This window comes from Ascaphus truei, chromosome 7 (genome assembly GCF_040206685.1).
Source record: "Ascaphus truei isolate aAscTru1 chromosome 7, aAscTru1.hap1, whole genome shotgun sequence".
Lineage (NCBI taxonomy): Eukaryota > Metazoa > Chordata > Amphibia > Anura > Ascaphidae > Ascaphus > Ascaphus truei.
In genome coordinates, this window is record NC_134489.1 from 106,258,988 (window position 1) to 106,330,502 (window position 71,515).

General features: G+C 47.7%; 5 protein-coding genes and 1 long non-coding RNA gene across 11 annotated transcripts in view; 4 read left to right on the plus strand and 2 right to left on the minus strand.

Annotated features, from left to right (window-relative positions):
* Positions 1-447, plus strand: part of MRAS (muscle RAS oncogene homolog) — a 21,865-nt gene extending 21,418 nt beyond the window's left edge. The window contains exon 5 of the mRNA XM_075609778.1: positions 1-447. This exon is cut by the window's left edge and continues 2,411 nt beyond it. The gene's annotated coding sequence lies outside the window, so the exon portion shown is untranslated.
* Positions 448-10,891: 10,444 nt separating this feature from the next.
* Positions 10,892-14,813, plus strand: TMEM177 (transmembrane protein 177). Of its 3 annotated transcripts, none has more exons than XM_075609773.1 (2): positions 10,892-10,990; positions 12,830-14,812. In XM_075609773.1, exon 2 carries the CDS (start codon positions 12,844-12,846, stop codon positions 13,777-13,779), a length of 936 nt encoding a protein of 311 aa, XP_075465888.1. In that variant the 5' UTR covers positions 10,892-10,990; positions 12,830-12,843; the 3' UTR covers positions 13,780-14,812. The 3 variants fall into 3 exon arrangements, with proteins under 3 accessions (XP_075465888.1, XP_075465887.1, XP_075465889.1); XM_075609772.1 differs by lacking the exon at positions 10,892-10,990 and adding an exon at positions 10,998-11,114 and having other exon boundaries at positions 12,830-14,813; XM_075609774.1 differs by lacking the exon at positions 10,892-10,990 and adding an exon at positions 11,133-11,278 and having other exon boundaries at positions 12,830-14,813.
* A 1,892-nt stretch (positions 14,814-16,705) lies between these two features.
* LOC142499839 (fibrinogen-like protein 1-like protein) lies at positions 16,706-21,388 on the minus strand. The gene is made up of 2 exons (XM_075609768.1): positions 21,073-21,388; positions 16,706-18,189 (listed from the first exon to the last, which is right to left on the minus strand). The coding sequence occupies exons 1-2, from the start codon at positions 21,248-21,250 to the stop codon at positions 17,540-17,542; spliced, it is 828 nt and encodes a 275-aa protein (XP_075465883.1). The 5' UTR covers positions 21,251-21,388; the 3' UTR covers positions 16,706-17,539.
* A 7,655-nt stretch (positions 21,389-29,043) lies between these two features.
* LOC142499843 (fibrinogen-like protein 1-like protein) lies at positions 29,044-46,809 on the minus strand. 2 transcript variants are annotated; one of them, XM_075609776.1, is made up of 3 exons: positions 46,607-46,809; positions 32,612-32,790; positions 29,044-31,234 (listed from the first exon to the last, which is right to left on the minus strand). In XM_075609776.1, the coding sequence occupies exons 2-3, from the start codon at positions 32,787-32,789 to the stop codon at positions 30,534-30,536; spliced, it is 879 nt and encodes a 292-aa protein (XP_075465891.1). In that variant the 5' UTR covers position 32,790; positions 46,607-46,809; the 3' UTR covers positions 29,044-30,533. The 2 variants fall into 2 exon arrangements, with proteins under 2 accessions (XP_075465891.1, XP_075465890.1); XM_075609775.1 differs by lacking the exon at positions 46,607-46,809 and adding an exon at positions 33,253-33,406.
* LOC142499845 (uncharacterized) lies at positions 45,847-53,502 on the plus strand. The gene is made up of 4 exons (XR_012802761.1): positions 45,847-45,936; positions 46,690-46,819; positions 50,833-50,960; positions 51,143-53,502. It is a non-coding gene; the product is annotated as an uncharacterized LOC142499845 (long non-coding RNA).
* Positions 53,503-62,999: 9,497 nt separating this feature from the next.
* The window catches only part of PTPN4 (protein tyrosine phosphatase non-receptor type 4), a 117,194-nt gene continuing 108,678 nt past the window's right edge, over positions 63,000-71,515 (plus strand). The window contains exon 1 of one of the 3 annotated variants that reach the window (XM_075609769.1): positions 63,000-63,149. In XM_075609769.1, coding sequence (XP_075465884.1) covers positions 63,137-63,149 — 13 coding nt within the window. In that variant the 5' untranslated portion in view covers positions 63,000-63,136. Of the gene's footprint in view, positions 63,150-66,841; positions 66,864-71,515 lie in introns of those variants that run through there. The other 2 variants (XM_075609770.1, XM_075609771.1) reach the window with 2 other exon arrangements.

The following is a 71,515-nucleotide window of genomic DNA, read 5'->3' on the forward strand; positions in this document are numbered from 1 at the left end:
TTTGCACCTCTTCATTTACTTGGCTGCCCGGGGATGTTATTTTGCTGTTCCCTGCCTTCATTGGGCGTTTAAGCCCTGGGAACCATTTGCGGTAAACCCTCTAGCACCGAACGGGTTAAACACCTCACCACCCCCCCCCAACCCCCGCTCCTCTCTATAAAATGAACAAGCGATTTGGATAGAAAATGAATTCCTAGCCGCCTTGGGACTCCAGACGTTGTGTCAAGCTCTGGCGACCCGCCAAACTTCGCTTGCCGCGGAGCAGCACCTCTTCCAACAGGACTGGTCTCCGAGTATAATTAGAGATCGAGCGAGTTCAACGGAGAAAAGATTGAATGTACAGGGGGTGGGGGCACCATCTAGAAATGTAATTTCACTGACTTTTGTGAATGTATTAACTTATTTCTAGGGGAATAAATTGTAGATCATTTTATTTCAAATGTAAAACGTTGTAGAAGTGTCTGTGGTTTGTGTTTTTTTTTGGAGGGGAGCAGAGGAGGGGGTCTCATGGTTTAGAGGAGGGGGTCTCATGGTTTAGCGCAGGAAGGCGCAGTCTGGGCGGCCCGAGATTCTCTGCGGGGTGGGGGGGAGGGCGTTTAGAGGCTCTGCGCTCTTCCCAAAGGCATTTAAATCAGAGGCTGGGGAAGCAGCGAAGGCTTCTCTGTAACTCTCTTACCTCGGCTCAGGCGGCTTTTGGTGTCGCGTTGTCATGGCGTCGTCACGGCAGAACTTGAGCAAAGGTAAGGTGGGGGGCCAGCCGGCAAGGGGGCGCAAGGGAAAAAGATTGTGCACCCCTGGTTTAGAAAGGCTGTTGCCCCCCCCCCCTATATTGTTGTTCTCGTGTGTTTAACCCCCTCTCTGCCAGAAGCGCCTGGAACACATTGCTACTGACTTTTGGATGTTCCCAGAGTAACAATACTCATTTCGGAGATTGTTGGGAATCTCAAAGCAGCAATCCCATTTTATTTATTTCCATTGGGAGTGGAGAGGTTCTCCAGAGTGGAACTGTGCTATTTATAGCCCCAGAGACCCCCTGCTATTTATAGCCCCAGAGACCCCCTGCTATTTATAGCCCCAGAGACCCCCTGCTATTTATAGCCCCAGAGACCCCCTGCTATTTATAGCCCCAGAGACCCCCTGCTATTTACAGCTCCAGGGACCATTGGAAAAGTTGCAGGTATTACTTCCTAGTTTGGTGCTGGGATTTTAATACGGCCGTCCAATGGAACAGGGGAAGGGGGTAGGGGCGTGCAACTTCAGCCCTCAAGAACCATAAACAGGGCAGGGGTTTCAGGCTACCCCTGCTTCAGCACAGGTGGCTCAGTCAAAGACTGCAATAGAACCTGCAAAATTAGAACTGACTGTCTTGCCACTGGAGGGGCAGTGGCAGCATCACCTGTATGAATCCGGGGGTCCCCAGAACTGAACAATGTGGACCAGCTACGACTGACCCCCAGGTCCTGTGCTGTAAAAAAAAGGGTGGGTGAGCAAACTGCAGCTCCTGTAATACTTCTAATAGCGGTAATTACGAGTATACTGCTTCGTATGTATGTCTCATTTGTATAGCGCCATTAATGTACATAGCGCGTCACAGCAGTAATACACGGGACAATCATATAAATAACACAAATAACACATAATGGGAATAAGCGCATCAGACATAGAAGTAACAAAGGAGTCCCTGCTCCGAAGAGCTTACAGTCTAATTGGTAGGTAGGAAGAACGTACAGAGGCAGTAGGACGGCCTTCTGGTAAGTGCGTCTGCAGGGGGCCAAGGGTAATGTATGAGGTGTAAAGTATCAGAGACGGGGGGAAGGAGGGGAGAGAGAGAGAGAGAGGATCCGGCTCTGATATCATCATTCCTCTAATTCATGCCTTACTGGCCCAGCCCCCCCTGTAATTACATTACGATGGTTCCGAGCGTGACGTTACCCTGCGCAGCTGTGTAATGAGTGTGCCCATCGTCTTATAATACAAAACTATTTAGGTCAACAGCGTCTGCAGCACAACGCGTCCTTTCTGCTGATGTGTTGAAATCCCCATAATTGCACCATACACCAGGGTTTATTACACTCCCGCTTTGCTTTCGTTTAAAGTGGCAGTGTCCCTCAGGAACATGTTACCCAGAGGTAATGAGATTAAAGTAGTAAACACCTTTCGTGCCTATTTTAATGGTGCCACTTTATACTGCAAGATATATGTTTAAGCGCTTTGCAAATGTTGGCGTTCTAAGCAAATTCTCAAAAGCACAATAAATTAAAATACCCAATCCATGCTGCTTTTGGCTGGGGGTGGTAAGAAGCTTGTACCCTGCTGAGGGCATGAAGCGGGCATCTCAGTGTCGCTGGGATCAGGGATGAGTTATAAAGCAGTTCCACAATGAATATGTATATCTTAACTTATACAGCGCCATCCAGGCACACAGCAGTTATACACGGCACATAGTAATATAGCACAGAGTGGGAATAAGCGCCTCAGACATAAAAGTACCATTAGGAAAATGAGTCCCTGTACCGAAGAGCTTACACTCTAAGTGGGGAGATCTTACAGAGACGGTAGGAGGGTGTTCTGGTCAGTGCGTCTGCAAGGGGCCAAGTTCAGTGCATATGAGATGTATATTATCAGCCTGCGGAGCTACCCAAATGCTTAATTAAGCAGGTGTGTTTTAAGGTGGGTCTTAAATGTGGATAGAGAGGGTGCTAGTGGGATATTGAGGGGAAGGGCATTCCAGAGGTGTGGGGCAGTCAGTGAGAAGGGTTTTAGGTGGGAGAGGGCTTTAGATACAAAAGGGGGTAGACAGAAGACATCCTTCAGCAGAATGCAAAAGTCGGGCAGGTGTATAGTGGAAATTATAGCTGAGATGTAAGGAGGGGCAGAGGAGGGTAAAGCCTTAAAATGAAGGAGGAGAATTTTGTAACTAATACAGGACTTATAAAACAAAGAACAAAATAGCCCAATGCCACTTCCAAAATGACAAAAATGCACAGTAAAATACTTATATATTCTCTTGAAAAATGGTCATTTAGTTTCATCCTTTGGCCAAAGCATCGTAAGCCTGTGAGCCGCATCAAGGTAGACCCAGTTCACAGGTCCTAACACTACCAGATACAATACTAATACACCTACAGTATACAAGGATTACAATTCTCATTTACCTCTATTAGGAGGGAGAAGGACCAACATTGGATCCAGTAAAATGAAAGAGACCTGCTCACTAGGGCAGTGGGGAGGGGCGAGCTTGATACCTGGGAGGGAGGGGCTCTAACCTCCAACAGCTGAGACCAGCTGACAACAAGTTAAACAACACACAGAACCCCAAGAAGCTCATTTTGGGAACCCCTGAGCCCCCACAAAAATATATATGTATATAAAATGAGCTTCTTGGGGTTCTGTGTGTTGTTTAATACAGGATTTAATAGGAAGCCAGGAGAGGGATTTCAGCAGGAGAGACGCTGAGGCAGACTTAGGAGAGAGTCAAGTGATTCTAGCAGCGGCGTTTAGGATAGAGTGTAGGGGAGACAGGTGAGAGGCAGGAGGGCAAGAATATTAGGTTATAATAGTTGAGACGGGAGAGGATGAGGGCCTGTGTTAGAGTCTTTGCAGTAGAGAGGCAGAGAAAAGGGCGAATCTTTGCAATGTTACAAAGGAAAAAGCTGCAGGTTTTAGTTACATTGTGAATGTCAAATATGACCCAGAGGCAGCATGCTTGTGATACTGGGTATATATAGTACTGCCATCAGTAATGTAGATGGGGCTGTAGGGTCAGACATGAGAGGAAGTATGAGGGTCTAGCTCCTTTTTATGACATGTTCATTTTGAGTTGGTGGCGGGTGATATTGCGGAGACACATTCAGAGATTATCGTCTGTACAGCAGGTGTAAGGTCCGGGGCTGAAAGGTAGATTTGTGTGTGATCGGTATAGAGGCGATATTTGAACCGAAGACGTGATAAGGTCACCTAGAGAGAGTTTGAAAAGAGAAGACTTCCTAGAACAGAGCCCTGGGGTACCCCCACAGAGAGATCGACAAAGGATGAGGAGGTGTTTGCAAACAAGACACTGAAAGTACGATAGGAGAGGTAAGAGGAAATCCAGGACTGTTACGGACACCAAGAGTATGGAGAATGTGAAGGAGAAGATGGTGGTCCACAGTATGAAAGGTCAAGTAATATAAGCAGGGTGTAATGACCTTTGTCTTTGGCAGCATGGAGGTCATTAGTTATTTTAGTGAAGGCTGTTTCAGTGGAGTGAGCAGTGTGGAAGCCAGATTGTAGAGGGTCTAGGAGACAATAAGGAGGTAAGAAAATATAACAAGTAAGAGAATACAAGGCATTCAATGAGATTAGAGGCAAAAGTCAGGAGGGAGACAGGGTGATAGTTAGAGAGACAGATAGGGTAAAGCTTCCTGTTTTTGAGTAATGGTGTAACTGTTGCATGCTTAAAGGAGGTGAGAAAGGTACCAGAGTAGATGGAGGAGTTGAAAATATGTGTGGGGATTAGAGCAGGGTCTAAGAGGGCAAGTGGTAGGTTGAGAAGGAGATCAACAGCAACATGGTCCTTTTCTGTGACAGTGTAAAAGGAGTCAAGTAAGGCAGGAAGAGAGCCAGGAAGATGTGTAGGATGGGAGGAGGACAGAGAGGGGATGTCTTGAATGGAATCCACCTTTTTCTTGAAATTGTCAGCAAAGTCCTCAGGTGGAATGGAAAAGACAAACAGGTAACAGATCTGAGTAGAGAGTCAGAGACAGAGAAGAGGCGGCGAGGGTTAGACTTGTGCATGTTGATTAGTGAAGAAAAGTAGATTTCTTTTGCCTGGGAGACAGCAGAGTTTAAACAGGACAGGACAAATTTGTAGTGAAGGAAGTCTGGGAGAGTGTGAGATTTCCTCCAGAGGCGTTCAGAGGAGCGAGTGCAGGAGCGGAGCATGCGCGTGGCAGATTAGCCAGGGTCTGGGGTTATAAGGGCGAGATGGTAGAGAGAAAGAGGGGCATGTAAATCAAGAGAGGAGGATAGGGCCAAGTTGTCAGTCTGTAGACAGGGTTGCCAGGTGTCCAGTATTGAACCCGACTGTCCTGTATTTGGACACTCTGACCAGTAAAAAATGAGAGGTAATACTTGACATGTATGTGTACCAGTATTACCTCTCTGGACATAGTGACCTAACCAGCTTTGGGGGGGACGGGATTTCCCCAAACAGGGAGAGGGCAGGACTATTGCTAGGGGACTGGGCAGCTTCCTCCATCCTGATTGGAGCATTACCCAGCATCAGCCAGTCAGGAGCCTGTCAGGAGCCTGGGGGTGGGGCCAAGGAGAAGAGGAAACAGCATGGAGCGGAGGTGTGTGTGTGTGCGCGTGCATCGCACCTTTCACCATTGTGTCCAGTACTTTTGGAGAAGTCGTCTGGCAATCCAGGGGAGCAGAGGGAGGAGCACAAACTGCAGTTAAAAGCCAGTAGATTAATAGAATGTCAGTCACAGCAGAAACGAGGGGGAGATGGAGATGGAGAAGGGGCGATGTGAGAGAGAGAAATGAGATGATGGTCAGAGAGAGGAAAGGGAGAAATCAGAGAGAATCACTTTTGTTGTTGTGAAAACCAGGTCCAGGTATATTTAGTTAATAGTCCAGTCTGCTCAGTAAGTGTTGAAATCCCAGTAGATTTTGGTAATGCCGCTTTTCCTTAATCTGCGATGATTGACAATAAGAAGCCATTGTAATATTTAGGTTTATAGGGTCAGGGATTCCCTATGTCAGTTGTGATGTCTCTGTCTGGCTCTCTTATCCCTGTATTGTATATTACATATTATTTATTGTAAAGCAGCGAGTGTTTGGTCTGTGCTATCAAAATACAAATGGGGTTTCAGGGAAAAGGCTAATTGTAGCAATCAGGAAAAGTCCTTTTAACGCACAAACATTAAATGTGGGGGCTGCACCTTTAATGGAGCATTGTTGAGAAACCAGAAGAGCAGAATTTTCTGGGGGTTCTTAAAATGGCCGCCACTATCACTCGCCAAACATATTATACACCCAGAAGTGACTGTGAGTTTTCAGACTCTTTATATTAAAGCTGGAACAAAAAAAATCATGAAATGATCATTACATATCGGTAGACACTGTGTTACATGTCTGAGTGCTTTCTAATGTCGCTGCATGGGCCAGCAGCTGTGAAGAATGTTTCTTTAACTTTAGTGGCAAGGGAGATCTGCAATGCCTGGCAAAGGGGTAAGTAACAGCACCTGCAAATACAGTGCAATGAGCACCCTCACGTGTTCGCTGAGAAGCACTGCACCTCATGCTGCAGGAGAAGGTGATTCACCGTCCCAATGTCATGTGCAGTCTGAGTTATTCACAGCAATGTGTCAGGGCAAATAGCACTGGTCTTATCATCAGTGAGGACAAATACAGGGAGTTAACCCCTCTGCTCTACAAAGTGCTCCTGGCTCCTCTCACAGGGAAGGGGTTACAGAGGCGCTAGTACAAAGATATATTTTACAATAGGAAACGTACATGAAATACACAAAACTTAAAAGTATAAACACCACAAAAATCTATATTCATTACAAGGCTAATCTTGTGAAAAATGAATGTGTTTTGCTTTTCCCCGGAAACACTGAAACCCAGCATGTCCGTTACTTATGTTTTACTAACGATGGCTTCCTAATTATTTTGAAAACAAAGAACATTTTAGTGGCGGCCTAGAGGGCTGACAAACAGTCTTATCCACAAAAGACATTAGTAGAAGATTGTAGATGTTGTTTTGTAACCTAATAAACGTGCCGCTGTCCTTGGATCCCTTCTGTTCTAGAAGGGCCCGCCCGTTTAACACCCAAGTCTCTTGCCAGACTATGCAATTGCAGGCTGTGTGCTAGTAATATGAAGTAACAGTACAGCAGCGGAAGAGATCTGTACAAATCAGAAATTGTACTCTGAATTGTACAGAGCTTTGTACACAATAATGCGAAATACCACATTTACAGGACGCCTTCAATAAAAAGAAATGAGAAATAGTTTATATAATTTGACGACGTGTTCTTTTTATGTGAAGCATAATAATATGTTAACATTAAAAAGCAATAACGCATGAACCCAGATATGAAAGCGTGAATCACCCTAATGTAATAGATCAGATAGCCCATGTAAGGACCGTGTTGCAGGCAGGAAGGGGTTAAGTATTCTAAATGACATCATTATATTGCTCTGGCCTTAATCCAGCTATTTCCTTCCCTAGAAACCACAGGGTAATTTACTGTAATGCATTCGCAATACACATTCCTGCAACTGCCTACTGTACATGCAATTTCCTTTTACAAGATGCAGCTAACAGCTCTCGTTACAGCGCATCATAAAAGGCACAGTGCTGGTATCAGGCTGGTAATAACAGGGGCACTGCAATACACTTCAATAATGTTAATGTTCATTAATGATCTTCCCACAGCTTGTAAGGAAGCCTCAATACACATGTATGCAGATGACACAATCCTGTATACACACAGCCATAGCCTCTCTGACCTTCAACACATACTTCAGTCTCACTTTTTGAGACTCGAAAACTGGATTTCCCAAAACAAACTGTTTTTAAACACTGACAAGACTGTAACAATGGTATTTGGGATCTAGACAAAATTTGTAAAGCTTCCAGTGACTGAGCTCCAGATTAGAACCAACGCTAACACCACCCTAACCCCTGTCACTAGTGTTAAATACCTGGGCTTATGGTTTGACTCCCACTTAACATTCAGGATGCACATTGATACTGCTGCGGCCAAGTTTATTCGAGCATTTGCCCGTTCTTGGCCGCAGCAGTAGCCTGGCGCGCGCCCGAGTATGACGGGCGCGCGCCGAAGCAGCGGAAGAGCGCCCTCCGATCGGGGCGCTCTCCCTACCGCTACCGGGTCCGACGGGTCCCCCGGAACCCCCTGCCGCCGTCCCGCAGATCGCGGGACACCAGGGCTCCCTCGGGGAGCCCTGGACGCGCGTGCAGGGGGCGCAGGCTCCCGAAGACGCGTGACCGCGCGTCATCGCCGAGGGGCAGCCACAAGCAAGCCGGGAAATATCCCGGCTTGCGGTACCGGCCACACTTTAATAAAGTGTGTCGGTAGTGTACCCTGACAACCAAGAACTATGCCAAACTAGGGGTACTTTACAGGAACAAATCCTCCCTAAGTCTCCTGGTCAGAAAGCGTATCGCACAGCAGATGCTAATGCCAATTATTGACTATGGAGACATAGTATATGGCACGGCACCTCAAATCCACCTTAGCAAACTTGACACCCTCTACAATTCAATTTGTCGTTTTGTTCTCCAATGCAACTACAACACACATCACTGCGAAATGCTCAAAGAACTAGATTGGTCATCACTCGAGTCTAGGCGCAAAGTTCACCTTTCCTGTCTTGCCTTTAAATTTTTTATGGGCAAGCTACCCAGCTATCTGAACAAGCCCCTCACCCCTACCACATGCAGCACCTATCACCTGAGATCAGACTCCAAAAGGCTGTTCATGGTCCCAAGATTCAGCAAAGTATCCGGACGTTCCTCCTCTTACCGTGCACCCCAAAACTGGAACAACCTACCGGAGACTCTCACATCCACCACCAGTTTAAGTTCTTTCAAATCTAAGGCTGTCTCACATTTTAATCTGGTCTGTAACTGTTTCATACGCCCATAATATATATTTTCTTTAACTGTGCATACAATGTTTGTATATAATGTATACCCTGTTCATTTATGTAACTGTATTTGTAACCATGTATTATTTGTCCTAACTCTGTGCCCAGGACATACTTGAAAACGAGAGGTAACTCTCAATGTATTATTTCCTGGTAAAATATTTTATGAATAAATAAATAATACACTGGCAACCAAGAGGTTACAATTACTCACACTGGACATATCTTCTGTAATCTGCTTTAAAATGTGTATATATTTATATCAATGGTACAAACAAACAATATATAGGCCCATATTCAGTAAACGGTGCTAAGTTTTAACTCCCATTCATTTGAATAGGAGTTAGGGCATGCGGAGACGTAGCACTCTAGTGAATAAGGGCCACAAAAATAATATGATCGTACGATGTATAATATTCCTGCAATTCATTAATATATTTCATTCAGATAATAGTGTAAGACAATGTTCAAAGAAACGTACTAAATACTTTTCTGTTCCTGAGAGAGAGAGAGAGAGAGAGAGAGAGAGAGAGAGAGAGAGAGAGAGAGAGAGAGAGAGAGAGAGAGAGAGAGAGAGAGAGAGAGAGAGAGAGAGAGAGAGAGAGAGAGAGAGAGTGTGTGTGTGTGTGTGTGTGTGTGTGTGTGTGTGTGTGTGTGTGTGTGTGTGTGTGTGTGTGTGTGTGTGTGTGTGTGTCTGGTTCCGAGCGGCTGTCATCTCCCCCTTTCCTCGTAATACAATTATCTGCCTTGGAAAGATCACTCTTCAAGTTACATTTTTTCACTTTCATGTCCTTTGAGAATTTAGGACATTTCTACTCCACAAATATATATAAACAAATCTGTATACTACAATATATATATATATATATATATATATATATATATATATATATATATATATATATATATATATAGTGCAGAATAAATGAGTTCTTCAGTATTAGGTGATACCTTTTTTATTGGACTAACAATTTATGTCATAGGACAAGCTTTCGAGAGTTCTCCTCTCTTCTCAGGTCAAGCAATACTGATTTACACAGGAATCAATGGCTAAAACAGTGTCCATTGCACTGGACTAACACGGCTATTTTCTGCTTATATATATATATAATCAAAAAATAAATAGATGATACCGTTCTGTGGCTAACGAAATGCTTTTATTTGTGCGAGCTTTCGAGATACACTGATCTCTTCTTCCGGCGATGTTACAATGAATGAAGCAAGGATAACTTGAAAACAGTGTCTCTTGGAATGTTATCTGTGCTTGTCCTTCCCCCGGTGTGGATATATATATATATATATATATATGTATATACACAAATGTGCATTCGGTGTGGTAAATATAATGAAGTTACTTACAGACAATGTGTGTTTTCTGACAGGTGCTAGCTCGCATAGTAACACAATGACATGGTATCTCACTTGTATTATTCTCATTATTGTAATATTGTAAGTTGTAAATGATGTAAAAACTTATTCGTGTAATTACAAGTAGGATACACAGACCTGGGCTCTGGAAAGGCACTAAACATTGAGCTGAGGATAATAAATATCTGAATTAATATTTTTGAGGATATATATTGTATTGAGATAATATAATTGTATTCCCCCACATACAGAATGCACGTGTGTGTGTGTGTGTGTGTGTGTGTGTGTGTGTGTGTGTATATATATATGCAGTGTTCGACAAACCTATACATTTGCTCGCCCCGGGCGAGTGGATTTAACATCGTGGCGAGCTCCTATTGGCCCAAGCAGCACACATGTGGTACTAGGTGGCGAGTAGATTTTTTTGTTCGGCGAGTAGATTTTTTGGTGATTTGTCGACCACTGTATATATGTATTGAGATAATAATATAATATATTATATATATATATTGTATTCAGATAATATAATATTATCCTCCCACATATCACAGAATACACATTTGTTTATATTTATATAATTATTATATATTGTACTGAGATCATATATATTATCCCCCCACATATCACAGAATACACATTTGTTTATATATAATTATAATATTATATATATATATTGTATTGAGATAATATATATTATCCCCCCACATATCACAGAATACACATTTGTTTATATATAATTATAATATTATATATATATATTGTATTGAGATAATATATAATATTCTCCCCCCCCACACACACACACACATACTATGCTCACATGTTCCTGCAGGATGACTCCTAGCCACGCCCTCGCTGACGTCACGATGCGTCCCCTGTCTCTGGAACGCACCGTCGCCTTTGCGTTCCCCGAGTGTGCTTTACGGCTCAGGGTGACCCACGCGTGCTGCATGTGCAGGTTGGTAGGAGAGCAACGGGATGGGGGCTAAGAACGAGACCCCCCCCCCTCTCGTAATGTCTGGGAATTGGGGGTTATTGCCATCAGGTGACGTCATCTGACTTCTCTGTGATGTCATCTGAAGGTAACAAATCCTGAGAGAAGCGGCGGTCATCCTCCACGGGCTGCGTCACTGCAACATGACGTCATCACTGTATCACTGCAACATGACCATCACTATATAACTGCAACATGACAGCATCACTGTATCACTGCAACATGATAGCATCACTGTATCACTGCAACATGGTAATAAACACTGCATCATAATGCTGTATCACAGAATCATTCTATCAGCAGCATAACACTTATTGTGTCAGTGTTATAATGCATCAGTATATCACTGTAACTTAACACTCACTGCAAAATGATAGCACTATCAACATATCACTCCAACATAACACTATTACTGTATCAGTATTACACAGCATCATCATAATACTGTATCCAAATACTGCATCATTATAACACTGTCATTATAATACTGCATCATTATAACACTGTGTCATTATAATACTGCATCATTATAACACTGTCATTATAACACAGTGAAGGGTTACATAGCATTACATCCCATTTGAATGCTGTGGGTATGGACAGGTTGGATGAGTGATGTATAACATTAATTTTTTCCTGTGGCAGCAGGGAAATCTATACTGTCATTGCTCCAAACCTGACACATGCAGCATGAAGCCCCAGAGACCGACACCTCCCATCCTATATATTCAGGGCTTGGAAGGGCTCTATCTTACAGCCCTGCAGTGTGAATGCAGGACACGGCAATGTGCTTTTTATCTCTGTCTTGTGTTCTCGCCTTGCTGATGGGTAAAGCTGGCGGCTATTATGCAGCTTTCAGTCACCGTGAGGGTTCGGAGCTTTTAAAAGATAAAGTGTATGAATACTGCGTTATGAAACCAGCGCCGGTGCATGTGCTGCGGAGCTGAAACTGACTCTGTTAATACAACAGGGAAAACAACACACAAACAATGTGTATATATCTGAAAAAGAAAGTTCGTTAAGATCTCGTAAATTAGCGTTTTCCTTGCAGCATATTTTTCTTGGAATACTTGACAAACCTTATGGTAATTCGCTAGAATAACATAAATAGTCTTCACTTTACCTTCATTTTTTTACATTTCATTAATTTTAACAAAATACAGCGCAAGTGTACTCAAACATCTCAAATACCATCCAAACTGAGGTTAAGCGAAACGCTAATATATATTTATTTATAATAGTCAAAAGCTTTTTAACAAGAGAAATGTAATACCAATATATATCTATTATTTAAAGAAAAATAGAGAGCAGTTGGCACACTGTAAACAGATAATCCACTGATGCTTGTCCCATATATGCACATACACAGATAGATTTTACCAGATGGGGATCCAGGAAAAACGAGACAGCACACAGTCAGGGAAATCCAAAGCTGTTGTATTCAAGACAAATACAGATGCAGTGCCTATGTATTTGTCTTGAATACAACAGCTTTGGATTTCCCTGACTGTGTGCTGTCTCGTTTTTCCTGGATCCCAATCTGGTAAAATCTGTCTGTGTATTATTTAAAGAAAATATGTTATTTTTGTTAATTTACCACTGAACCATTAAATAATCAAAAAATGGGTATTCATAATAAATATCAAATTTATGACAAAGCATAAAGGAAACGCGGTAGGAATTCGCTGTGGTAGGATGCGGGGATGTAACGTGGGACAACTAGATTTCCATGCACAGAAATAACGAGATGATTGGCAGCAGTGATGCCTTGACTGGGCTAATAATACTTTGTGTAATTTTCAGGCTCGGGGCAGAAGATGGCTAACACTTTCCTGTGGCGGCTCCGTGCAGTTACTCAGAGGCACAGAGGGAGGCTGCTCGCCGTGTCTTCTGCTGGTCTCTTCGCTGCCAATATCTCGTACCATGCGTTTCCGGAGCAGACGTTCAGAACACTGTATCAGAGCTGGACTCGGGGAGAACCCGCCGAGCTCACTAACAAACTGCAGAACCTTTTCCAGGAGGTCCTGGAAGAGAGCCGGGTGAGCTCGCCCTCCGGATACACGCCGTTCGCGGCCTACGGATTTCACCCGGTGAGCGCCGGCGTCCCTTGGCTACCCGGCGGCTGTTTGGTTGGCATCCCTGCCAATTACAATCAAACAAAGGAGGATGGCGTGGGAATTGTGGATCGGGTCATAATGATTAATGGCAAGGAAGTGGATTGGGGCAGTGAGGCTGGCGCCCGTTTGAAAGAGGCCTTAACTTTATCCGCTGAAGCGCAGAAGTTTTCACTGGCTCGCGATGCCTTGTACGCACAGAGCGGCAGCCCCGTTATACAGGCCTCTGTGGCTCCTGGTTGCCTGTCTGGACTCTGTATCTCGGGGGTGGCAATCAAGCAGGTTCTGGGCTTGTATTCGGGCCCGGTGATACTGAGGGGGCTGTACAATGTCGGCGTCGTTGCGGTGGGGCTCGCTGGCTACTTCCTGTGCTACGACGCGGTCACCCAGTGGCTGGATTACAGAGCTGACCGGAAAGTGGCGGCCATTTCTAAATGCTACGCCCAGGGCGGGCTGGAGTTTTATGAGAAAATACTGGCGCGCAACAGGGCCCTGCGTCATCTTCTGGGGAAGCAGGGCGAGGAAATGTACGCGCCAAGCGGCAACTTGTTCCCCAAATATTCCTTTCGGCTAAAACATTCCCCCTACACCTCCCGGCGAGACCGGATACAGCGTTTGTTTAAAGTGCAGTATGAATGAGGTGGAAGTGACCGTTGCTACGCACAGCAGCGGAAGTGACCGTTGCTACGCACAGCAGCGGAAGTGACCGTTGCTACGCACAGCAGCACTCTGTTCTACTGCTCAGCACCGTTAAAAGGAGTGGGGCTGTCCTTTTCATGCAGAACAGTATTTCTCCTTTAATGCAAGGGGACTCGACTTCAGTCCTCCCAACAGGCCAGGATTTCGGGATATCCCAGCTTCAGCACAGGTGGCTCAATCAGTGGCTCAGTCAGGGACTGATTGAGCCACCTGTGCTGAAGCAGGGATATCCTGAAAACCTAACCTGTTGGTGGCCCTTGAGGACTGGAGTTAAGGACCCTTGCCTTAAGTCCCATTCAGGTCGCACAAGCAAAGCAAAGGGTTGCAGACCTGTCCTTTTTTTCCGGTTTGTTTAAAAATGGGGAGTTTGACTTGTCAGAGGGGGTATCATAAAATGTCCTTTGTGTGCCTATCCAGTGTTTCCTCCACCCTCTGTCCGCCTCCTCCCTGTCGTACATCCGATCAGTGGAAGGGGAGGCCACTTTGTGTGTTGAAAGAGGCCTAATTTCCTCCTTCAGATGTGGTCAATTAAAAAGTAGTGGTACTGAGAAACACGGAGTGATGGATTCTGGTCCGGAGGGCTGAATTCTGGTGCGGAGACCTGGATTCTGGTCCGGAGACCTGGATCCTGTTTACGTACATTTCCTGGCTGCAGATTATCTACTGGTACAAGGGGCGGCCAAGTCCAGTCCTCCAAGGGCCACCAACAGGTCAGGTATTTAGAATATCCCTGCTTCAGCACAGGTGGCTCAATCTGTGGCTCAGTCAACACCTGAGCTGCATGTGCTGAAGCAGGGATATTTCTACCTGACCTGTTGGTGGCCCTTGAGGACTGGAGTTGGCCGCCCCTGTATGGTGGAATAATAAAATGAATTATTGAAACTTTTTTTCCCGTTATCTTTTTTTGATAAATGATATGCAGCGCATAGAGACACGTTTTAGATTTGGCAAATCTGCATCTGAAGTTTTGCACACATGGGAATGTGCTCTCAGAAGTTGGGTTACATTCTGGTAATAAAACCTATTCTCATGAGCGGAGCCTTTAAAATATACATTGTAAATCTAACACAGCTCCTGTAGCGAACAGCACTAAGCACTGTGTTTAGGAGGGCACCTTTAAATCTCTAAACTCTATCATTTTTAGGTTGGTTTTAGAGATGGATGGGGGGGCGTGCTGGTCCTTTCTTCCATATAGTAACACAGGAGGGACAGGGAGGAGCGGGTGTGATGCCTTTTATTGGACCAACAGGTAGTTGATACGTTACAAGCGTTCCTACCTCTCAGGGTCAGAGTTACCCGATTTAGGACCCTGAGAGGTTGGAAAGCTGGTAACATTTCCACTACGTGTTGGTCCAATAAAAGGTATCACACCCGCTCCTCCCTCTCCCTCCTGTGTTACTATATGGAAGAAAGGACCAGCACGCCCCCCCATCCATCTCTAAAACCAACCTAAAAATGATTGAGTTTAGAGATTTAAAGGTGCCCTCCTAAACACAATACTGTACTTAGTGCTGTTCGCTACAGGAGCTGTGTTAGATTTACAATGTATATTTTAAAGGCTCCGCTCATGAGAATAGGTGTTATTGCCAGAAGGTAACCCAACTTCTGAGAGCACATTCCCATGTTTGCAAAACTTCAATGGTAGATTTGCCCAATGTAAAATGTGTCTCTGTGCGCCCCTCTCCCTCCTTTATTACTAGGTTGGTTTTTCTAATACATGGAAAGCACAAATAAAACCGCTAAGATTTCCAAAACTCCGCAAACTAACATATGATATAGTTTGGGACGGCGGTTACTGGGAACATTCGGTGACTTTCAGTCCCTGTGGAAGTGACGTGGTTACATATCCTCTATTACACACCTTATTGGCCTGGGATTCCGCTGCTTTGCACATATACAGGACCAGTATAACATGCAAATAGCAGCAGGTAGAGGTTAAAATGTTACACCCCCTCCGATCCTGTATTTCCACCCAATTCTTCCACCTACCCATATACCGGATACCTTTCTTCCTCAGGTGTCTTTTAGACCGTTCATGGATACCAAATGTTTTATTAAATGGGGGGCTCACAATGAAATCTATGAGAAGCCATCACGTTTTTCTATTAAAAGGGTATCGTAACTTACATTGAACCCACATTTCACCAGGATCACCAGGATCACCGTGCACTAGAGCTGCAGCCTGGACAATGCCAGGCAAAGCGTCTATATATTACTGCTACTGATCTCGCTACGTCTCCAGTCCTCGCGGCATGTTGGTGTGTTCAGCGACTACAGCCGCGATCAGCGGTCTGTAGGGGAGCTCTTGACGAGCGGGGCGGGGCCTTGACGAGGTATATCTGCCCTGCCATTGGCTGCCCACCGCCACGGCACAGGAAGACAAAATTCTTGCCTTCCCTGGCAGCGTAGGTGTCACAGCGCTTTGTGCGCCCACACACCAGAGCACAGCCCTCTACGGGGAAGGCCCCAGTGGCCATGTGGGTGCACAAAGCGCTGGGACGCGTACGCTGGCAGGGAAGGCAAGAATTTTGTCTTCCAATGCCGCGGTCACGTGGCGGCGGGCAGCCAATGGCAGGGCAGATATTCCCCGTCATGGCCACGCCCCCGCCATGCCCCCGTAGCGCGCCACCGTGACCAACGGAGACTCAGCCTTATATAGAATGACATTCATGGGTTTCAATATTGGTGAGTCATCCCTCGCTCTCCAAAATTCCAGAACATTCTTTAGAAAGTGGACATCTGAATGTGTCTTTCCCATAAAAATGTTCAAACCCGAGAATTCTTCATTGGCAAAGAATCCAGTCTTTATTTATTCGCACGCATCCCCTCATTCTTTCCATTGCATATCATACAAACAACTGTCACGTTTGCTTAGTGAAAATTTTTATTGCTTTCATCACATGTATTCTGTGCATCTGTCATTTGGGTTGCAAACCGATGTAATCAATGAAAACAGCGGAAAAGATATCGGCGTCACTTGTTAATTTGGCTTAATGAGTTTCATTTCATAGCATTGGCAGGCAGAATAGAACGGTGTGCTAGCAAGAAAAGAAGGGTTAAATGTTTCTATAATATTGTTAATGGCGTGTGATTGTACGTTATTACCACCGTTTTATTACATTATATTTAGCACATATTTAAATGGTGGCTTTAAAATCATCGCCTATAAAGAAACACGTGTTCTTATAACCCATCCACTACTGGGGCTAACAATAGACCGTTCCTGAAAGCAGCAATACGGGTTAACTAATAAATACATTACTATTGTTAGTACACGTTTGAAGCAGGTGGTCTCCGGTTCTGAACGGGGTTAATTTCAGCTCCGGGGACCCCCAGCTTCCAGAGATGCCTACCTCCGTTTTGGTGCCGGTTTCTCTGCAGGCAGAGACACTACGTTCCTTAATCCAATGGCGGCATTTAAATGTCCCGTGTCACATGGGCCAATAGGAAGCCGTGACGTCATCCGATGCTGCTTTCTATTGGCCGGCGTGACCTGGACCTTTAAACTCTGCAGAGATACCAGCGCCCCCTGCAGAGGTAGCAGGGGTCCCCGGAGCTGAACTGAACACAGACCCCCTGCTTCAAACTGTAACTAAAAAAGAATGATATATTTTAAAGTGAACCCGTATTGTTGCTTTAAAATACACATTGAACCTGATGTCTTATTGGTGCCAGTTTTGGAGAAGATAAAATCGCAGGTCTAAACCCGATTGCAATACATGTGGACGGGTTTTATTAGGATGACGGAGCTTCTACAGTTATGATCGCATAAAGTGTTCCAGTGGAGGCCGTTTTTCCGATTGAGCTGAGCGTCGTAGCAGGAATCGTACCACCACCCGCCTCCAAAGTCGTCCGCGCACTTAGCGTTGTGGCTCCGGTCGTTGTCGTTATCGTGTGTGGAGAACCTCATATTGTCATGAATGTTTTTTAGGGTGCTGGAGGACAGGGAGTCCCCGGCGTTGCCTTGGTATGTCCCTAACCGGGCTCTGTACTTCTCATCCTCATCATTCAAGAGGAAGCTATCGTACTCCGCGTGCCTTGTCCTATTTTGCGCGTCCTCCAGGACGATTCTGACCTTGTTCCACTTCTGCGTGGTCAGCAGGTGGATGTATTTGTTTCCGAGCCAGTGGTCGGACTCCATGTTGCCAAAGCCGTATTTGTACGTTGTCCAAGACTCGCTCCATGTTATCTCTGTGTCAAAGCTGTTCCTCTGAATAACCGTCCATCCATTACAGTCGTACATGTAGCACTGCACCACCAGCAGGGGAGATCCTTCTGGCCGTATAACGTAGAGGCCATTCTTTCTGTGGCCCAATTGGAAGAGCTCATCACAGTCCCTGGTGTAAAAGACTGAAGGAACATGTGATGGGGGAAAGTTAACAGATCAACATGGTACATTGAATAGCTCAGACAATACTTAGAGTATACCAGACTATAACCCCATATTTACATTTAGGGTATGCACTGAGGTCACTACACTTCCATATATTCATTCTGTGTGTGTGTGTGTATATATATATATATATATACATATATTTATATAACAGAAGAGACCCTGATGAAGTTGGTGTGCTAGCCAACGAAACGCGTAGGGTGTGCGTCGTCACGTTGGAGTCAGTGGTACAGCTGTTGAGGATTTCCCTGAGGGAGTGTAGGGAAGTTGCCTGCTTGGAGTTTTGAATTCCCCGTCTCAGGGAGGTGTGTCTGCATCTGTTAAACACTGGAGTTTACTGCTACTTCAGCTGATCTAGGCTACGGAGCCTTAGGGGAGCCGCTTGTGCTGCCGGACGCAAAATACCAACTTTATTCGGCTGAAGGGGAGGTGTACCACTGCCAGCTATGATCGGAACAGTACTGCCCCAGCTGATTAGTCACGGAGCCTCACGGGACCCGCTTGCAATTCCGGGCGCTATTACCATCTCTGTTTTCAGCAGATCAGGTACTCTGTGTTTGTACAAACTGCTACAAACAGATCCTAGTGTTCCAACTAGATCGCTCGTGCCGAACACCCCCCCCTCACCTGCCGAACACCCCCCCACAACCTGCCGAACACCCCCCCCACCACCTGCCGAACACCCCCCCCACCACCTACCGAACACCCCCCCCACCACCTGCCGAACACCCCCACCACCTGCCCAACACCCCCCCCACCACCTGCCCAACACCCCCCCACCACCACCTGCCCAACATCCCGCCCACCACCTGCCCAACACCCCCCCACCACATGCCGAACACCCCCTCCCCCACCACCTGCCGAACACCCCCCCCCCACCACCTGCCGAACACCCCCCCCCCACCACCTGCCGAACACCACCCCACAACCTGCCGAACACCCCCCCCACCACCTGCCGAACACCCCCACCACCACCTGCCGAACACCCCCCCCACCACCTGCCGAACACCCGCACCACCACCTGCCGAACACCCCCCCCACCACCTGCCGAACACCCCCCCCCCACCTGCCGAACACCCCCCCCACCACCTGCCGAACTCCCCCCACCACCACCTGCCGAACACCCCCCACCACCACCTGCCGAACACCCCCCCCACCACCTGCCGAACACCCCCCCACCACCTGCCGAACACCCCCCCCACCACCTGCCGAACACCCCCCCACCACCTGCCGAACACCCCCCCCCCACCACCTGCCGAACACCCCCCCCCTCACCACCTGCCGAACACCCCCCCCCACCACCTGCCGAACACCCCCCCCACCACCTGCCGAACACCCCCCCACCACCTGCCGAACACCCCCCCCACCACCTGCCGAACACCCCCCCCACCACCTGCCGAACACCCCCCCCACCACCTGCCGAACACCCGCACCACCACCTGCCGAACACCCCCCCCACCACCTGCCGAACACCCCCCCCCCACCTGCCGAACACCCCCCCCACCACCTGCCGAACACCCCCCACCACCACCTGCCGAACACCCCCCACCACCACCTGCCGAACACCCCCCCCACCACCTGCCGAACACCCCCCCCACCACCTGCCGAACACCCCCCCACCACCTGCCGAACACCCCCCCCACCACCTGCCGAACACCCCCCCACCACCTGCCGAACACCCCCCCCCACCACCTGCCGAACACCCCCCCCCTCACCACCTGCCGAACACCCCCCCCCACCACCTGCCGAACACCCCCCCACCACCTGCCGAACACCCCCCCACCACCTGCCGAACACCCCCCCCACCACCTGCCGAACACCCCCCCCCACCACCTGCCGAACACCCCCCCACCACCTGCCGAACACCCCCCCACCACCTGCCAAACACCCCCCACCACCTGCCCAACACCCCCACCACCTGCCCAACACCCCCACCACCTGCCCAACACCCCCCCCACCACCTGCCCAACACCCCCCCCCACCACCTGCCCAACACCCCGCCCACCACCTGCCCAACATCCCCCCACCACATGCCGAACACCCCCCCCACCACCTGCCGAACACCCCCCCACCACCTGCCGAACACCCCACCCCACCACCTGCCGAACACCCCACCCCACCACCTGCCGAACACCCCCCCCCACCACCTGCCGAACACCACCCCCACCACCTGCCGAACACCACCCCCACCACCTGCCGAACACCCCCCCACCACCTGCCGAACACCCCCCCCACCACCTGCCGAACACCCCCCCACCACCTGCCAAACACCCCCCCCACCAGTTGCCGAACACCCCCCCCACCACCTGCCAAATCCCCCCCACCACCTGCCGAACACCCCCCCCACCACCTGCCGAATCCCCAACACCACCTGCCGAACACCCCCCCCCACCACCACCTCCCAACACCCCCTCTTCCCACCAACCCCCCCCACCCTCCTATATATAATTACTGCATCTCCCACTTTGCGACTCAATGGCAGCAAATTATAGTTAATGCTGATTAAATCCGATAGTACCGATACCCATCACCAGAGCCTCGTGAGTCCCCTCTTGAGCTGTATGCGATGTAGCATTTCCTGTCAGATATTGCCCTTTATCTGTGAGTGGGAAACGCTGAAACTGGGGTTCAAACTGGGATTCGCCCACAAAGTCCGTGACGTCACCACTCTGCCTCTCCTTCTCTGTTACATTCTGTGTGTCGGGTAATCTTCTGCAGCTGAGGTATGCTGCTTTACAGCTATGGCATAGCACCATTTAGCAAATCTGGGCCTTGATACATCTGTGACAGATTAATGAGCTTTTACACACAAAGTGGAATCATTGAAGAAGACATCTCACCTTTTCTCTGTTCTAGTTGTTTCAAGTTGATGATCTTATTCACATTTGGGACCATTTCAATGTTGATGATGTCAGAGAGTATGCTTTTAATAGCCTCCTTCGCCCCCTCGCCTGTTGCTGAGAAGGATATGCTCAGTAGTGTCACGAAGCAAAGGATCCACATCTTGGAGGAGAGCATCTTTCTGCCCTGAAATGAAAGGTCACAAACGTCTTATATTTCACTTTACAATCACTTGAAACACAGTGTGGCTTACACTTAAGGAAAGATCGACGTTCGTGTTGGGGTCACCGTGAGAAGCGAGACTTAACGGTATACCGTGATATGGCTTTTATACTGAGTTATTACGATAGGTGTCGGCTTTCAATGTCATTTATTAACTTTAAAGAGCGTGTTTGTCCAGGAAACTGCATCACAGCTGGCCAGCATAAACGGATTCTTTTTATCAGTTTATTAAAAGGTCTCAAGGGGACAAGGCAAATATTGCATTAAAATATGCATATTTATCACCACGTACACGTTTAATATAGAATATGTTCTTGTACAGCGCTGTTAGTTTTATGTAGCACTTTACAGACACAGTCCCTGCCCCGTGGAGCTTACAATCTATGTTTTTGGTGCCTGAGGCAAAGGGAGATAAAGTGACTTACCCAAGGTCACAAGGAGCTGACACCGGGAATTGAACCAGGTTCCCAAACTTTACTCACTGAGCCACTCCTTCTCCAAGGAGATATCTGGCATCAACTCTTTTTTGTAGAGACGGGTGAAAATGCCAAATCCGTTCCGCGGTGTAGAATCGGTCGACGGACTGCTCCAGTTTCAAACCGTGCGAATTAATCCTAAACCGCCACTGGATACAATGCGCTGGTGGATTTTAAGAATCCTCTTGCGGATTGCTGAATCCACGGAATTAATTATTACAATCCACCAGCGGATTACTGAATCCGGGGATTGGATTCGTGAAATCCACCAGCGTAATCTATCGGTGATTTTTTTTTAAAAAAACGGAAAAGACGAATCGTCCCTTTCGAGACCTGATTCGCGGAAATCCGTGGACCAAAGGAACCAGCCAATCCGTGGCAGATCCAAATCCGCAACAAAGAATGCCCATCTCTGCTCTTTAGGACAATTCATATGTAATACTCGCAGTGAGCTGTATATGGGGGTATACACTCATTCTACTCTCTTGTACCGGGATTGTACAAACATCCCTTGTTAGTTGGTATAAATCTGTATTGTAATTCCGCATAGCACGGCCTGTGCTTAATAAATCTGAAACAATACGTATGCTAATATGAGAGAGCAGACGCAATAGATTATTGGTAAGACGCAGCCAGACAAGCAGATGAAGTATATTTCCAAATACAGATCAATATCTCCAAAGCCAGGAAAATAAAACGTTTGAGGTGGTTTCTTAGTGTCGGGGTGCCCAATCTCCCCACTGCGCCCCCCTATCTGCTTCCCTCCCTGCTGGCGCTCCCCTCCCTTATATTGTCTCCGGCTCTCCAGCATCAAATGACGCCGCGGGGGTCACGTGATGACACCGCGTTGCAGTGGCAATGCGTCGCCTACGGTCAGGATAGCTGCAGAGGCCTCGCGCGATTCTCCGGCATTTAATTTAAATACCTTGGGGAAGAGCGCGGGGCTTCTGCAACCGCCGCACCCCACCTGAAAAATCTTGCGCCCCCCAGTTTGCGCACCCGTCTTAGTGCGCAGCCCAGAACATGAAAGCCTTTGTCAGTGTTCTGTGGGGATTTTGGAAGCTGAGGGGTTTACACTAAGAATAGATTATCCTTCCTAAACAAGAAGGCATTGTGCATTTTACAGCTTCTCAAACCTCAAAAATCAACAGGCGTCTCGGTGAGTCACGTCTGGGTGTGTGTTGCCAAGTTCCTGGATTGTGACATCCCCCTTTTTGGCGATGGAGCGTTTTATGAAATCAATAAAGGGTTTTTTTTTTGCGGTTTCTTTATGGCAGTCGATAACGTTATTGTTGTCACAAGAACCAGATGCCAAGGCAGGAACCGTCTTCCGTCCCGGACGTCACGCCATCTTTAGGATGGGCAGGGAGCCGCTGTGATACGCAGAAGATATAACTTTATAGCTGTCTGGCTCGTTACATTTGTACGAATTGACGTGGCGAGCATTTAATGTCATGTTTCTGAGGCGATTGTCTTTTAACCCTTTCAGCTGCTGGCGTGCCCTTGAAAACGTTTGCAGACCCCCAGATACTTCCTTTCCTGGGGAGGTTAATGGAACTTGACAAAGATGTCCCAATCGCACTTGTGTCACATGAATGTCTTCTTTTTATGTTTCTGGAAACTGAAAGGTGCAGGGATGGAAGGGAAGCATATTTCAGAGAGAGAGAAGAGCTAGAACAAGAGGTCATACTCTGACGTTGTATGGTGGGGGGCTCTGGGGGAAATGTGAGGAAGTGCTTCTTCCCCGGAAGGTGGTAGACATTACAGTTACGGAGTTCAAAAATACCCGGGATAACACAAACCTGTCTCCATGGGCCCATACCTTCTCCCCCGTCACTCCGGGCCCATACCTTCTCCCCCGTCACTCCGGGCCCATACCTTCTCCCCCGTCACTCCGGGCCCATACCTTCTCCCCCGTCACTCCGGGCCCATACCTTCTCCCCCGTCACTCCGGGCCCATACCTTCTCCCCCATCACTCCGGGCCTATTCCTTCTCCCCCGTCACTCCGGGCCCAAACCTTCTCCCCCGTTACTCCGGGCCCATACCTTCTCCCCCGTCACTCCGGGCCCATTCCTTCTCCCCCGTCACTCCGGGCCCATACCTTCTCCCCCGTCACTCCGGGCCCATACCTTCTCCCCCGTCACTCCGGGCCCATACCTTCTCCCCCGTCACTCCGGGCCCATACCTTCTCCCTCGTCACTCCGGGCCCATACCTTCTCCCCCGTCACTCCGGGCCCATACCTTCTCCCCCGTCACTCCGGGCCCATACCTTCTCCCCCGTCACTCCGGGCCCATACCTTCTCCCCCGTCACTCCGGGCCCATTCCTTCTCCCACGTCACTCCGGGCCCATACCTTCTCCCACGTCACTCCGGGCCCATACCTTCTCCCACGTCACTCCGGGCCCATACCTTCTCCCCCGTCACTCCGGGCCCATACCTTCTCCCCCGTCACTCCGGGCCCATACCTTCTCCCCCGTCACTCCGGGCCCATACCTTCTCCCCGTCACTCCGGGCCCATACCTTCTCCCCCGTCACTCCGGGCCCATTCCTTCTCCCCCGTCACTCCGGGCCCATACCTTCTCCCCCGTCACTCCGGGCCCATACCTTCTCCCCCGTCACTCCGGGCCCATACCTTCTCCCCCGTCACTCCGGGCCCATACCTTCTCCCCCGTCACTCCGGGCCCATTCCTTCTCCCACGTCACTCCGGGCCCATACCTTCTCCCCCGTCACTCCGGGCCCATACCTTCTCCCCCGTCACTCCGGGCCCATACCTTCTCCCCCGTCACTCCGGGCCCATACCTTCTCCCCCGTCACTCCGGGCCCATACCTTCTCCCCGTCACTCCGGGCCCATACCTTCTCCCCCGTCACTCCGGGCCCATACCTTCTCCCCGTCACTCCGGGCCCATACCTTCTCCCCCGTCACTCCAGGCCCATTCCTTCTCCCCCGTCACTCCGGGCCCATACCTTCTCCCTCGTCACTCCGGGCCCATACCTTCTCCCCCGTCACTCCGGGCCCATACCTTCTCCCCCGTCACTCCGGGCCCATACCTTCTCCCCCGTCACTACGGGCCCATACCTTCTCCCCCGTCACTCCGGGCCCATACCTTCTCCCCGTCACTCCGGGCCCATACCTTCTCCCCCGTCACTCCGGGCCCATACCTTCTCCCCCGTCACTCCGGGCCCATACCTTCTCCCCCGTCACTCCGGGCCCATACCTTCTCCCCGTCACTCCGGGCCCATACCTTCTCCCACGTCACTCCGGGCCCATACCTTCTCCCCCGTCACTCCGGGCCCATACCTTCTCCCCCGTCACTCCGGGCCCATACCTTCTCCCTCGTCACTCCGGGCCCATACCTTCTCCCCCGTCACTCCGGGCCCATACCTTCTCCCCCGTCACTCCGGGCCCATACCTTCTCCCCCGTCACTCCGGGCCCATACCTTCTCCCCCGTCACTCCGGGCCCATTCCTTCTCCCACGTCACTCCGGGCCCATACCTTCTCCCACGTCACTCCGGGCCCATACCTTCTCCCCCGTCACTCCGGGCCCATACCTTCTCCCCCGTCACTCCGGGCCCATACCTTCTCCCCCGTCACTCCGGGCCCATACCTTCTCCCCCGTCACTCCGGGCCCATACCTTCTCCCCGTCACTCCGGGCCCATACCTTCTCCCCCGTCACTCCGGGCCCATTCCTTCTCCCCCGTCACTCCGGGCCCATACCTTCTCCCCCGTCACTCCGGGCCCATACCTTCTCCCCCGTCACTCCGGGCCCATACCTTCTCCCCCGTCACTCCGGGCCCATTCCTTCTCCCACGTCACTCCGGGCCCATACCTTCTCCCCGTCACTCCGGGCCCATACCTTCTCCCCGTCACTCCGGGCCCATACCTTCTCCCCGTCACTCCGGGCCCATACCTTCTCCCCCGTCACTCCGGGCCCATACCTTCTCCCCCGTCACTCCGGGCCCATACCTTCTCCCCCGTCACTCCGGGCCCATACCTTCTCCCCCGTCACTCCGGGCCCATACCTTCTCCCCCGTCACTCCGGGCCCATACCTTCTCCCCCGTCACTCCGGGCCCATACCTTCTCCCCCGTCACTCCGGGCCCATACCTTCTCCCCCGTCACTCCGGGCCCATACCTTCTCCCCCGTCACTCCGGGCCCATACCTTCTCCCCCGTCACTCCGGGCCCATACCTTCTCCCCCGTCACTCCGGGCCCATACCTTCTCCCCCGTCACTCCGGGCCCATACCTTCTCCCCCGTCACTCCGGGCCCATACCTTCTCCCCCGTCACTCCGGGCCCATACCTTCTCCCCGTCACTCCGGGCCCATACCTTCTCCCCCGTCACTCCGGGCCCATTCCTTCTCCCCCGTCACTCCGGGCCCATACCTTCTCCCCGTCACTCCGGGCCCATACCTTCTCCCCCGTCACTCTGGGCCCATACCTTCTCCCCCGTCACTCCGGGCCCATACCTTCTCCCCCGTCACTCCGGGCCCATACCTTCTCCCCCGTCACTCCGGGCCCATTCCTTCTCCCCCGTCACTCCGGGCCCATACCTTCTCCCCCTTCACCCCAGGCCCATACCTTCTCCCCCGTCACTCCGGGCCCATACCTTCTCTCTCCCCCCCCCCCCCCTCTCTTCCCAGGCCCATATCTTCTCCCCCATCACCACTGGCCCATTCCTCTCCAAGGCCTATACCTTTCCCCCCACCCCCCTGTCTCCCCAGGCTCATACCTTCTCCCCCTTTTTCCCCAGGCCCATACCTTCTCTCCCCAGGCCTATACCTTCCCCCAGGCCCATAACGTCTCCCCTTTTTTCCCCAGGTCCATATCTTCTCCCCCTTTTTCCCCAGGCCCATACCTTCTCCCCCCTCCCCAGGCCCATACCTTCTCCCCTCCTCCCAAGGCCCATACGTTCTCCCCCTCCCCAGGCTCATACCTTCTCCCCTTTTTCCCCCAGGTCCATATCTTCTCCCCCTTTTTCCCCAAGCCCATACCTTCTCCCCCCTCCCCAGGCTCATACCTTCTCACCCTCATTTCTCCAGGCCCATACCTTTTCACCCTCCTCCCTAGGCCCCTTCTATCCCACCCCCTCCCCAGGCCCATACCTCCCCCAGGCCCTGCTCCATACATTCGTCCTGGGCCCAATGATTTCTGTTGGAGACCCTGCTTGTAGGTATTAGTGCGAGGAGGTAATAAGGCAGATTGGAGGGGGCGGTTAGGGGTATATTTGGTGACAAGGGCTGAGCTGTAAGGAGGGGCGTGTCATTGAGAGCTTTATAAGTTAGAGCTAGGATTTTATATGTAATTCTAGAAGATATGGGAGGCCAGGGTAGGGATTTGCATAGTGATGAACATAAAAACACTCACACGCACGTAATTAAAGTATAGACTCATCCCAAAGAGTGTGAGTGTTTACTTATTTTACAGTACTTGTTGTACGACGCAACATTAAAAGTTACATTGTATTTCAAACAACCATTTCGTTAACCATACTTCTTACCTGTAGGTGTGCGCCATATATAGGATCGCTGTCTATGTGCGGCACTACACGCAACATACATGTTTGCAAAAACATTTCCTGGGTTGCACCCACAATATATATCCATTTTGGGTTGAGCAAGGTAACGCCCACCACTTGCAGCATAGAGATGAGGTGCAGAGTGAGAAGAGCAGAGGGCCCAGGACAGGGCCTTGTGGGACCCCAACAGAAAGAGGGGGTGAAGAGGAGGAGACACCAGAGAAGGAAACCGTGGAGCAGTTAGATAGGAAGGATGTGAACCAGGATAAGGCTGCATCATGGAGGTCAACGGCGTGTAGAGTGTGCAGGATAAGAGGGCGCTCAACGGTGTCAAGGGCAGCAGAGAGGTTCATGGGAATTAGTAAGGAAAAGTGGCCTTTAAACTTAGCCGTGAGTAGGTCATTGGTCACTTTTGGTAGTGATGTCTCGGTGGAGTGTAGAGAATGGAAACCAGATTGCAAAGAGCCAGACAGGGAGTTAGAGGAGATAAAGGGAGTCAGGCGGTTGGATATAAGCCACTCAAGTAGCTTGGAGGCAATGGGGGGAAGAGCGATAGGGTGGTAGTTAGAGAAATCGACTGGGTCAAGAGAGGGCTTCTTTAGCATGGGCGTGATGAGTGCGTGTTTAAATGAAGATGGGAATGCGGCGGAGATTAGAGAGAGGTTAAAAAGGGACTTAGGGTGGGACAGTGGGCCAGAGAGGGTGCAGCGGAGATGTGAGGGAATTGGGTCAAGGGGGCAGGATGTAGGTTGAGAAGATGAGTGTGGAGACCTCAGGCACAGGGAAAATGGGGATGACTTAAACCTGGGACCCATTTCCCCCATGAAACACTGAGTTTACTAGGTACCAGTGCCTGCCCTCTCTTCCAGCCCAGGACTCTCCCGCTCGTGCCATCACCACGTTCTCCTATACTTGTAGGTGTAAGGTTCTGTGTTTGCTTCACCTTTTTATTTTAACCCATTGTTGCCTAACGTAGCCCCTTTTCTGTACGGCACCTTCCTATTAAACCTGTAGTTTAGTCGCTTGCCTGACTGATTGCAGTCCATGTGCTCTAATGGTTAGCTTAGAATATTTTATTTGTTATGAATAACCCTTTGTGTGCCAGTGGTACCTCTAGGAGCCCTGTGTCCTGAACCTTGGCAGAGGTCTCATTGACCCCTGAAATTACACACTGGTCTTTGAAGTTGGATTGACTCCCTGTGTGAGTCTGGGATTACCACGAAGGGTGGGAGGTTAGCCATGCAGAAGCCCTTGGGTGGCTTCCAACCTCATAGTCTGGTTGGTGGACATTCTACCTCTCTGTGATCTTATACTAGGATTGCTTATTTTGGGGAGCACGGTGCCTGGAGGTCATTAAAGGATACTGTTGTGGTTCATGGGACCAGGGCACTCACTATAACAGGCCGGGGTGTAGAGCTACGCCCCATTCTGTGACAGACCTTTTTCCTGGTTGACGAGCGAGTTTCCATGTGTGAATGGAGACCGGCAGCAGGCGTTTCCTTAACTTTGTATATTACCTTAATTAATTAAAATAATCCATTTAAAAGCAATTCCCAGGCAGACTGTAATAAAGCCCCAGATGTTGCCTGGTTTTATTTCTGTATGTGAAGTTATGGCTTAATCACATTGTGTTAAACACAGAAGCTGTGGCTCGAAGCATAGAAAGAGAAGAGGTATAATCAGTCCCACGATGTATGGGCTTATATTGTATTTGCAGAACCGACTCGCACAAATAAAGCGCCAGACACCACATTGTAATGTTGTATATTTATTCAACGGTTGTAGATCAGAAATAAAAGCTACAAATCAACCAGAGGGGATTTTTCTCAAGAGTTTTTTTGTTTTTCTTTAACAACTTTTTTTGATGATAATAGTTTTATTATGTTTCACATTTCCCGTTTTTCCATATATAATCTTCATGGAAGTTTCCGTGCAGACGGAAATACCTTTGCTGCCGGAGCTGACGCAGAATGCATTGCAAGGACCTCGAGAAGTGAAAGTATTCAGCAACATGGGGTGGGCAAGTCCAGTCCTCAAAGGCCACCAGCAGGTCAGGTATCAGGGATATCCCTGCTTCAGCATAAGTGGCTCAATCAGTGGCTCAGTCAAAGACTGAGCCACTGATTGAACCACCTGGGTTGAAGCTGAGTCAGTGATTGAGCCACCTGTGCTGAAGCAGGGATATCCTGTGTAGCTGAAGCGCAGGACAGGTTTTTCTTCTGGATATCCTAAAAACCTGACCTGTTGGTTGCCCTTGAGGAGTGGAGTTGGCCGCCCCTGACTTAGTGGATCATGTCCAGACGAAATCTTAATTTCTTCGATAAGTGCCATTTGTGACATGTTCACGTGAAAACGTTGCAATCTTTTACACATCCCACCCTGGCCTGACATCTTCTCACTGCTGCTAAATCTACGGTTCTACTTAATCCTGCTCCAGGCTCAGGAAACTGCAGAGAAAGAGTTTGTGTTCCTCCTCGCTGGTCTGAACATGAGCCTGGCCCTCTCTCCCTGGGACCTGCGCACCTTCACTCAGATTGCTGAGTACCACGGCTCAGCCAGAGAACGACTAATCAGAGTAACTTTCACCTTTAAGGTGACGAGGCCACAATGTTACCGGGGACTGCTGCAGCTGCTATACTGCTGTACATTCTGCCTCCCTGGATACTAATCTACAACTCCAATAGTTGGATATTTTACTCATGGGTGGGGGCTGGATCACTTGGGTTGGGGCTGGATATCTTGGGTGGGGGCTGGATCTCTTGGGTGGGGGCTGGATCACTTGGGTGGGGGCTGAATCTCTTGGGTGGAGGCTGAATCTCTTGGGTGGAGGCTGAATCTCTTGGGTGGGGGCTGAATCTCTTGGGAGGGGCTGAATCTCTTGGGTGGGACTGAATCTCTTGGGTGGGACTGAATCTCTTGGGTGGGGGCTGAATCTCTTGGGAGGGGCTGAATCTCTTGGGTGGGACTGAATCTCTTGGGTGGGGACTGAATCTCTTGGGTGGGACTGAATCTCTTGGGTGGGGACTGAATCTCTTGGGTGGGGACTGAATCTCTTGGGTGGTGGCTTAATCTCTTGGGTGGGGGTGGATCTCTTGGGTGGTGGCTGAATTTCTTGGGTGGGCACTGGATCTCTTGGGTGGGGACTGGATCTCTTGGGTGGGGACTGATTCTCTTGGGTGGGGCTGGATCTTCATTTGAAAGTGAATGAGCGCCACTCGCTGTGCAGGACACAGAGATCCTTACTAGCTGTCGGTGTGAATGGGATAACTGTCGCCAGGTGCAGGAAGCTTAGCAACGTAGCAATTCTTCCTGCTGGGCTGTATCATAATGCTGGCAGACCTGCAGGGCCTGGCCTCATCACACAAGCCTCTCCAGTATATGCCGTGGTCGCTGTTGAGGAGGGCAGAGCGGCAGCTGTCAAACCACCAGCCTCCTCCGTGCTCCTCCGCACAGTTCTTGCTCCACCTGTCGTTGTCCCTGTCTTTAGTGGAAAACTTCATGTTGTCATGTGTGCCTGTCTCATTCATGGTGGTGAGCGCATCCCCCGCGTCCCCAGAGTAGTCTCCCAACCTCAGAGCGTAGTCATTCTTCTCACTGTCCACCCCGAAGCTATAGTAATCGGCTTTTCGCTCTACCCCCTTAGCGTCAACTATATGGAACCGTACGGTGAAGGCGTTCTGCCTGGTTATGAGGTATATCAATTCGTTACCCAGCCAGTGATCCTGCATCAGATTACCAAAGCCGCTCTTATACAGGCTCCAGGTCGGGGAACCAAAGATCTGCCTTTCTCCATTGTTTCTCTGCAGGACAGTCCAGCCTCCACCTTCAGCATTGAGGTCGCAATATACCACCAGCGGAGGTGAGCCCTTGGGCTGGATCACGTAGAGACCGCTCTGGCTTCTCCCTCGGAGGAAGGCGGCCCTGCAGTCCTTTGCAAGCAGTTCTGGGAAATACATTTGGAAGCAGACAACATTGTTAGGAACAGCAGCTTCTGCAAAGTCAAATAAGCCATCCAAACATATCACGCAGGTTTCGGCGCGGAGAACAGATTCATGAAGGCAGCACAGCCAATAAACCTGAAGGAAAATCTGCCCCAAGGCTACGTGAAGGTGAAGGTGTGTCACAGGTACAACCGTGCACTTTCCAACACAAGGTTTTAGGTCTGATTGCTGCCTCAACTACCAATATTCTGTTTAAGCAAAATACTCAGACAAAAACACATCGTTACTAGCAATCTTCTGCCATAAGATTTAAAGTTACAGTAACGTGTCTCCCAGTCCCAGGTGTTATCTGAAGGCAAAGGACTGCTCGGTAAAGCCTGCCCTTTATCTCTCTGTGGCCCACACTCAGCGGGGTAGTGGAGGCAGTGAGTACATCTCAAGCAGCTGCAGTGAGGTAATACAGTAAATGTATCTGAGACTGCTTGGCACAAGGGAACTATTGGGGCAGGAAAAGACAATCACAAGGAGATTAGCTGTAGTTATTCTCTCTTAGATTGCCCACAACATAGACTATAGTAATACAGAATGAATGCGAGTATGTATGTTTACCTTTATTTATATAGAGCCCAGAATGTACTCAGTGTTTTACAAAAAAGACAGGACATTACAGGAAATTATAATACAAAGTGCAAACAAAATCAGACAATAGGAAAGGAAATGTTGGTAGGAGGGACTGTGGGGCAGTGGGCATTAGTCTGGGCTATTGAAATGCTTCATGTAAGAGGTGAGTTTTAAGGTTTGAGTTAAAGGTGGGGAGAGGTGCTTGGTGTATACTGAGGGTGAGGGAGTTCCACAGATAAGGTGCAGTGAGGGAAGGGAGTTTAAGGTGAGAGAGAACAGTAGAGGTGACAGGGGTGGAAAGGAGACAGTTCTGGGTAGAGCGCAGGAGATGAGCAGAGGCATAGTGAGAGATGAAAGCTGATATGCAGGGAGGAGCAGATGAGGGGAGAGCCATGATGGTAAAGAGGAGAACTTTGTGGGTGATCTGAAACTTGATGGGAAGCCAGGAGAGAGAATTAAGGAGGAGATGACTCTGGGTGCTGAGACTGTTTTGGGAGAAAGTGAAATGATTCTAGCAGCAGAATTTTGGATAGATTGCAGGGGAGAAAGTTATGAGGCAGGGAGGCCTGTTGGCAGGATTGAAGAACAAATGCACTAATTGGTCCTTAACCTGCCAGCATCGACATAACTACAGCAGGTTACACAGTAATAATACTGTTACTTACCAGGATGCACAGTAATAATACTGTTACTTACCAGGATGCACAGTAATAATACTGTTACTTACCAGGAGGCACAGTAATAATACTTTTACTTACCAGGATGCACATCGCCACGTGGAACATTCAGAAGCTCGGACAGCTGTCTTTCCTGTAGCATGTGTCTGTTCGCTATTTGACCAAACAACTCTTCACGGCTAATGGGTTTCAGTAGTTTAGAAGATACATGTGTTATGGTGACAAAAACGCACAAGCAAAGTGCCCAGCAAGGAATCATTCTAATAAAGGAAAGCAAGAGACATTTTGTATTAAAAAACAAAACTCACACAACAGACACATTTGTTCCAGTTCAGCGTTAAAGAGACAGAACGCTACTGTACTTAATCTAGTAGAATCTGAACAATGTTCTTATAACGATATATATAATGAGTCTTTTCTTCCCAACCCTTTAGTATTAGATCAAGTGATTATTGTTCAAACAATGCTTCTTCCTACATCGTTTCCCTGGACAAACTTGGACAATTAGATGCTCGTCTCAGTGTATCGTGAACCGTTAGATTTCTGTTGTTCCTTTCTGTGCAGCAAATGCATTAATAACATACACTAAGCGCTATGTACATTAATGGCGCTATATAAATAAAGACATACAATACAATACACTGTACACACAGAGAATGCCGCAGTATCCCCTTCAGGAAGCCCGTAGAGAATTGTGACAGGTAGCTAGTCCTACGACTTACGTCTCTCCTTATCCCGGGGGAGGGCAGGGCGGCTCTGTCCTTACACCTCACACAACAGCATTGACGTTTAATCCGGTGGGGCTGTAATATTTTATACGTGGATGGGATAGAGGAGGGGGCTGCCTGAGCTGTTTGCGCAGGGAGTTGCTGATGGGTTTTATGGCGGCTGGTACTGCTCCATGGAGATCCGGAATCCTGACTATCATCACATGCAAGACATGTCACCCCTCCACGTTCAGCAGATTGTACACGGCAAACGGAGATATTTGAATAGCAAGTTGATCACATAATAAAGATATCAGGAAACACATCATCCATTGTAAATACTGTCAAAGGGCAGAGACTCAAATCTTTGTGGCAAAAGTGGCCAACCTTTGCAATGTTTCCCGTCTGTGATTGGCGAGCAGCTACCTGAGGTTTCCTGAGACCTCACTTAATAACACCTGACATTTGATCCTTAAAGATAAGCTCATTTTATTTCACCATATTTTTAAACATAATCATTTTTAAAAGGTTATTAAATGTTATACCAATCATTACAAATTATATCAAATATAACACAGCTGTTAGTTTCTGTATATATATATATATTTATATATATATATATATATATATATATATATATATATATATACAGGCAGTCCTCGGTTATCCGACACAATGCGTTACTCAAAATGGCGTTGTAAAGCGAAACGTTGTAAAGCGAAACACGTTTTCCCATAGGAACACTGTTTAAATGAAAGGTTCCGTTCCTGAAGGCATTTTTAACACTAAAATACACCAAATATTTTATGCAGGCAATAAGATACAGTAGCGACATATCTTATTGCACTAAATACCGGCGGCATGCCGGGATCTGCCCCAGCTGCCGCCAGTAATGCACGCGCGCCGCCGCGTTCCCCCACTAACCCCCCCTCCTCCATCGCGCGCAATTTACACACCCTTCCGGACCCCTGTACCCCTTCTGCTCTGCCACTCTGCTTCCCCGAACCCCCGCTTACCTTAATTTCATCTCCAGGGGTGTCGGGGAAGCCTGGGGAAGCCGGGGAAGACGGGGAAGACGGGCACGCATGTGACTGTGACGTCACAGTGCGCCGCCACGCGCCGCGGCTACCCGCTTCCCAGCCACATACAGCCAGCGGCTTTTGCTCGAATAAGAGCTGCCGCTGCTGTATGCAGCACACACATAAATTATATAGTGTATATACTGTATTATATATATAATATAACATAATAAATAATATATTATATAGTATAATAGTATATAGTATAATATTATATATTATATATATACGCTCTTACGACGCTTTGCAATGTTGTTTATGTGAATGTGTATATATATACACACATACACAACGTTGCAAAGCGTCGTAAGAGCGTTGGATAAGCCATTTTGGCGTTGTAAAAATGAATATAGGTATGCATTGCATAGCGTTGGATAAGCCATTCGTTGTAAAGCGAAGTGTTGTAAAACGAGGACTGCCTGTATATATATATCCTAAGAGGATGAAAACCAGTTACCTAGAAGGGTTGAAGGTAACACAACTATTTTAAAAAGGCAATCCAAGCGGCACTTTAAAAAAAATATATATATATAAAATATATGCAGCATTTGATTACCTTTATTGAAACGAATTGCCTACCCTGCTGTTCTCCCGTGATCAATCTCCCTGCTTCCCAGGGTTCACTAAATGACTGCCTTTCAGCTTCAATCAATTCTTCAGTCAGTGTAACTTAGTAGCTACAATGTATTCTTACATTACATTCTTACATGACTGGTACAGTTTGCAACTCAAAATGCTGGGAATATTGGCAACAAATTATCACAAACAGGAAAGAGTTACAAAGATCTTGCACTGCTGGGGAGGTGGGATAAACCTGCTATAGAAATCAGAAGATGCTCAGTATATTAATACTGGCATTAAGGTTGAATAATAATTAAAATAAATGCAGTAAGTATTGTCAAATACTACAAAACTGATGTATTTTACGAAAATCACACACGTGGGATATTGCTTGAGAATCAGATTCACTAAACGGTGTTAAACTATAAGGCTCCTTACTTCCATCCAAATAAAAGTGCTTCAGCGTGACTTGTGCTGACGTCGCTTAGTGTCTGTGTATTCACCTGCAGATAAAAGCACACAGGGGCCCATCCACGTGATATGACATTGTGCTGTAAGTTTGACGTGGAACATTTTGCCACGTGTCCGTGTACACCCTCTGAAATGCCCATGTTCATTTGTATTGTGCAATAAAACGAGACTACAGATATAGGTCTTTCTTCTGCAATGTGCGACCGCGCCGATCCAGCTCTGTGGCGTGAAAAGCCGCATTGAGTTCTGTGCGACAGCGCAAGAACGGAGCTATCACACTTTATGGAATAATGGCCTATGGGTGCATGCATAATCTGGGGGATTGCACTAGTTCCTATGCAAACCAATAGGACATTGGTGGTTAACTCCAGTCCTCAAAAGCTGCCAACAGAGAAGGTTTTAAGGATATCCCTGCTTCAGCACAGGTGGCTCAATCAGTCCCTGCTTCAGCAAAGGTAGCTCAATCAGGCCCTGCTTCAGCACAGGTGGCTCAATCAGTCCCTGCTTCAGCACAGGTGGCGCAATCAGTGGCTCTTCGACTGAGCCACCTGTGCTGAAGCAGGGATACCCTTACAACCTGACCTGTTGGTGGCCCTTGAGGACTGGAGTTGGCCACCGCTGCACTAGGGGTTAAAGCTGCAGTTCAAGCTCCCGTTTTTTTCTTTACTTCAATAGTTTCATGTGGGCAATCTCTACTTACCTAAAGAACTGCATAGCTGCCGGTCAATTCGTTCTCCGTCTATTGATCGGCGAAGTTTGGCGACATCTTTAGATCTGGGGAATGTAAATGGTTGCTATAGGAACAAACATGCTTGTTAAAATAGAATACAAGAAAATTAGTATTTCAAAGTTGTTGTTTTATAAAACAGAAAATGCTAAAAGTGTTTTTTCTTACTACAGAAGTGATGTATTTAAAAAAAAAACCACAAATGCAGGATATTGCCTGAACTGCAGCTTTAAAATGGTAGAAAACCTGAATTGGAGAATTACATTTACCAATGTATAACTACATTCACCAACTGTAATTATAATAACTGTCATTTTTGGTGTAACATTATATTGTAATTAAATACTTATTTTCAGTTTCCACCCAGTTTTATTGGAAATGAAATAAATGTGACAATTGATAGGATTATGGGGTGCCCAGAAATTGGATCATCTTAGTAGAAGATCGCTGTAGAAAGCTTGGGAGACGCACAATGGTAACACAATGCCTGTAGTATTGAGAGATGTCAGTAGCCAAGGAGGGGATTTCCCTGCTCTGTAGGGTGACCGTGGGATGTGTGGTGACGCTAGCCTGGTAACCAGCTGGACAGCACCACTGCCACCTCACTGCCATGTCCTGACACCTGCTATCCCCACTTTATATTGCTGAGGAATCGTAGTGATAAAATCAGAATTAAAAGAGCTTGCGGAGCAAAAGATTATTAAAATAAAAAAACAATAAGAGGTTTTAACCCCTTCAGCATTGGGCGGTCACGCTTCCACCACTAACGGTGTTAAAATGCTGTTAGTGCCCCCCTGCAGGGCTGGTTAACTATTGTTCTTGCTATTTGTATGTAAAGCAATACAAATCAATTATTCTTTTCACAAAAAGGGGCAATCATGCAATATCCTAAATGTGTGTTATTAAAAAAAAAAAAAAAATCAGTTTTGTAGTATAACATAATACTTACAGTACTATATATATTTTTTAGTTCAACTCAATGGCATCTTTAATCCGTTTTAATATACTGAGCACCCTTTGATTTCTATAGCAGGTTTATCCCACCTCCCCAGCAGTGCAAGATCTTTGTAACACTTTCCTGTTTGTGATCATTTGTTGCCAATATTCCCAGCAATTTCAACTGCAAACTGTAAGAATAGATAATGTTACCTTAGTGATATAAGAATACATTGTAGCTGCTGAGTTACACTGACTGAAGGATTCATTGAAACGGGAAGGCAGCCATTTAGTGAACCCTGGGAAACAGGATCTTTGCTGATCAATCAGGAGAGAACGAACTGAGCGGCAGCTTAGGTAATTAGTTTTAAATAAAGATAATCAAAAGCTATATATATTAAAACAATAGTGACAAAAAATAGAAAAAACACTGCACACCAAATAGTGATAGTCAAATATAGAAACAATGAATAAATATACAATAAAGTGATTAAATGAATTATTAGTGAAAATAAAATATTGGAAGATACTTATATACAGTGACTGAGTATGAATAGTGATAAAAACGATGTAAATCACAAGTGTCTGGATAAAGATAACAGGAGTAAATTAAAAACAGGGCAAAATTTCATAGTGAAGTATGTAAAATATGTATTGGTATATTCATAATAATAATAATAATTGAATAATAATTTATATATTTTATTCATATTAATGATTAATAATTTATTGTGTGTAATTCATCCTTTTTTCAGTGGATTAACTCTTCCCTTCCCTTTCTAATTTTATCCTGTTTTTTTCCCTTCTTTTTTTCTATTGTATTTACGATATTATCCCATTCAGTCCTACTTTTTACCAATCCGTTCTATCTGATTTTCATGCATCCTCCAAGATTATTAAAGGCTGATATATCCAGTGATACTAATTATTTTTTGAAACCATGTATCTAGCTATGTTTTATTTCAGAGAAATATGCATTTTCATTAACTCATATCTATATTTTACATATAAGTTCATGTTATTTAGTTTTTTCCCTCGTTTTCCCTTTTTTAATTATCATTAAAATTGTCGGTAAAAGTTTAATATGAATTTTATTATTATTGTATAAATATATTACATGTTTATTGATGTTTGTTCTATTGAGATCATCTGCAGAATCACTGTTATGATTGGATAATATTCCTGCCTCTGCTGGCCCAATCACAAGACTCCGCGGTGAGAAAAGCGTAAATAAGAAACACAGTCTGAGGTTATTTTGAAACAGAATAACACGTGTATTTATTCAAGTCAAGTGCACAATGGAGACAGCTTCAAAACAAAAGCTCTCTAAATAATAACACGATATGCCATATATTTATACCCTAAAACCTAAAGCTCCACCCCTTTATGGGGGGGCTTGCACGTCACTAAACATTACCTCATTTTGTAATACATAACAATACTAAAGCTGATGTCATTTTGTAATACATAACAATATTGTATAACTGCCTGTCAGCTAAAAACCATTATGGGGTTAAATGTGATGTCAGTTCTGCCACTTGGCACACTGTGTGAGAAACAGTTTATCTTAGACTACTAACGAGGCTTTCTCATAACCTTTAGCCTGTTTACACTTTTAATTTGAAGCTGATTGGATGAGGAAGGGTCAATAAATTCAACAAAGAGCGAAAACATTCCATTCTCTGCTTCACACATTTGTTTATACAGAAATGAAACACAGAAATTAAGACTCACAGAGACAAGACAAGATGGCGGATTGAAATATTCACACAAAATGGCTTCATCCTAAATGCTGTTATGTTGTTATGCCAGACCCCCTAATGTCTCAACTTCGTCAGTGGCTTTATATATTGCCTTTGAACTTGAAATCACTACACCCTGAAGAAGTAGTTGCTTACTATGAAATGCGTAGGAATTGTGGCAATATTGTGCATGTTCTATGATTTTTGGACACACCAGGAATACACTGTTGTTGCACTCGGAGTGTGTAAGGCATTATAGGACGTTTTGTTCATCAAGCTGGTAGCAATATTAAGCGACGGAACCAGGCTGACGTCATTGTCAGCCGCCGAAACTCTGTCACGCGCGTCCAGCATTTTCCGACAATGTGTCGGGGCCACGCAGTGGCAAACACAACGCGGGAAGCCTAGTACACCAGGACCGAGGCTGCCAGCAGGAGTTTGTGTTTCCTGGACAGGAGATCCCGGATACTTCACCTGGCACAGCCGGCGGGATCGGAGGATCGATGTGGGAGATGCTGTTGTGGTAACATGTCCCTAACATGTCATGCTCTTTTATCTTTATCCTGACATACATGTAATACTCACCTGCTGATTGAATATATCAATACATTTTTTACATACTTCACTGAGATTTTGCGCTGTTTTTCTTTATATATTAAAACAAAACGAAAAAATATATATATTTTAACGTCTCTCTTTAAATGAATTGCAAATATTTTTGTCAGCAATATATTCCCTCGCTGTCAGTGGGGCAGCGAAACATGGCATATTCGGGTTCATGCACTAAAATAACATTGTCATTCGTTTTTTTCACAGGGCACCCTTATTAAAGTTAGGCTTGTATTATAGCAAGCGCGTGGGGGTGCGCGCATGATGTTGCGCGTGCATGTGGCACGCGCGTTGTGCATATAGGCCAAACAATGACGCGCGCGTCCAGGAGGTGTTGCCATGACGTCACATCGGTAGGCCTCACTGTGATTGGCTCACAATGTTACATGGCACTGCAGCCGCTGGAAAATACGCATTTCTTCGTACTTCCACCAAGCTGCCGCGCCAACGCTGTCTGCCGCACGCGTGCGTCGGTAGTGGATACACTGTCGTAGGAAGACAGGTATTTCTCATTGCCGTGCGCACGCACTTAGTATAATACAAGCCTTAGTCTGAAGCACCCTTGGGTGACATGGGACCCGGTTACCATGTTCCCCCTCTGTGTGATGTATTACCCTCGCTCACATTGTAAATCACGCATCTACAGTAGTACAGACTTTATTTCTTTTCTCTCACAGGGAAGTTTTAGGCCCAGTTGGGGGCTACAGTAGCATGTTATCAGAGATGTGTATGTTCAAGTATCTGATAAAGAAACACATCTTTGGTTTAAGGCTAAAACCTGCTTTACAAATATCTTGTTTACTACCCTTTTTGTTTCTTACAGTATTATTTATTTGTATAGCGTTATTTATTTATCCTTTCAGTTGCTTTTTACCTGTTCAGCTCACCTGAGTGATATGCGGGTTCTTTGCTGTTCAATGCTCAAAAGTGTAAGTGTCCCCTTTCATTAGAATAGATCTGTATAGAGAGGTATTGGTACCTCCTTATACCATCCCACGCAATACATATATGTAGGGCAGGGGTTGGGCCCCCAACAGGTCAGGTTTTCAGGATATCCCTGCTTCAGCACAGGGGGCTCAAACAGTGGCTGAGTCGAAGAACAAGGATAGCCTGAAACCCTGACCTGTTGGGGCCCCTTGTGGACTGGAGTTTCCCGCCCCTGGTGTAGGGATTTGACTCCCACGCAAGGTCGATCTAGTTCAAAGCTTTAACCATTTCCACTTACCCAGAAACGGTTTCTTAGGATGATGTTTAGATAGTAAAGGCGCTCTTAACCCCTTCACTGCCAGAGGGGCTCGTAAGCCCCGTGAAGGGGTTAACAGCAACAACTTTTTACCCTGGATTTCACAAGACAGGCAGAGAGCCCAAGGCGAGGGCTGTCTTACTGCAAGCGGGACCTGGCACAGTAAAACTCTGTAATGCAGTATTCACAGCTCAGCAATACATATTAACACAGCCCCAAGGCTCTAATTTGTGGAGGTCATTTGTGAATCCCGCCAGCTGGGATGAAGGGTCATTTTTATCACTATGCTGTTCTTTCTTTCAGAATGTGGCTTCATTGTATTCAGATTTGTTTTTAAACTGATTTCTTTTTTTTAAGCTGTTCCATCCTTCACTGACTCAAGTGTACACTTTGTAATAGAAACCCCGTCACTATATGGGAAAATTAGTATATAGGTGGGGAGGTCCCATTTATCACAAGACCCCTCGGTGAGATCGGTCCTGACGTATTTCATGTATATGTGGCCAAGATCTGCGCCGGATTTTCATCCATTTTGCAAACGTATTGCGCAAGGCCAGGATAAAGGCTTTAACCTCATCTCCCTCTTGTTGAGTGGTTGTGATGTGTTTCAAACATTGGACGAATCATAAGATGAAGTGTTAATTCACCGCGAGAAATTAATTCAATAGAAATTGCTGTGTTAGTCCAGCTGCGATAGTGCCGAGTGAATGAGCACCTCTCAATAATAATAATAATAGCATGTTCTTGTATAGCGCTGCTAGTTTTACGTAGCTCTTTACAGAGACAGTTTGCAGGCACAGGTCCCTGCCCCGTGGAGCTTACAATCTATGTTTTTGGTGCCTGAGGCACAGGGAGATAAAGTGACTTGCACAAAGTCACAAGGAGCCGACTCCGGGAATTGAACCAGGCTCTCCCCGCTTCACACTCAGTGCCTTTTTTATTTGGACAAACAATTGATATTTTTGGACAATCTTTCAAGAGTTCTCCTCTCTTCCCCAGGAAGTCGGTGGGCTGTGGGTGAGCCAGTATATTGTGGGGTAAATAGATGACGCTGCGCGCCACTCGGCGCCGCTACAGCGGCAGCTGAGAATGGCTGCAAACCGGAGCAAATAAAGAAAACAGAGATGTTGAAACCCAGGGCCTATAGGGGTTACATCAGGGCCAAAGGGCACGGCAACGTGCGGACGCAAGAATATTAACATGTTTTCCCCTCTCAGTGGACAGCTGCTCAAGGACCCTGGAAGTGTGGACCATGGGGTCATTCCTTCATTAATGGGGCGAACGAATGGGCGAAGGATCAGGAGGAGGTGAATTGGCGTTGGCCTGGGAGGAGAGGAAGGTGCTTGGTTGATCTGTAACCGGCTCTGGACAAGGCGCCAGCAGAATTTCAGGTGAAATTTCAGGCCAATTGCTGGCTGCTGGGCAAGGATCTCCCCCCCCCCCCCCCCCCAATTTAGCATGGAGCATGCTGGGCTGGCGGGCAGGCTAGTAGGATTTTAACAGCGGATGTTAAAATAAAGCTGTGACCTTTTCTTCCAACATTGTGTGGTCTCCATTATTTGGTTTAGCGTCACAAAGGTGGGGCGGCGCATAAAGCCTTTGTGTCGCGCTGCGTGATTACACTGACTCTGTGTCACTGTGTGTTATTACGCTGACTCTGTGTCACTGTGTGTTATTACACTGACTCTGTGTCACTGTGTGTTATTACACTGACTCTGTGTCACTGTGTGTTATTACGCTGACTCTGTGTCACTGTGTGTTATTACACTGACTCTGTGTCACTGTGCGTTATTACGCTGACTCTGTGTCACTGTGTGTTATTACGCTGACTCTGTGTCACTGTGTGTTATTACACTGACTCTGTGTCACTGTGTGTTATTACGCTGACTCTGTGTCGCGCTGTGTGATTACGCTGACTCTGTGTGTCACTGTGTGTTATTACGCTGACTCTGTGTCACTGTGTGTTATTACGCTGACTCTGTGTCGAGCTGTGTGATTACGCTGACTCTGTGTCATGCTGTGTGATTACGCTGACTCTGTGTCACTGTGTGATTACGCTGACTCTGTGTCGCGCTGTGTGATTACGCTGACTCTGTGTCGCGCTGTGTGATTACGCTGACTCTGTGTCGCGCTGTGTGATTACGCTGACTCTGTGTCACTGTGTGATTACGCTGACTCTGTGTCGCGCTGTGTGATTACGCTGACTCTGTGTCGCGCTGTGTGATTACGCTGACTCTGTGTCGCGCTGTGTGATTACGCTGACTCTGTGTCACTGTGTGATTACGCTGACTCTGTGTCGCGCTGTGTGATTACGCTGACTCTGTGTCGCGCTGTCTGATTATGCTGACTCTGTGTCGCGCTGTGTGATTACGCTGACTCTGTGTCACTCTGTGTGATTACGCTGACTCTGTGTCACTCTGTGTGATTACGCTGACTGTGTCGCGCTGTGTGATTACGCTGAGTCTGTGTCGGTCTGTGTGATTACGCTGACTCTGTGTTGCGCTGTGTGATTACGCTGACTCTGTGTCGCACTGTGTGATTACGCTGACTCTGTGTCGCGCTGTGTGATTACGCTGACTCTGTGTCACTCTGTGTGATTACGCTGACTCTGTGTCACTCTGTGTGATTGCGCTGACTCTGTCGCTCTGTGTGATTACGCTGACTCTGTCATTCTGTGTGATTACGCTGACTCTGTGTCGCTCTGTTATTACGCTGACTCTGTGTCGCTCTGTGTGATTACGCTGACTCTGTGTCACTCTGTGTGATTACGCTGACTCTGTGTCACTGTGTGATTACGCTGACTCTGTGTCACTGTGTGATTACGCTGACTCTGTGTCGCTCTGTGTGATTACGCTGACTCTGTGTTACTGTGTGATTACGCTGACTCTGTGTCGCTCTGTGTGATTACGCTGACTCTGTGTCACTCTGTGTGATTACGCTGACTCTGTGTCGCGCTGTGTGATTACGCTGACTCTGTGTCGCGCTGTGTGATTACGCTGACTCTGTGTCGCTCTGTGTGATTACGCTGACTCTGTGTCGCTCTGTGTTATTACGCTTACTCTGTCGCTCTGTGTGATTACGCTGACTCTGTGTCGCTCTGTGTGATTACGCTGACTCTGTGTCGCGCTGTGTGATTACGCTGACTCTGTGTCGTGCTGTGTGATTACGCTGACTCTGTGTCGCTCTGTGTGATTACACTGACTGTCGCTCTGTGTGATTACGCTGACTCTGTGTCGCTCTGTGTGATTATGCTGACTCTGTGTCACTCTGTGTGATTACGCTGACTCTGTCACTCTGTGTGATTACGCTGACTCTGTGTCACTGTGTGATTACGCTGACTCTGTGTCGCTCTGTTATTACGCTGACTCTGTGTCGAGCTGTGTGATTACGCTGACTTTGTGTCGCACTGTGTGATTACGCTGACTCTGTGTCACTCTGTGTGATTACGCTGACTCTGTGTCACTCTGTGTGATTACGCTGACTGTGTGTCACTCTGTGTGATTACGCTGACTCTGTGTCACTCTGTGTGATTACGCTGACTCTGTGTCACTGTGTGATTACGCTGACTCTGTGTGATTACGCTGACTCTGTGTTGCTCTGTGTGATTACGCTGACTCTGTGTCGCTCTGTGTGATTACGCTGACTCTGTGTCGCTCTGTGTGATTACGCTGACTGTGTGTCACTCTGTGTGATTACGCTGACTCTGTGTCACTCTGTGTGATTACGCTGACTCTGTGTCACTCTGTGTGATTACGCTGACTCTGTGCCGCTCTGTGACAATGGTGCTTTGCATCTATTCTGCTTTCTTTACCTTTATCCGGGCTAGCTAGTTAATTGACAAAAAGTTATATGGACGAAGGGGAAAAACAGCTGGACACATTTTATAAGGAGATGTTTTTATTTCCCCCGTTCTTTATGTCACTTTTATGTATTTATGTAAGGCGGTAATCTTGCCCGTTTCAGAAACCTGCATCAAGTGCATGAAACATTTCTTGCATGTCACGAGAATGCAGATTAAATATCAGACTAAATGACACCACAATACTTTGGAAGTAATCTGCTTGATGCACAGAACCAAAGTTGTCATTATAATAAATTCACTTTGCTATCTTTCCTGGCCTGAATTTCTCAGGCACTCTCTCTCTCTCTTGGGGTCTGCATCCATCACCAGAATAGCATGCTGTCTTGGCTCTTTTCCCTGAAAAATGTAATATTCTACTTCATACATAATTGAGCAGAATAAGTAGAAAAGCATTTACAGGGGCAGATAACAAGTGTTGGAGATTAAATCTGCAAAAAAAAAAAAATCAGAGGTAATACCGGACACATATGTGTCCGGTATTACCATTTTTGCGGTGGCGGAGGGCAGCACAAGCACGAGGGCGGCGCGAGGGCAGGCAGTGCAGAGAGTAGTACTGAGACTGGGGGCGAGCAGGAGCATTCGTGTGTGTGTGTGTCTGTGTGCAGCTCGTCCCTGATTGGAGGAGCGGAGAGCCAATCAGAGGACAGCGGGGCGGAGCCCACACCCAGCGGCCCACAGACGTCTGTGTCCTTCCGGGCAATAAGGTAAAGACACAGATTGGGGAATTGGGGGGCCAGGGTGAGATGGTGACAGGATGGGGGGGGGGGGCCAGGGTAAGATGGTGAAAGAATTGTAGGGCAGGTTGAGATGATGATGATGATGATGATGGGGGGGATGAGATGATTATTGGGGGGGGATATGATGGTGATGGAGGCCAGCCTGGGGAGATGAGATCATGATGATGGGGGATATTTTAAATGTATTGGGGAGGTTGGGGTATATTTTAAATGTATTGGGGAGGTGGGGTATATTTTAAATGTATTGGGGAGGTGGGGGTATATTTTAAATGTATTGGGGAGGTGGGGGTATAATTTAAATGTATTGGGGAGGTGGGGGTATATTTTATATGTATTGGGGAGGTGGGGATTTTTTTAAATGTATTTGGGGGAAGTGAGGGTATTTTTAAAATATATTTGGGGAGAGGTGGGGGTATTTTTTAAATGTATTTGGGGTGCGTGGGGGTATTTTTTATATGCATTTGTAGGGTTTGGGGGTATTTTTTTATATGTGTGCGGGGGGGCGTGGGTGCCCAGTATTTTTGGACAAGCCACCTGGCAACCCTATCTGTGCAGGCAAGCTGGGCCCTCCCCTTTTTTGGCTGCCGCCGCCCCCCTCCCTTCCCTCAGCACCGCCCATCTGTCCCTCCCTTCCCTCCTGCAGGACTCCCTAACCAGGCCTCCGCAGGCCTGCTGGTCTCTGCTGCCTTGTACCGGCCATGCTGCTCCAGCAGGCCCATCCAAGGGCCTCAGGTAAGCCGACATGCCCCAGGCCCCCCTTATACCACCCTCCCAGGCACCTTACCCACCCCAAGGGGGAGGGGCTTATTTTTATGTGGTTGTTTGGGGGATGGGGGGCTGTGTGTGTGTGTGTGTGTGTGTGTGTGTGTGTGTGTGTGTGTGTGTGTGTGTGTGTGTATTGGGGAGGAAGGTTATTGAGTGGGGGGAGGGGATAAAAATACATGGGGATGGGAGAGGTGGTTGTTAATAGAGAGGGGGGGGGAAGGAAAGGGTGACGGGGGAGTGTAAGAGGGGGGTGAGAGTGAGGTGTGTGGGAAGGGGGGTGGAAGAGAAAACGGGGGGTGGGGGGTTCTCGCACGGCCGCAGACACGTGGGTGTGGAGCCCCGGTAGAAGAACGTTAGTCCTGGACCCCGGGAAAGCTGTCTGTGGCCCTGACTCTGATAACGACACTGAGTTTGTAGCAGAGGGACCTCGTGCAAATGGGATTGGAGATGCAACCATGTATGAGCTCCAAGAGCATAGATGGTAGATGCCAAGCAGGGCAAAATCAGTATTGAATGGTTAAGTGGAGTTGACACCGGGGCATATATATAACGGGTACAGACTGTAATGATGGAGCAAAAAGCTAATAACGGGTATAGCAAGAGAGGGCTACAATAAAGGGGAACACGAGGTACTCACTCAGTCCCTAGCCCTGGCGATTCTGCCCGGTGTGGAGTCCACGCGAATCACAAGGAATCACCGCTCTGCTCTCCTCCTTCCAGCTCCAGTCCTGTGTAGAGACGTCTCCCTCTGTGTCTGCGACTGCTTCCGCTTCCGGTGGTGAACGCTGATCCTCACATGTGACAGCAGAGAAGGGGAAGGATCCGCGGTCCATCCGCTCCAGGAAAAAAGGTAAGAACTCACCAGCAAAAGAGGTTAAAAACTAATTTATTGGGCTACATAAAAACAAAAAAAAACAAACAGCACAAACTCTCCCACGCGTTTCACGCCTACTATGGCGCTTTTTCGTGCAAATCCTGGTATCAGCTCCTTGTGACTTTGGGCAGTCACTTTATCTCCCTGTGCCTCAGCACCAAAAATCATAGATTGTAAGCTCACCTGGGCAGGGACTGTGTCTGTAACATTCCTATGTGCTGCGCACCGCGCGCTGTGAGTCCCATTCGGAGAAAGTGCTATAAGAAATAAAGTTATTATTATTTTTGATTCCAAGTTATTAAATGTTATAGTTTTAACATCTGCTTCATAGTTCACGGTTGCTACTATACATGTATAATTTTAGGGGATGGAAGATGTGGTGGATCTTCTCCCAATAATGTCACTTATAATGTGTCCGTGTGAGCAGGACGAAGCCGTTGCAGAATATGAACGCTACATTTTGTTACATCAACAAAAAAAACAGAAAATCCTTTTGGGCAACATCCCCCATTGTATAACGAGAGCGGCGAAGGAAATGCCGACGGTATACAAGTGAAAACGTCTCGTTGGTCTTTCCCCCAAGGGAAAATACAAGCAATCTCAGTGACGGTGCTCACTGCATAATCCCCTTCCTAATAAAGCTAATCACAGGGACCGCAGAACAAAGAGGCAGCTTTCCCACAGGACAACGGCTCGGTTATACCAGAAGCCACCGAGCGGCAGCGAGATCCAGGGAAACGCTCATAGAACTAGACTGGCCATCACTTGAGTCTAGGCGCAAAGTTTATCTTTCCTGTCTTGCCTTCAAATTATTTATGGGCAACCTACCCAGATATCTGAACAAGCTCCTCACCCCTACCCCATGCAGCACTTATCATCTGAGATCAGACGCCAAAAGACTGTTCATGGTCCCAAGGTTCAACAAAGTATCCGGCCGCTCCTCCTTCTCTTACCGGGCACCCCAAAACTGGAACAACCTACCGGAGATTCTCACAGCCGCCACCAGTCTAAGTTCTTTCAAATCTAAGGCTGTCTCACATTTTTATCTGGTCTGTAACTGTTACATACGCCTATAATATATATTATCTGTAACTGTTACATACGCCTATAATATATATTATCTGTAACTGTTACATACGCCTATAATATATATTATCTCTAACTGTGCATGCAATGTCTTGTATATAATGTATAACTCTGCTCACTTATGTAGCTTTATTTGTAACCATGTATCTGTCATTATAACTCTATGCCCAGGACATACTTGAAAACGAGAGGTAACTCTCACTGTATTACTTCCTGGTCAAACATTTTATAAATAAATAAATACATTTATAGATAAATCCATAATGGCAGCATGCTTCCAAAAACGGTTTTACATTCAAATTTTTTTCAAATTGAAAACTGCTGGAGAATGTGACAGTAAGTTATATGATGAGCAAGAAATCGGGGGGGGGGGGGGGAAAGGCCGTTTCAACTGTGGCTTTAAAATACATCAACAATAAATAGGAATTTAAAATAACAAATGTTATTGTTTTCCCCTTTATGTAATGTAGCTCCCTCTGTTAGTGTAAGGGGTTAATGGCCTTAAAGGGTTACCTGTGTGGGGTCACTCAGGTTACTCCCCTACCCATCATGTGATGCAGGATGGCTATACAGAAAGGATAACCCCTCCCCTGTATTCCTTGTGACCAGTGATGTCACTATATGGAAATGGAAGGGTATATATAGATCCTCTCCATGTTCTAGAAACAGGTTCCTCAGAGTTTATTATGACGCCTCACTGTGAGTCCTTTATATGTGTTTAAGTGTATACTTATGCCTTTTAAGGATGTCCTGTGACCATTATTGTTAAGGAACGTGTATATACAGTAGTTAGAGGCCCTAGTAATGGCCCAAGATTGTTCTCATTTTGGGGAGAGGAGTCAGCACTGCTTGATAGAAGTTCCAGAGCATAAATCGGATCGGTCCCACCGGAAGGTCCTAAGTAAATTCCCGATCCAATATGCATGGACGAGGTAGGAAGTACACAGAGTCAGGGCGGCCAACAGGAGGGTTAGCCGGGGCTGGTGTCCCGGGTCCGCTGGCTGGGGGGGGCCCGAACGGAGCTGCTGCTGCAAATTTCCCCGTTCTCTGGCCAGGCCCTGCTGCCGGTCGCCGCCGGACCCCAACTCTCTGCTGCCTGCAGGACCTTTCCTCTCTCTGTCCCATGTCGCCGAGTTTCCACTGCTGGCGCGCACTGGGGCTCTGACGTCAGCGCGCCAGTAGTAAGCTTGACCCAGCTTCCGGCGTGCTGCCCTCTGACTTTAGAGCCCCATCATGCGCATTTGGGGAAGCTTTTTTGTACATATCTTGGGGGGGGGGGGAATTGTGTGAGGGGGGAGGGAATGAGTGAGCGTGGGGTAATTGACGGAGGTAGAGGAGAGAGGGGGTGAGTGAGGAAAAGTGGGAGTAAAAGTGAGACAGGGGAGAGAAATACATGTGAGGCGGGGAGGGGGGGAGAGTTAGTGAGACGGAAGGGAGAAAAATACATGGGAAAGAGGGGGCTCGTGGTGTGAAATGGGGGGGGGCATCTCGCAATATCGCCGACGGGGGGGGGCCTGCTTAAAATGTTTGTACTGGACCCCACGATTTCTGTTGGCAGCCCTGCACAGAGTGACGGGATACTGATACCCCAGAACAGGGTATCCCCAGCAGGAGCCCACCTGAGATGGGGCGTTATTGACGCTATGCAGGAGATTGCCAATCTAACCATTACTAAGGGAAACATGATAAGTACCTCCCCAGCGTGGGAGTGAGAGCTGCCAGGGGGAGAAGCGCAGAGTAACCATATTGTTTGTAAACACAATGATTGGTAACTTTCTCAGGACGAACTCCTTCTCTCCCAGCAGTGGTAGATGAAAATTAATATGGTGGAAGGGAATATTAAAATATATGTATATCTCAGTACTCACACGGCCCAGTGTGAGCAGTTGCAGGGGTTTTGTTACTTTAGGGTTAATATTAACCCATCCACATCTGATGGTCAGCGCAGTGGGGGCTGTCCTCAGGCTTCAGGTTAGCAAAGGTCTCCCCAGACGTCAGGTAGGCTCTCCCCCCCGGTGTTATGATGTATGGGGTTTGGAGGAGGGGAAAATGAGTAAGGCACGATTCAGTTGTATAAATTCAAAAGATCCGGCTACGGAAGCCTCAGTGGGTCAATTTCAGCAGATGAATAGAGCAACGCGTTTCGCCGACGGATCGGCTTCCTTGATCATCATTTGAGCCTGAGGAAGCCGAAACGCGTTGCTCTATTCATCTGCTGAAATTGACCCACTGAGGCTTCTGTAGCCGGATCACTGAGCAGCCTTTGCAGCCCAGCAGGACAGTTTTTTCTTCCTGCATCCCGGACGCGGGACTGGCGCAAATAGCTGCCTAACACCTGATCCTGGACTGCGTGAGGAGGCCAGGGGTCCACCCTATATGTATGTGAGTCCCGTTGTTGTTTTATTAATAAATGTATTCTTTTGAATTTATACAACTGAATCGTGCCTCACTCGTTTTCCCCTCCTCCAAACCCCCTACATCATAACACCGGGGGGGAGAGCCTACCTGACGTCTGGGGAGACCTTTGCTAACCTGAAGCCTGAGGACAGCCCCCACTGCGCTGACCATCAGATGTGGATGGGTTAATATTAACCCTAAAGTAACCAAACCCCTGCAACTGCTCACACTGGGCCGTGTGAGTACTGAGATATACATATATTTTAATATTCCCTTCCACCATATTAATTTTCATCTACCACTGCTGGGAGAGAAGGAGTTCGTCCTGAGAAAGTTACCAATCATTGTGTTTACTTACACATGGCCGTGTAAGTATTTTAGCATATTAAACCTATCCCCAACCTTACCTAACCATTTGAGACTACTATCAACATTTTATTGTCATTTTATATGCCTCTTCAATCCCACGCTCCCCCATTGCCTGTTTGTTTTTATGTCTCTTTAAGGGCTCTGGATTAACCCTTTTTCTGGGGTTGAAGCAGAAGGGGTTCTGTTGCTGGCTCAGAGCATCTGCTAGAGAGCCATAGTTGATTTGACCGCTTCATTGTAAGCCCACTTTTGTTTGTAACTCGAGGTAAGCGCCTGGTTCTCTTTATACCATAACCATATTGTTTGCCACCAGTGAATGTCTGAAGTACGTTTTGTATGGAGAGCATTATCAACGACTGTGAATAAAGCGCTTGTTTGTACTATTAAAGTTCCTGACGCCCATCATTATTCTATCTGCATATCCACGCACATCCGGCACCGTCCCAGCACCCTGCGCAGGAGAGACTGAGCCCAGCCTGCACCCACCCAGCACCCTGCACAGAAGAGACTGAGCCCAGCCTGCACCCACCCAGCACCCTGCACAGGAGAGACTGAGCCCAGCCTGCACCCACCCAGCACCCTGCACAGGAGAGACTGAGCACAGCCTGCACCCACACAGCACCCTGCGCAGGAGAGACTGAGCCCAGCCTGCACCCACCCAGCACCCTGCGCAGGAGAGACTGAGCCCAGCCTGCACCCACACAGCACCCTGCACAGAAGAGACTGAGCCCAGCCTGCACCCACCCAGCACCCTGCACAGGAGAGACTGAGCCCAGCCTGCACCCACCCAGCACCCTGCACAGGAGAGACTGAGCCAGCCTGCACCCACCCAGCACCCTGCACAGGAGAGACTGAGCCCAGCCTGCACCCAGCACCCTGCACAGAAGAGACTGAGCCCAGCCTGCACCCACCCAGCACCCTGCACAGGAGAGACTGAGCCCAGCCTGCACCCACCCAGCACCCTGCACAGGTATGAGAGACTAAGCACAGCCATGTGTATATATATCCAACACAATGTAAATTCCTTTAGAGTCCGGCAAGATGGGTTATAATAATTTACGACTAAAATCCATGGCAAGAAGGTTAAATATTTCAACTCCTAAACTGAGTACTGAGGAGGCTGCGTATCCTAGATTCAGGAATCATATCAAGAGGAACGTGCCAGGGTTTCAACTGCTGCATTACCAGGGAAACGCCACGTCTTTTTCTGCAATGTTATTTAAACCTAGACACCTGTGGGCATGGACCCTCCATCACTTTTATCACGCTAGCCACAGGATATCAATAGCCTGTTAAACTGTTGTCTCTTTCACGGTTTGTTTTGAAGGATTACAGAGCAGACATTTGTGAGCCATTAGTGTGTGATGGAATAAAGAACCACAGAAATACACTTCTAGGTACCGCTCCACTGTTTTTAACACACTGATGAACAGCACGGAGTATACCGCGGCTGATCGCAGCGGGGCGCGCTTGTCGCGTGGGATTAACGCGGGATTGTAAAATTACACTAGAGGATAGTGGATGCAGGAACCAGGGCCTCTGGCCAGAAGCCAAGCACCCCATGAGGGTCTGGTTTCAGAAAGTGATCTAGTCAAGATGCGTGTTGGGAATCGGGGGTGAAACAGTTATATCTTTGATATAACCAAGAGGTTTAGTCCTAGGAGTAACACCCAAGCAAATATAACGTGTAATCTGTTTATTCATTCTATTATTTTTATTATCGTAACTGAAGTTATTTAACAGTCTACTTTTAAGGTTAATAGACATGAGAGAAGAAAGAGGAAAAACTATTAACGCCTGTTTTTAACACCAGAACTAATGCTTTTGTATACTTTTTTTACTTGCAGAAGAACTGACACTCTGTTATAAAATGTTTACAGTGTCAAGTAAAACAAGAGATAGGTATGTTATCCAAGCTGAGACTCAAGGTCAGTGTGGATGTTTGGGTCAGATCAGACACTGAATTCAAAATAACCATTTAGTGGCTGGTGGAATTAAATCAATGAGAAGTTGTTGAGACAAAACTGTTACATTTTATTTTATGATAGATTCCATTATATGCTACTTGTAGTAACACTGTAAATATACGCTTATATGTTACAAACATTTTTCATTCACAAAATGAATTGCTAAATAATGTGTTTTGCTAGAATTGCTAAAGTAGGCAAAAGTTGAACATTCCATTCCGCGCCATGCGAGCGGTAACCGGATATGTCACAGCGTATATGGTGATAATTGCAGACACTAGGTTGTTGTGCGATTGTGAGAGACACTGATAAGGGAGTATAAGTCTCCACAGAATAATGAAAGAAGAGTTAAAAAAAAAATATGTTTTCGCACAATTATTGTGAAGGGCCATAGCTGACCATGTCCTGTTCATGCAGACAGGATCAAGTTAAGGAAAGACCAAATATAGAAATAATTATTACTGTAGGTCATCTGTCATGCCCAGATTCGTTTTGCCTATAAATATAAGCTGTTTTGATTATCCGATGTGGTTTTTCTCCTGCGTGAGACGAATCACCAAGGATCCTGCTGTCAATAAAACCATCTTTGCTTCAAAACAGTGCTGAACACATTACACATGATTACTCCTTTGACATTGGCCCCCAGCCAGTAGCTCTCAGGAAGGTGTAGATTGTGGCTCTTGAGAGCTGCTGCTTTATTAATACACAACACACATTGCTAATAATCTCCCCACCGCATCCCAAGTAAAACAGGAGGATTCATCCTAAAGGAAAATAACCTGTGCGCTTCGCGCACCATGTTACTGAAACTGTGGCCTACGCGTTTCGGCTCTCACGAATTTAGGCGGTTCCCCAGACCGCGAGGATGCTGCAACTGACGCCACGCAGACCGCGCCGTGGCCTGCACACAGTACACAGCTGAAACTGTTAAGACCATTCCTTGGCCTGAACCAAAGCCGTGTGGGTAATTTTTCGCTCCACACTCACCACACAGCTGGAGATACTTAAGGCCATTCTTCTGGCCGTATCCTAATACATGTTGTGCTACTTATCCTGCTGTATCGGGCTGCTCTGACGCTCCTTGTCATTGGTGAATTTATTTCCCACACACCTGGATGGATGAGTAGAAGGTGAGTAGTGGGTGTCTGGCTGCTACATGAGCAGAGAGTGCCTGGGTGCTGCATAAATAAAAGGTGTCTGGGTGCTGCCAGGGGAGGGGGGTGTTTTCATGGCAACCTATATGTATGGGTGATCTCAAGTGTGACTAATTTTCAGCAAAGTCTTCCTGCTATCACAGGCCCAGTGGAGAGTGGAGCTCAGGAGACCATTTCTGTCCAGTCAGAAGCTGTAAGCATCTCTATGCTGATGCACCTGAATACTGACTCTCTCACTATATATGAGAGAGACCACATCAAATGGATGTCAAATGTAACAATTTACCACATCACTGTAAAATGTATCATTTTATTTTACTTTCTTCATTCCAAAAACATTCTCTCAACCGAATGCAAGTCAATGGAAGATATAGCCAACGCCTGATGCTGACCAGTACGCCCGCTGGTAGCAAAGGGATTAAGGACGCCAGATAATGATATTTTGATTTATAAAAGAATGAGGATTATTTCACATTTGATTGCCCAGACATGAAATGCTGCAGTAGGTATATATGTATATATATTTATCTTTATTTATAAAGCACCATACATGTACACAGCGCTTTACAGCATTAATACACGTGGCATAATATTATAACACATAATGGGAATAAGCACAGTAAGGAAACATAGCTTAACCTTAAAGATAAAATAAATATTAACAAAGAAAACACAAGTCTTACATTTACTGCAGGTTTCTGCCACCCATGTCATGGCCACCAGGTGTCACTAGCGAGCCTTCATCTTTAACACAGGGGTCAAACTTATTTCACATTTGTTTTGTGTCAGAATTTGACTTATTAAAAGTAGAACAAACCTTCACAAACTGTGTGTAATAATGATGATATTGTTATGAAGGTTGTGTAATAAAATATTACGAATAAAGCAATCATATTTATAGTAGTATTGGAAGATTAAAGCAGCAAAACCTATCTACAGTAGAAGACTATATGAGTTAAACTTATTACAATGTTAGTATCTTGTCCCCTTAGCATGTCCTGCTCTTCAAATATATACATTTTAATCTCTGGCACCTGAGGTCAGCACGGTAATCTTTAGCCTGCTCTGCGGAGAGCTCCATTTTAACCTCCGGACACTTAATATTTCACATTTCTCCTGAACGGTACATCATTTTTTTAAAGTAAAAATGTTTTATTGCAAAATAAAACTGTCGATCAGCACGGACGGCGTTTTTAGGAAGTAACTACCACAACAAGGACAATATTATGTTATTCACATTGTCACCACTGGGCATAGTGGGTAGTGCAGTGTTTTTCAAACAGGGTTTCTAGGAATCCTTGGGTTCCTCGTCCGAAAAAGGGGTCCCTGCAATTATTGGGTCATTTGAAAATTGTACCAAATACAGAAGAATTTACAATACATCTGATCTCAGACGCGCTATTAGAGAGAGTTGGGGTTCCTTACAATGCATCTGATCTCAGAAGTGCTATTAGAGAGGGTTGGGGTTCCTTACAATGCATCTGATCTCAGACGCGCTATTAGAGAGGGTTGGGGTTCCTTACAATGCATCTGATCTCAGACATGCTATTAGAGAGGGTTGGGGTTCCTTACAATGCATCTGATCTCAGACGCGCTATTAGAGAGGGTTGGGGTTCCTTACAATGCATCTGATCTCAGACGCGCTATTAGAGAGGGTTGGGGTTCCGCAGAATTTCACAATATTATTACAGTGTTCCTTAGCCAAACAAAGATTGGAAACCACTGGGATAGTGGATTATTTTACATGTGTCTTGTCCAATATGAGATTGGAATAAAAATAAAACCTATTGTTACAATTAGTACCATCCAGATAATATCATTTCACTAGCACCAGGATAAATTGCAGATCATTATATAATTACCATTGTAATGATATTTCAGTAGGAAGCTTGCTGGCAGTTTATGAAAACCAAGCTTTAAGGACGATTTCCACAGAGGTCAGTGTCAAATGTATTTATTTTAAATGTTGATTGTGCTGCCTTAACTTAAAATGTGTATGATATATATATTTAATTTCTGTAGCCGGCACTCAAAATAACAGTGTGAAATAGCGGTGCTTGTCCTATATAAATAGTACAAACGATATTACCGTTCCTGCGAGGGTGAGAAAAGGCAGCTCTCAGTCCAATAGTCCAAACGTTGTATTCAGCTTATAGCAAAAAAAATGACGCCCAATCCGACGTCGGATTTGGCGTAATTTTTTTGCTATAAGCTGAATACGACATGTTTGGACAATTGGGCTGAGAGCTGCCTTTTCTCACTATCGCAAGAACGGTAATATTGTTTATATATATATATATATATCTTACATCACTAACATTCAGGGACTATGTAACACCTCAAGTCATAAATCGCATACAGCACAAGGGGGGTGTTAGATTTCAGTCACGGATAACATTCCTACAGTATACTGTATGCACTATTTTTAAGTTTAACCTTCCTTACTTTATTCATTGTAACACCGCAGGAAGAAGAGATCAGTGTATCTCGAAAGCTCGCACAAATAAAAGCATTTCGTTAGCCACAGAACGGTATCGTCTATTCATTTTGATTATTAAAGCTCAGCTAACATGGTACCGATACCTCTACGTCTATATATACTGTATATAGATATATAGATATTGATATATACTGTGTCTGTGTCTGTGTCTGTGTCTGTGTCTGTGTCTGTGTCTGTGTCTGTGTCTGTGTCTGTGTCTGTGTCTGTGTGTGTTAACTCCTGTAACTGCAATTAATATCTGCTGTGCTACAAATAGGAGCAAACTGGTCGGCTAACATAGGTAGTATTACTGTCTGATTACAACTAACATAACTTTTGTGCTAATTAACCGGTGTTTGGACAGAACGTAATTGTGATCAGGTGACGCGCGTCGCCAAAACCACTACAATCTCGGCCTTGGTCAGAGAGGGGGAGACGCACCTGCAGGGGTTAGCATCCCATCTTTAAAGTGGCATACAATGTGGAGTTAAAACACCTGTTGGCCTTGCATTCTGGAGTGGAACTGCCTTGGAAAGAAGGACATCTTCTATCAAAGACTCAAGAAGACATAGCGCTCTTTTATCCAGATTCTAGAGCACCTTCATTCATCCATTGCTTATTTCTCACATATTGCTCTTTACCCTTATCTTAACGTCATTGTCTGTGCCCAGCCCTCACCCACCACTCTACAGGCACAGCTACCACTGCCATGCCTCTCCTGCTATTTATATTTGCCCTAACCTCACTTCTTTCCAAACTACACTTTTCTTTCTACCATTCTCCTTATTCCACTAACTCCACAAAAACACCCCCCATACACATCCCCCTCACACATTCTCTTTCTTTCCATGCTTCTGGGGATATCGCTCCCAATCCCCTGCATTATAGCTACATGCTCTCGTCCTCACCTCCCACATACAACTTCTACTCCTCGTGATATGAACCCCTCTAACCTCATGCGCATCCCCTGCCAACTTGCCTCCCCTCTCCCTTTCTCCGGTGCTCTTTGGAATAGTCACTTCTTCTCTAACAAGTTCCTCTCTGTACATAACTTATTTTTCTCTCTGCTCCTCTTTGCTATAAATAAGCTGCCCTCTCTTATGGTGGCCTTTCTTTTTCCCACACTCCGCGACCGGATGGCAGGGGTGGAGGCGTGGGGCGCCTCCTCTCCTCTCTCTGCCGTTACCGAACCCTTCCTATACCTCCCTCTCTTTCTTTTCCTTCCTTTGAGGCTTACAAGATCCAGGTTTGAACTCCTCTCCCTCTCCATGTGGTGGTCACCTATCATCCACCTACCTCTACTCGTCCCCCTTCTGTCTTTCTCACTTGGAATCCTGACTCTCCTTCTTTCTCTCCTCCGACTGCCCTTCTACTATCCTTGTGGACGTTAACTGCTATATTGATACCGCCTCACTCCCATGGGCCGCTTTCTCTCTCTAACCTCTTCTTTGGGCTTTCCCCAATGGACTGCAGCCAGGACTCACAAGGATGGCCAGTACCTGGACCTGGTTTTCACAAAAAAACATTTTCTCTCTGATTTATCCATTTCCCCCTTGCCGCTCTCTTACCATCATCTCATCTCCTTTACTCTCAGTTCTCCTCTTCTTCACCTCCATCTACCCCTGTGCTCCATAAATCTACCGGCTCTTGACTCCAATTTGTGCTCCTCCCTCTCTTCTGTCTGCTCCCCTACAGACTCTCACAACCTGGTCAGGAACTACAACTCTGCCCTATCCTCCTCTCTTGATCTCCATGCCCATCTTTTTCTTTCCCTCTCTCACCCTTCTAACTCCAGATCCTGGCCTCAACTGCCATACACGCATGCTCCACTCCTGCATTCGCTCCTCTGGAGGAAATCTCACACTTTCGCAGACGTCCTTCACTATAAATTTATCCTATCCTGTTTCAACTCTGCCCTCTCCCAGGCTACACAAACCTACTTTTCGTTACTAATCAAGACGCACAAGTATAACCCATGCCAACTCTTCTGTCTCTGACTCTGACTCTGTACTCAGACCACCATCTGTTACCTGTTTTTCTTCCTCCATTTCACCTCAGGGCTTTGCTGACTATTTCAAGTCAAAGGTGGATTCCATTCATTAAGAGATCCCCTCTGTGTCCTCCTCCCATCCCACACCTCTTCCTAACTCTCCTCCTGCCTTCCTTGACTCTTTTTCCACTGTCAGAGCAGGATGTGTCACTGCTGATCTCCTCTTCTCCCTCTACCACTTGCTCTCTTGACCCCATTCCCTCCCATCTCCTCAAACCTCTCCCTCCTACTCTAATCCCCACAAACACATATTTTCAACTGCTCCCTCTGGTACCTTTCCCTCCTCCTTCAAACACGCTACAGTTATACCCTTACTCAAAAACAAGAAGCTTGACCCTACTTGTCTCTCTAACTATCGCCCTGTTTCCCTCCTGCCTCCCTCCTGCCTTTTGCTTCTAAACCCCTTCAACGCCTTGTATTCTCTCGCTTGCTCCATTATCTTCTATTTTCTCCTAGATCCTCTATAATCTGACCTCACACTGCTCACTCCACTGAAACAGCCCTCATCAAAATAACTAATGATCGCCATGCTGCTAAAGGAAAACGCCATTACACTCTGCTCATATTGCTCGACCTCTCTGCAGCCTTTCATACTGTGGACCACCTTCTTCTCCTTCACATTCTCCATACATTTGGTGTCCGTAGCAGAGTTCTATCTTGGATTTCCCCTTACCTCTATCATCATACTTTCAGTGTCTTGTTTGCTAACACCTCCTCCGTCGATCTCTATGTGGAGGTACCCCTCTCTCTAGGTGACGTTATCACATCTCTTCGGATCAAAGATCACATCTATGCCGACGACACACAAATTTACTTTTCTACCCCTGACATAACACCTGCTGTACACACCAAAGTCTCTCCGCGATATCATCCTGGATGACCCTGCACCGCCTCAAATGTAACATGTCAAAGACGGAGCTCCTCATACTTCTTCCAAAGCCTGGCCCTACTGCCCCCTTCTACATTACGGTTGGCAGTACGATCATTCACCCAGTAGCCCAAGCACGCTGCCCAGGGGTCACACCCGACCCCTCCCTCACATTCAAAACATTTCTAAAACCTGTCGCTTTTTCCTCCGCAATATAACAAAGATACGCCCTTTCCTCTGTTGCTCGACTGCTAAAACTCTGACTCAGGCCCTCATTCTCTCCCATCTTGATTACTGTAACCTCCTGCTGTCCGGCCTTCCTGCCTCTCACCTGTCTCCCCTGCAATCTATCCTAAACGCTGCTGCCAGAATCACGCTACTCTTTCCGAGATCTGTCTCAGCATCTCCCCTCCTGAAATCCCTCTCCTGGCTTCCGATCAAATCCCGCATCTCACCCTCCATTCTTCTCCTCACTTTTAAAGCTTTACACTCTTCTGCCCCTCCTTACATCTCAGCCCTAATTTCTCGCTATACACCACCCCGACTCTTGCGTTCTGCTCAAGGATGTCTTCTTTCTACCCCCTTTGTATCTAAAGCCCTCTCCCGCCTTAAACCCTTCTCACTGACTGCCCCGCACCTCTGGAATGCCCTTCCCCTCAGTACCAGACTAGCACCCTCTCTATCCACCTTTAAGATCCACCTTAAGACACACTTGCTTAAGAAAGCATACTGTATGAGTAGCTCCGTGGCTGATACTTTACACCTCAGACATAAAGCTTGGCCCCCTGACCAGAACTCCCTCCTACTGTCTCTGTACGTTCTGCCCACCAATTAGATTGTAAGCTCCTCGGGGCAGAGACTCCTCTTCCTTGCGCTTATTCCCATGATGTATGATATAATGATGTCCCGGGTATTACTCCTGTGACGCGCTATGTACGTGTGTATAGCGCGCATATTAATGCATAAAACATACATTATAACACGGAATTATAGATGAAATACTGTATGTTTAATATAACAGAAACATTTTCTCAAGTATGCATACATGATATGTAAATATATAAGCACACACTCACTCTCACATATACACACATATATATATATATATATATATATATATATATATATATATATATATATATATACACACACACACACACACACACACACACACACACACACATTACATATAGCAACATTGTAACACGCACACCAATCCGTGCCTGGCACTGCAGGGTTAATCCTCACAGGTGACGTTATGCGGTCTGTGGAGATCTCGCGTGATCTCGCCTCCCCCCCCCCCCCCCCCCCCGTTCTCGCCTGCCCTCCTCACGCGAGATTAGCGGTGCTCCCCCTCCTGCGCTATGTTCCGTTGCTATGCTGCGGCCGCGGGCTGAGGGAGGCGGGTCCGGAGCTCAGTGACACAGGCCAGGGGGCGGGGACAGCCCGGGGGGCGGGGACAGGACAGGCTCCTCCCCGTCACACCGAAGCCTAGCCGCACACAGCCCCGGGGGGCGGGGACAGGACGATCCGGGGGGCGGGGACAGGACGACCCGGGGGGCGGGGACAGGGCAGGCTCCTCCCCCTCACACCGAAGCCTAGCCGCACACAGCCCCGGGGGCGGGGACAGGACGACCCAGGGGGCGGGGACAGGACAAGCTTCTCCCCCTCACACCGAGCCGCACACAGCCCCGGGGGCGGGGACGGGACAGGCTCCTCCCCCTCACGCCGAGCCGCACACAGCTTCGGGGGGGCGGGGACAGGACAGGCTCCTCCCCCTCACACCGAGCCGCATTCAGCCCCGGGGGCGGGTCCGGAGCTCAGTGACACAGCACCGGGGGGCGGGGACAGCGCAGGCTCCTCCTCCGCACACGGAGGCCCGCACACAGCCCGGGCCCCGCACCCTGCGCACGGATGGAGGATTTGTTATTTTCGGTGCATTAGTTGCGCAGCGCGGGGTCTGTCAGGCGCTGCCCCGGGTCCCTGCACCCCCTCTCTTCTTATCCCCCTCTAGCGTCGCTCATCCCCCTGCCCTCCCCCTCTGTCACCCCCCCCCTGCCCTCCCCGTCTGTCAACCCCCCCCCTGCCCTCCCCGTCTGTCAACCCCCCCCCTGCCCTCCCCGTCTGTCACCCCCCCCCTGCCCTCCCCGTCTGTCACCCCCCCCCTGCCCTCCCCGTCTGTCACCCCCCCCCTGCCCTCCCTGTCTGTCACCCCCCCCCCTGCCCTCCCCGTCTGTCACCCCCCCCCTGCCCTCCCCGTCTGTCACCCCCCCCCTGCCCTCCCCGTCTGTCACCCCCCCCCTGCCCTCCCCGTCTGTCACCCCCCCCCTGCCCTCCCCGTCTGTCACCCCCCCCCTGCCCTCCCCGTCTGTCACCCCCCCCTGCCCTCCCCGTCTGTCACCCCCCCCTGCCCTCCCCGTCTGTCACCCCCCCCTGCCCTCCGCGTCTGTCACCCCCCCTGCCCTCCCCGTCTGTCACCCCCCCTGCCCTCCCCGTCTGTCACCCCCCCTGCCCTCCCCGTCTGTCACCCCCCCTGCCCTCCCCGTCTGTCACCCCCCCTGCCCTCCCCGTCTGTCACCCCCCCTGCCCTCCCCGTCTGTCACCCCCCCTGCCCTCCCCGTCTGCCACCCCCCCTGCCCTCCCCGTCTGCCACCCCCCCCTGCCCTCCCCGTCTGCCACCCCCCCCTGCCCTCCCCGTCTGTCACCCCCCCTGCCCTCCCCGTCTGTCACCCCCCCTGCCCTCCCCGTCTGTCACCCCCCCTGCCCTCCCCGTCTGTCACCCACACTGCCCTCCCCGTCTGTCACCCACACACCCCCCTGCCCTCCCCGTCTGTCACCCCCCCTGCCCACCCCCTCTGTCACCCACATTCCCCTGCCCCCCATATTCCCCTGTCACCCCCCTGCCCTCCCCCTCGGTCACCCCCCTGCCCTCCCCCTCCGTCACCCCCCTGCCCTCCCCCTCCGTCACCCCCCTGCCCTCCCCCTCCGTCACCCCCCTGCCCTCCCCCTCCGTCACCCCCCTGCCCTCCCCCTCCGTCACCCCCCTGCCCTCCCCCTCCGTCACCCCCTGCCCTCCCCCTCCGTCACCCCCCTGCCCTCCCCCTCCGTCACCCCCCTGCCCTCCCCCTCCGTCACCCCCCTGCCCTCCCCTCCGTCACCCCCCTGCCCTCCCCTCCGTCACCCCCCTGCCCTCCCCTCCGTCACCCACATTCCCCCTGCCCACCCCTTCTGTAACCCACACTCCCTGCCCCCTTCTGTCACCCACACCCCCCTCTATCACCCACATTCCCCTGCCGCCTCCCCTTCTGTCACCCACATTCCCCTGCACCCCTTCTGTCACCCACATTCCCCTGCCCCCCTTCTGTCACCCCATAGCCTCCTAACACCCTTACTCCCACCCCTGCCTGTCAACAGACCCATATATTTGTCACCCAGTAACCCCCCCACCCCCAAGTAACGGTCCCCATCTCTGGTCACCCAGCTGTTCTCTTCCCCCTTTTAAATCTTCCCCCACTTGCATATTACCCCCATAAATCTGCACCCAACCCCCTGTCCTACCTCACCTGCCCGTTCTGTGCATCACCTGCCCTCTCTTCCCTCTGTCCTGCACCTCTCCATCCCCCTGCTGATCCTCTGCCCCCTGTCAGCCCTCTCTCCCTCGCCCCCATTGCTATCCCTGTACCCTCCTCTCCCCCCCCTCTCCTCCCCCCATCATCAGTCCCTTATCCCCAGGCCCTTCCTCACCCCCCCCCCCCCTGACCTTGTTTCGGCCCAGTATGAGGCTCTCTTTCCTCCCTCTGGGGCTACCTCCACCTTTAACCATCCAGGGGAACTGAACACCCAGCTGGGAGCAGGACATCCCCCACCGGTGACAGCAAAAGGACCCCGATTCCTCCCCACTCACGACATAACGTGGCTCTTATATGAAGGTAAAAGGTACGTGAGTGGCGACTGTTATGGTCGTATTTTTAACCCCTGCCTGATGGTCCAGGCTGCTGGAGCAGTGAATGGGGTGTCTCCATCCTCCTTCACCCACATTTGCATTGGGCTATGTTGGCCCCATCCCAAATTGGGAGGGGGTTTGTTAAGGCTCCTGTAGATACACACTGGCTCCTTATTACCCCTGTAACTGCAGTATTGTGTGCCCAGCTATTCTACCAGTCTGTATAAATTGGGTGAACAATCGTGTACCCAGATGTCAACTGGGGGAATTACGTAATATTTGGGGCAAATGCGTCGCAGCCCAGGACTCCCGTTAAAAGGACAAATTTAATGCTATCGAGCTTCGGTGCATTTCGTGCCTCTGCTCTGCCAGAGAAGGGTTAAAATAAGTGTGAGCCCAGTGACACCTCGCCTGACGCAGCGACAGCGGGGTGATTGGTTTATGCTGTTTGGATTATTAATTGGTTACAAAGTGATAATTTCATGTTAATTGCACTATACAATTCCCCTGTATAGTGCAGTTCCCCTGTATAGTGCAGTTCCCCTGTATAGTGCAGTTCCCCTGTATAGTGCAGTTCCCCTGTATAGTGCAGTTCCCCTGTATAGTGCAGTTCCCCTGTATAGTGCAGTTCCCCTGTATAGTGCAGTTCCCCTGTATAGTGCAGTTCCCCTGTATAGTGCAGTTCCCCTGTATAGTGCAGTTCCCCTGTATAGTGCACACATTATTCCGTTACTAAACATTCCTGTTTTTATTATTTTATACACAAAGTACAGGTAGTGATGGTAAGGGGAGAAGTAATGTTTTTATTTTATTTGGAAATCTAAACATTTTGTTAAAAAAAATCTATTTAAAAAAAAAACTGTTTATGTAACATCAATACAGCAAAAATGTTGTCTTCTTTGCCTTCCATGTTGAAAAGCATTGTGCGCTTTACCAAGTAACACAGCACCACTATATAATGTCAAATAATGCACACCTTGGGAGTATTACTGCTCCACAATATAAAAACGTATTAGAAATGCTAAATAAAGGGCAATATAGGGATGCGTGAGTAAAGACTTGCAGGAAGGTATCCATGCCAGAAGAGCTCAGTGCAGGGGTGGGCAACTCCAGTCCTCAAGGGCCACCAACAGGTCAGGTTTTAAGGATATCCCTGCTTCAGCACAGGTGGGTACAGTCTGCCACTGATTCAGCCTGCTGTGCTGAAGCAGGGATATCCTGAAAACCTGACCTGTTGGTGGCCCTTGAGGACTGGAGTTGCCAACCCCTGGCTTAATGTCTACGTCCTAATGATTCCCTCTTATCATTGGACCTGCCTGAAATATGAATTGCATTCTCTCAAATTAGAGCAAGACGCCCCCTCTCAGTGTATCAGGCGTTGTGTGCGGAGCAGGTGTAAATATGAGGCCATTGAACGTTTGTATTATTACAACAGCTTGTATTTGAGGATCCTTAAACCACCAGAATAAAAGAAGCCGTGCCAAGCAATACGTCATTCTACACCTGTGACCAAATGCATTTCAGGTCCCACTGCTAGGAGTAAGCATTAGTTATTCACTACCCCGTGGCAATAAATCGTCGCATGGCATTGGGAAAGGGCTGGATCTTTCCCTGGCTGCATCATTATTATACACAGAAGATAGAAACTTCCAGCTCTAGAACTTAAAACCAGCCGGTCGCTAAAAAGTGTCGTGTTTGTTTGCGCACAAAATACTTCTACCCTGTATTTATTTATTTTGTTTGTATGTGCAAAGTATTTCCGTTTTCTTCCTGAACAAATATTTAACTGGGGAATTCTCCAGTAGGTTTGTGTTTGGGAGGGATATTGATGGGAAAGCCCTGCGCCTTTACTACATACTGTATGCACTTTACCCATTGTTTGCTGCACCTTTCAAATGCCAAATAAAATGATAATCTTCCCCCTTACAGTTTTAGTATATCACTTCAGGAGTGTGAGGGCTTGTAATAGTGCAAATAAAATATTGTGTTTGTAAGTGTAGGTTGTTGTTTTGAGACTGTCTGGATGCTTTATACCCGTGTTCTCTGGGGCACAAATTCAAGATTCCTCGCTGATACTCCTCATTATAATTTTTTTTGGCTGCGTTATTTGCAGTGTTTAAAATGGTCGTTGGTCGGGTTTTCTTTACAAAGCCTATTTTGTACTAAAAGCATCATACCCCCATTACCCCCCTTACCCCCCAGAACTGAACCGAGATAATTACCGGTGATGGTATCGGGTTCAAATCTCCCTCCAGGGGGAACAAAATGGCTGCCAAACCGCGGCTCAGTAGGAAGCCGTAATGTCACCAGTTGCAGCTTCCTATTGGATGGCCAATTAAATCCCCCTGTGAATACCCGTAACGTCACTGGTAAGAGGGAGGTTCCCTGGGCTAAAAACATTGTGATTTAGCTCTGTTTCCGGCCTGTAAATGTTATGCTGATAAAGGAGAATTGCTGTTTGAAATCTTACCTATTCACACCGCTGGGTATGTGAAATGCGCGGGGCATGTGGTTTGGGTGCAGGTGACACAAACCAAAATCTTTGTTACCCATTGGAATCTGGTTTTCTAAAACGGGGGCGTATTAAGTTGTTGCGCTGAATCTGTTTCACCCTATCGGATTTCTGCTTTCAGCCTTGTATGAAACAGTTGTGATTGAGCACGGTCCGTAAAAACACACTGACGTTCTGACGCTGCCTGGGACTTGCTGGGTGAAATTTCAGTTCGAAGTGCTTTTCGTTGTAAATAATGTTATTGGGCAACATAAAATGCCCCCTGCTGAGGTGGGTATAACCTTTGATTCAAACAATAGATCCGGCACAAACGTGGCAGCTTCGCAGTTTTGTTTTGAAGATTTTGGGGGACGAACAGATTTTAATAACTATGCAAATTGGCACAAAAGAAATGGAGAACATGTTGTTATTCTGCACGACACCCAAATCGGGACAAAAAAAATAATACATATATTAACACACAATTATATGTACACTGACGTTGAGGATGAGGGTTTCGCATGTTAGACTCCCTGACTTTTATTTTTATCTTGGAAGTACAAAAATAGAAAGGAAACACAAAAAGTGTGGAATACAAGCCGTGAGTGACCTCAGAGGTCACACATTTTTAAATGTAGTTGCAGGTTTCCAACCTCTAACCTTGACCCCCCTGTATGATGCCGCCGGTCTGAAATACTAGGTTTTATTACCACTAGGCTTTTTAAAATAGTGAGCTGCATATTAGAAGCATTTAAATGCTAATAAAATAAATACTAAGTAAAAAGTGTATTTTGTATTTACTTTTGTAACTAGTATCTGTCCGTGATATGTGACGCTGCAGAACCATTTATTTAGCGTTAAACAAGCAAAACATGTAAAATCTTACGTGGGTTTTTAAAATAAATCCGTTTCGTAGTATTAGATAATACAGTAAGTATCTAATTATTATTCAACTTGTATTGCCATTTTCATGATTTTTAACGCATCCTTTGATTTCTTTAGCAGGTTTAGCACACCTCCTCAGCTGTGCAAGATATTTCCAACACTTTCCTGTTTGGGATAATTTGTTGCCAACGTTCCCAGCAGTTTGAGCTGTAAAGTAATATAAGGATACATTGTAGCTGCTGAGTTACACTGACTGAAGCAGCTATTCTCTTAGTCACAATCAGGATTTTGATAGATTTATAACAGGAGCAGCCAGTGTTTGCCATCTTCGGTAAGAATGTAGAATTATACATTGTCACACGCTTTACATATAAAAATAATTAAAAAGTGTGGTGGGGGGTGTAGTATTGCTGCTTTATTAATGTATTTCTCTTTTGTAGAAATTGCCTTCCCCTTTCCATTATAAGCATAATGACTATTTAGACTACTCTTTTTATGCAGATGTAATCGCTGCAGGGGCCTTTTTTGGGGGGGGGGGGGGAAGACTTTATAACGTTCATGGAAATCACAGCAGCAGTTTGAAAGTAATTTGTTTTCATATTCTTTACTATCTGTTATTTTCGTTGTTTTGAAGCTGCTTTTACGCTTCAATTTGAAACGTGATTATACACACCAACTCTTTATTTATTTTATTTATTTCTAAAATATTTTACCAGGAAGTAATTAATACATTGAGAGTTGTTTTCAAGTTTGTCCTGGGCATCGAGTTAAAATGACAAATAATGCATGGTTACAAATACAGTTACATAAGTGATCAGGGTTATACATTATATACAAGGCATTGGGTGCTCAGTTAGAGATAATATATATTGTAGGCGTATGTAGCAGTTACAGACCAGATTAAAACTCTAGTCGTGACGGGCCACCACCTACATGTCAGGTTTTCAGGATAACCCTGCTTCAGCACAGATGGGACAATCAGCGGCTTAGTTAAAGACAGATCCACTTGTTGATCCACCAGTGCTGAAGCAGTGACTGAGACACCTGTTCTGAAAGTAGGGACTGATTGAGCCATCTATGATGAAGCAGTGATATTTTTAAAACCTGACCTGTTTGTGGTCCTTGAAGACTGGAGTTGCCCACCCCTGGTATATACACCTCAGCACGAGTAATTATTATTTTTTTCGTTGACCCAATGGCATATTTATATCGAAAAATAAGCGCACGTGCACATGTATGCATTTTTTATTTTTAGATTTACTCGTGTTCTCTTGAACTTTGGTCTTTTGCAATTAATTTGTGCAATTTAGTGGCTGTTAAATAATAAATAGTCCGCTATCTCCATGTGTAGTGCCAATAGAGGAGCTAATTGCACATAATGTATTACTCTAATACAGAGTTCACCTTACTGCTTTCAGTCCCCGGGATTTATGGCAAATTAAATCCTTAAAATAGAATGGAATATTTGTGCAATATTGAATACTGGATCATCCTGAACAATTACAAAATACTACTTTTAAGGGAAAAAAAACTAATTAAATGAGCAAACCCTAAGTGCATTTTTCTGCTGATGCTACAAGCCTGTGTTTGCCATCTGCAGATATTCTCTCACTTTAAGGCCTCATTAGTCTAGGGATGTTCGCTTGAGTTTGTTTTATTAAAGCAGATACAACCCCCTCCCTCAAATGTTTTTTTTTTTTTTTGTTTGTTTACCTTGGGGGCAGCCAACTCCTAGTCCTCGAGCTACGAACAGGTCAGGTTTTCAGGATATGCCTGCTTCAGCACAGGTGGCTCAGTCGAAGGATGCACTAACAGTGCTGAAGCAGGGATATCCTGGAGACCTGTTGGTGTTGGCCCTTGAGAATTGGAGTTGGCCACCCCTGTGCTAGTGGCTGTTGGCTTTTTATAATGAATATACACTTGGTGGCCACACCAACTGCGCAGGCGGCATAATCTACCCACTGATAATGAAACTGACAGTACACAGAACTATACTTCCATCAATAGAAGTGGGTTCTGGGGGGGACTCTGTCTTCATGCTAACGATTAGGACTGGCATGCTGACGGGGGCTCTCATTGAGAATTATATGTGCTTTTGCAACCTCTCATTGAGAAAATCCTGATTACACATTGAAGGCCTCCGCTTCAGCGGTGTGTAAACGTCTGGAATAGCAGAATCATTGGTGCATATTGTGGGAGAGCCGGATACTTTAAATCTGTGTGTTTTATTTACAAATATATATTTTAAGCTTTCCGTTTAGAATACGCTTTCAAAATCTGCAAACCTGCAAGTCTTTCCTGTTATTTCAGTTAATAAAAAGGCATGTGTTTGTTGCATTCATCACTATGTACATTAATGGCGCTATATAAATAACGACATACAATACAATACAATCACCATGGAGAAATATATCATATATTATATATTTTAAAGATGTTTCTCATAGTACATTACAAAAATCATGTTAATTCCAGACGGTGAGGGAATTGTGACAATACTGTAGTTAGCAGTTTATTGTTTTTTCCCCCCATAGTTCAATAGCAACATTTTGGTTCTATATTGAATGTGAATTAAAACCTTCTTGTCCATCCCCAGCAAAGATACGGTTATTAAAAAGGTTGTTTTGGGATTGTCCTGTGTACATGACCGTTGTCGGAAGACTATGCCTCACAGACAGTGAAATCACAATGCTTTACATCAGGGGCGGCTAACCCCAGTCCTCAAGGGCCACCAACAGGTCAGGTTTCAGGATATCCCTGCTTCAGCACAGGTAGCTCAGTCGAAGACTAAGCCTCTTAGACACCCGTGCTGACACAGAGACTGATTGTCCCACCTGTGCTGACGCTGGGACTGATGGAGCAGGGATATCCTGAAAACCTGACCTGTTGGTGGTCCTTGAAGACTGGAGTTGGCTACACCTGATGGACATATGCCAATACTTTTACTTGCCATGCACTTTCATTGGGGCTATTATCATGTCTATTGCCCCAAAGAACGCGTTGGAGAGCAAGGACGGTGATAAAAGACCAGAAAATACGTTTCGGATATTTTCCTCTCTTACAGTAATTACTCTGGATTTTGGTTAGTTTTTTAGTTGGCTATAACTATGGATTCCAGTTTTATGTTTTAACTGAGAAAACAGCACTGACTGACTATCTGGCGGGAGGGAGAGAGCGGACCCCACAGGAGGGAGAGAGCGGACCCCACAGGAGGGAGAGAGCGGACCCCACAGGAGGGAGAGAGCGGACCCCACAGGAGGGAGAGAGCGGACCCCACAGGAGGGAGAGAGCGGACCCCACAGGAGGGAGAGAGCGGACCCCACAGGAGGGTGAGAGCGGACCCCACAGGAGGGTGAGAGCGGACCCCACAGGAGGGTGAGAGCGGACCCCACAGGAGGGTGAGAGCGGACCCCACAGGAGGGTGAGAGCGGACCCCACAGGAGGGTGAGAGCGGACCCCACAGGAGGGTGAGAGCGGACCCCACAGGAGGGTGAGAGCGGACCCCACAGGAGGGTGAGAGCGGACCCCACAGGAGGGTGAGAGCGGACCCCACAGGAGGGTGAGAGCGGACCCCACAGGAGGGAGAGAGCGGACCCCACAAGAGGGAGAGGGAGAGAGCGGACCCCACAGGTGGGAGAGAGCGGACCCCACAGGTGGGAGAGAGCGGACCCCACAGGAGGGAGAGAGCGGACCCCACAGGAGGGAGAGAGCGGACCCCACAGGAGGGAGAGAGCGGACCCCACAGGTGGGAGAGGGAGAGAGCGGACCCCACAGGTGGGAGAGGGACAGAGCGGACCCCACAGGTGGGAGAGGGACAGAGCGGACCCCACAGGAAAGGATGCAGGAACCTATCAGACGCGTGTGCGTGTGCGTGTGCGGATATTTTCACTGCTAAGCACTGATTCTTCTAATAAAATGGAAACGGCAGGGAACAAAAATAAACGCCGAAAACCGGGCCCCTTAATTATAAGGGGTATTATTATATATATTATTATATAATTGTTATATAAATCCCACATGCTGTTACATTTTGTATTCTATTTCATTTCCTGACGTGTTTTTGATCCTTTGTTCGAGAAGGGGATAAACTTGTTGAACTTCAGATTCAGACGGCAGGCAAAAACCTACTGCAATCTGTTTGCGCTGCAGCGGTAATCTCTGCCACCCGCCTGCAGCGGTAATCTCTGCCACCCGCCTGCAGCGGTAATCTCTGCCACCCGCCTGCAGCGGTAATCTCTGCCACCTGCAGCGGTAATCTCTGCCACCCGCCTGCAGCGGTAATCTCTGCCACCTGCAGCGGTAATCTCTGCCACCTGCAGCGGTAATCTCTGCCACCTGCAGCGGTAATCTCTGCCACCTGCAGCGGTAATCTCTGCCACCTGCAGCGGTAATCTCTGCCACCTGCAGCGGTAATCTCTGCCACCCGCCTGCAGCGGTAATCTCTGCCACCTGCAGCGGTAATCTCTGCCACCTGCCTGCAGCGGTAATCTCTGCCACCCGCCTGCAGCGGTAATCCCTGCCACCCGCCTGCAGCGGTAATCTCTGCCACCCGCCTGCAGCGGTAATCTCTGCCACCCGCCTGCAGCGGTAATCTCTGCCACCTGCCTGCAGCGGTAATCTCTGCCACCCGCCTGCTGCGGTAATTTCTGCCACCCGCCTGCAGCGGTAATCTCTGCCACCCGCCTGCAGCGGTAATCTCTGCCACCCGCCTGCAGCGGTAATCTCTGCCACCCGCCTGCAGCGGTAATCTCTGCCACCCGCCTGCAGCGGTAATCTCTGCCACCCGCCTGCAGCGGTAATCTCTGCCACCCGCCTGCAGCGGTAATCTCTGCCACCCGCCTGCAGCGGTAATCTCTGCCACCTGCAGCGGTAATCTCTGCCACCCGCCTGCAGCGGTAATCTCTGCCACCTGCAGCGGTAATCTCTGCCACCCGCCTGCAGCGGTAATCTCTGCCACCCACCTGCAGCGGTAATCTCTGCCAC

Coding starts and splice junctions, on each gene's coding strand:
- LOC142499839 (XM_075609768.1), bottom strand. CDS start 21,250: ATGCTCTCCTCCAAGATGTGGATCCTTTGCTTCGTGACACTACTGAGC. Junction 18,190..21,072: donor ACAACTAGAACAGAGAAAAG/GTGAGATGTCTT, acceptor ATGTTCCTTCAG/TCTTTTACACCAGGGACTGT.
- LOC142499843 (XM_075609776.1), bottom strand. CDS start 32,789: ATGATTCCTTGCTGGGCACTTTGCTTGTGCGTTTTTGTCACCATAACA. Junction 31,235..32,611: donor ACGTGGCGATGTGCATCCTG/GTAAGTAAAAGT, acceptor TGTATTTCCCAG/AACTGCTTGCAAAGGACTGC.